General features: G+C 40.4%; 1 protein-coding gene across 1 annotated transcript; it reads right to left on the bottom strand.

Moving 5' to 3' along the window:
• Positions 1–16797: 16797 nt before the first annotated feature.
• LOC118836399 (vomeronasal type-2 receptor 26-like) lies at positions 16798–39480 on the bottom strand. Its single transcript, XM_036743709.1, has 6 exons — positions 39417–39480; positions 35757–36025; positions 28630–28878; positions 25557–25784; positions 23081–23204; positions 16798–17720 (listed from the first exon to the last, which is right to left on the bottom strand). The coding sequence occupies exons 1-6, from the start codon at positions 39478–39480 to the stop codon at positions 16798–16800; spliced, it is 1857 nt and encodes a 618-aa protein (XP_036599604.1).
• Positions 39481–72089: the final 32609 nt, after the last annotated feature.

The raw sequence follows: 72089 nt of genomic DNA, 5'->3' as shown, positions 1-72089 counted from the left end.
CCATTTCTACCCTCTCCCCCACTCCAAGATGGCTTATATTCTGGTTGCCCTGTTCCCCAATCAGCCCTCCCCTCTATCACCCCCCCTCCCCTCTCATCCCCTTTTCCCTTCCTTTCTTGTAGGGCAAGATAAATTTCTACGCCCCATTGCCTGTGTATCTTATTTTTAAGTTGCATACAAAAACTTTTTTTGTTTTTGAACATCTGATTTTAAAACTTTGAGTTCCAAATTCTCTCCCCTCTTCGCTTCCCACCCACCCTCCCTAAGAAGCCGAGCAATTCAACCTAGGCCACACATGTATCATTATGTATAACCCTTCCACAATACTCATGTTGTGAAAGGCTAACTACATTTTGCTTCTTCCCAACCCATCCCGCTTTATTGAATTTTCTCCCTTGACCCTGTCGCCTTTCCAAAGTGTTTGTTTTGATTACCTCCACCCCCATCTGCCCTCCCCTCCATCATCCCCCCCTTTTATTTTTTTTTTTATCTTCCTCCCTCTTCTTTCCTGTGGGGTAAGATACCCAACTGAGTATGTATGGTATTCCCCCTCGGGCCAAACCTGATGAGAGCAAGGTTCACTCATTCCCCCCTCACCTGCTCTCTCCCCTCCTCCCATAGAACTGCTTCCTCTTGCCACCTTTATGCGAGATAGTCCACCCCATTCTATCTCTCCCTATCTCCCTCTCTCAGTATGTTGCTCTCTCATCCCTTAATTTCATTTTATTTCTTTTAGATATCTTCCCTTCATCTTCAACTCACCCTGTGTCTGCTCTCTCTCTTTTACATATATATATATACACATACATACATACATATATATACACATACATATAAACACACATATATATATACACATACATACATATACACATAGATGCATACATACATACACATTCACTTATATATACATAAACATATATCTATATACATATATATGTGTATATATAGATATACACATATATACATATATATATATACACACATGCATATTCCCTTCAACTACCCTAATACTGAGGTCTCATGAATCATACACATCATCTTTCCATGTAGGAATGTAAGCAAAACAGTTCAACTTTAGTAAGTCCCTTGCAATTTCCGTTTCTTGATTACCTTTTCATGCTTCTCTTGATTCTTGTGTTTGAAAGTCAAATTTTCTATTCAGTTCTGGTCTTTTCACTGAGAAAGCTTGAAAGTCCTCTATTTTATTGAAAATCCATATTTTGCCTTGGAACATGATACTCAGTTTTGCTGGGTAGGTGATTCTAGGTTTTAATCCTAGCTCCATTGACCTCTGGAATATCCCATTCCAAGCCCTTCGATCTCTTAATGTAGAAGCTGCCAGATCTTGGGTTATTCTGATTGGGTTTCCACAATACTCAAATTGTTTCTTTCTGGCTGCTTGCAATATTTTCTCCTTGATCTGGGAGCTCTGGAATTTGGCAACAATATTCCTAGGAGATTTCTTTTTGGGATCTATTTGAGGAGGCGATCAATGGATTCTTTCAATTTCTATTTTGCCCTGTGGCTCTAGAATATCAGGGCAGTTCTCCTTGATAATTTCTTGAAAGATGGTATCTAGGCTCTTTTTTTTGATCATGGCTTTCAGGTAGTCCAATAATTTTTAAATTATCTCTCCTGGATCTATTTTCCAGGTCAGTGGTTTTTCCAAGGAGATATTTCACATTGTCTTCCATTTTTTCATTCCTTTGGTTCTGTTTTATAATATCCTGATTTCTCATAAAGTCACTAGCTTCCACTTGTTCCAATCTAATTTTTAAAGTAGTATTTTCTTCAGTGGTCTTTTGGACCTCCTTTTCCATTTGACTAATTCTGCCTTTCAGGGCATTCTTCTCCTCATTGGCTTTTTGGAGCTCTTTTGCCATTTGAGTTAGTCTGTTTTTTAAGGTGTTGTTTTCTTCAGTGTATTTTTCAGTATTTTTTGGGTCTCCTTTAGCAAGTCATTGACTTGTTTTTCATGGTTTTCTTGCGTCCTTCTCATTTCTCTTCCCAATTTTTCCTCTACTTCTCTAACTTGCTTTTCCAAATCCTTTTTGAGTTCTTCTATGGCCTGGGGCCAGTTCTTGTTTTTCTTGGAGGCTTTTGTTGTAGGCTCTGTGACTTTGTTGTCTTCTTTAGGCTGTATGTTTTGGTCTTCTTTGTCACCAAAGAAAGAATCCAAAGTCTGAGACTGAATCTGGGCGCGTTTTCGCTGCCTGGCCATATTCCCAATCAACTAACTTGACACTTGAGTTTTTCAGTGGGGTATGACTGCTTGTAAACTAACGAGTTCTATGTTCCACGTTTGGGGCAGAGGTGCCAGCTCTGTCAGACCCGCACTACTCCTTCCCCAAGAACCCCCAGTCCAGACTGGGCTTAGATCTTCAGCAGGCTGTTTCACTCCTGCTCTGATCCGCCACTTAATTCCTCCCACCAGGTGGGCCTGGAGCCGGAAGTAACAACAGCTGTAGCTGCCCCACCTCCGCTGCCCCCGGGGCTGGAAGCCCAACAGCGAACTCCTTCCACTTCCGCAGCTTTTCCCACTAACCTTCTCCGCAGTCTTTGGTGTTTGTGGGTCGAGGGGTCTGGTAACTGCCACAGCTCACATATTCAGGGCGCTAGGGACCCCTCCGCCCAGCTTCTGGTCTGGATGGTCCACGCTGCTCAGGCTGGGCTCTGCTCCACTCCGTTCCCAGCTCCCAGCTCCCAGCTCCGTGTGGGATAGACCTCACCCAGAAACCATCCAGGCCGTCCTGGGCTGGAGCCCTGCTTCCCTCTGCTGGGTTCTGCCATTCTAGAATTGGTTCAGAGCCATTTTTTATAGGTTTTTGGAGGGACTCTGGTACGGAGCTCACTCCAGTCCCTGCTTACCAGCCGCCATCTTGGCTCCGCCCCCTCTCCCCTTTTTCTAAAGTCCTGATTTCAAAAGTTCAGCCTCTTGAAGTACATTGCTGATAATGAGATTGGATTAACTTTCTTAACAATCTTGTCCAGATTCTACCCTGGTGGGGAAGACTTTGTGCTCTACTCAGGTTTGGGTTGGGGTGGGGGGAGAGAGGATAAATTCTTTGAATAGATTTTCTAAGAGGGCATGGTCTCGGTATAGGGATAGTCTCTCTTTGACATAAGGTTACTCTCAGCACCTCATTATAATATTCATTCTCTCATTAATCGTTCACCAATCTGAGTTGGTCCTACCCTCAGGAATACCCCTCTACCAAGGGCATTTAAGCCATGAGGCCCTGACCATGATTATCTTTGGCCTAAGAAAAAGACTGTCAAATCACCATCCTTTTATTAAAATGCTGGCATTATTAATAAAATAATTAAATTACCCAGAAATCACATCTCTTGAACTTTTTAAATATCACATTATACAAAATATGGTATATGTTACATATACCATATTATATCATATTATAGATTAATGTTATTGAATATATAAGTTATAATATATTTTATTATATAAAATTATATTGTAATCTTGTATTATTTAAATTGTACAGAATTATATAAAATATAATTACATTAATATTGAATTATATTAATGTAAATGATACTGTATGTTATCAATTGTGGTATATTTATAGCTAAATATATAACATATGTGTGTATATGTGTATATAATTGCTAAAGAATGAGTTAAAACCAAAGACTATTGTTTACTTATTTCAAAATTGTAAAACACTGGTTAAGGAATGCACTACTAAATAAAAATCATTGGGAAAACTGAAAAGCTTTATGGCAAAAACACAGTATAATATTCACATCTCCCAACAAATACTACAATAAATTCCAACTGGATCAAATATGCAATCTGAATGTAATAAAGTATCATTGTGTCAAAAGACAGACCAATTTCAAAGAATACAAATGAACAATAAATACATGGAGATACCTTCCCACTCTTTCAATTCAGTGAGTTAGGTTGGCACTAGAAGTAATAGACAGATAGACAGGCATACACATGTATAAGCATATATACACCATAAATACAAATGTGTGTACATATGCATATATGTAGGTGGCAACACACAGGGGGACAGGCTTGGAGTCAGGAAAACCTGAGTTGCAATCTGACCTCGAACACTTACTGTCTGTGTGATCCTGGGCAAGTCATTTAACCCCGTTTGCCTAAGTTTCCTCATCTGTAAAATGAGCTGGAGAAGGGAATGGCAAACCACTCCAATATCTCTGCCAAGAAAACCCCAAATAGGGTCACAAAGAGTCAGACATGACTGAACAACAAAAACATGTTTCTGTGCATATATACATACACACATACGAAATTTCAGAAAGGGACACAGAAAGAGGGTGATTTTGTTACTTGTAAAGGCTACTGTTTACATCTTTGAAATTAAAAATGAACAGGATGGGTAAATGGAATCCCAGGAGTCGGGAGGGAGAAAGGAATAATGTGTATGCATTTTCAGCAACAGTTTTGTCCTTGCTTGCACATTTGAAATTTGTGTTTGTTAATGGTCCCCAAATTTATTTACTTATTTTTAAGTCTAGAAGGTTGGGAAGGAAGGATTGCATGACAGATGAGATGACAGCCTAGTTGGAAAGACCTCATCGGTGGCTAAGGCAGAGAAGTGTAGGAGGGCAAAAAGAAGGGCCTGTACTAGCAGGTTGTGTAGACAGAAATGAGAGACGTCTGAGAGATGAAACTGCCAAAGCCTGTAACTTATTGGAGAGTAGAAGAAGAGAAAAAGCCCAAAGCAGTCCTAAGGCTAAAACCTCGGGACACGGGGTAAGCGGTGGTATTGGAAGGCATTATTAACGACAAGTAAGAAAAGTGTATTTTTGTAGACTTCTTCCTTTAGAGAGAAACATCCATTCCCTTATGGCTTCCACGTGAAACAGCACTACGGACGGGTTTTACAAGCCTAGGGCAGGGGCTTCATCACCTTTCCCAGACAAAAACAAATCGGCAGACTCAAACCCGTGAATCAACCGCAACACCTCCTGAGATTCGAAGGACACGATCTCCCCTGGGCTCATTTGTGGGAGTCGCAGAAGGCCCGAGTGGAAGAAATTCCCCTACTCTGCCCCACTCACTTTCACAGGAGGAAACTGAAAACCAGAGACAGGGGACAGGAGGCGGGGAGGGGGTCTCACAGCCGGGGAATGGCAGGTGTTGCATGCGAATACAGATTCTCCAAACCCCACAGCCTGGAGCCCATCTCCGACAGCTAACCTCCAGGACATCTCCGTATCCGGAGCCTTTCTCCGCAGCCCCAGCGCTTGGCACTTAGTAAGCGCTTATTAAATGCCGGGGAACCAACACAGCGAGAGGTTGGCGTTAGAGAGAAGAGGGCTCCCCAAGACCCTGCTGGCTGACCCTCCCCCAGCTTCGCCGTCTCCCCCGGGCCCCAGGGCAATGCAGAGCTTCAGGTGCTGGGGAACGCTTAGAGTGCGCGCATCCAGATCCACGCTGCTGAAGCCTTGAGCGACCTTGGACAGGTCACTTCGTTCGTCCAACAACCAAGCATTGGTGAAGCACTTATTTTGTTCCAGGCCCTGGAGATTACAGGGGTGGGCCCCGGGGAGGGGGGAGGTGATATCGACCTTCAGAACCTCTTTTCCCCACTTGTAAAGTGAAGGATCTTCACTCTGTGCCCTTGGCTTTGAGCAGTATTTATTAACACCTTCTCTACGTCAGGAGCTGGGGATACACTCACTATCCGTGTGGCCTTGGACTCTTCTGCCCCCTCTCCGGCCTCAGTTTCTTCCTCTGCACAAGGTGGGGAGAGCGCGCGATCATCCCCCAAGGCCCCTCTCGGCGCTGACCTCCCCAGACTGGCCTCCCTATCTCGGAGCAGTAGGCCCGGCTGGGCACGTACCTGGTCCCAGCGCTCGCCGAGAGGGGCGTGGACACACTGGACCAACGCGGTCTCTGCTCAGACTGCGGCAGCGGGATGGAGGCAAGCAGCCGGGAGGGCCCGGAGCCAGCTGCTGGTGCGCCTGCGCAGAGCCAGCCTGGACAAAAGACAGAGACCAGAGAAGGAGAGTACTGGGGGCCAGGGTCGGGGAGGGGCTCTCCTAAAGGGTTCGAGCTGAGATGGACTGATGGAAGGAGAGAGGGAGGGCTCCTAGGACAGAGAACCGCCGTGCTGAGAGGGTTGGGCCTTGGGTCATCATCAATCGGCAGGAATTAAGCTAGTACTTACAGGGTGCCAGGCGCTGTGTTAGGTGCTTACTGGGGATCCAAAAATAAAAGTGAAATCGTGCCTGCCCCCAGGGAGCTTAGAGTCTAGCCCTAGGAAACTATGTGGACAGATACTTAGGCAGGAAAGTTTTCGGGTAAAGGGGGAGGGGAGGGGAGGAAGGGAAGCAAGGAAGGAGACACGGAGGGAAGGGAGAGAGCATTTAGAAATAGGTAAATAAGTACATAGTAATATATACGTATATATTCAAAGTAATTTTGTGGGTAAGGCAGACGCTGGCGAATCAAGGATGGCTCCAGGTAGAAGGTAATATTTGAGCTCAAGGGAAATTAAGAACTCTAAGAGATGTTGCTGAGGAGGGAGTAAATGTCAGGCATGGGGGAATAGGAGGTAGAGAGTATGTCATATAAGGAACAAGGAGAAAGATGATTTGACTGAACCACAGTATATGTGAAGGGAACAACATGTAATACGGTTAAGCTGGGACCACATTGTGAAGATCTTCAAGTACAATGGGGTTTATATTTGATCTCTGAAGTAATGGGGAGCCATTGGAATTCCTTGAGTAAGGGAGTGACCCAGTTAGGACTGTGCTTTAGTAAAATCTCTTCACCTATAGGTAAAGGATGGAATGGAGTGAGTAGATACTTAAGGTAGAGGGCCCCAGTTAGGAGGCGCCAGGCAAAAGTTGGTGAGGGCCTGAAATAGGGCAGTAATTGACTGAGGAGAAAGCAGTGGGTGCAGGAGAAAGATGCTGTAGGGATCAAAATGAGGTTATATGGGTGAGGGAGGAGCTGGCTGATGGGGAAGATAATGGTTCCCTAAACTGAAAAATGATAGATTTGGAGGGAAGAAAATGAATTGTTTTGAATATGTTGAGTCATGTAGCCAGTTTCAAGATGTCCATTAAGCACTTGGCCAAATGGGACTGTTAAAATGAATAATCCAAAAGAAAAAGGAAATTGAGGACGCAGTTACAGATATCTACAATTTCATTTTCAAAGCTAGCTTTCGCATATCAAATCAGGTCACCTAACTCCTCTGATGTCAGAAACCCTGAGTGATTTACAGAGCTGATTTTTAGAACAGAAAAGAGGAATAAGAAAAGTGATGGAAATTCATTTTGAACATAATTCAATTGGACAAGGTAGGTCATGTGACTGGTTGGTTTTGCCCAGGCTTTCTTAATCCTACCCCAGAAGGGTAGGACTTTCCTTACAAGTGGTACCTTTTGTGACTGGAAATTGTACTGGAAAAGAGGAGCTTGTGATCAGTAGTCAGCAGTCATCCCCTGTATCAGTAAGGCAATAAACACAACATCAACAATAACCGTGAATATGCCTATGTTGTTCCTATCACAAGGTATGAGAGACTCTCCATAAAGAAGGTAAAAGAAGTATAACATAAAAAAGTGCAACATTTATTCAGACACCAGAAAATCATATCCCATAACCAAATGTTCAGCTCCCACAGCTAGTCAGCCCACTTTATCATAAAAGCAAGGAACTTAAAACACCATATAACAGCCTACCTGCTTACCCATCCCAAACCCAGATAAAGATTACTCTGTATTAATCCACTCAACATTATTCTATATTCCTCCTCACTCTACTCTCCCCCCACACACATAAACACCCTCCATCCTGTCCACATTAAAGACAAATGCTGGGCTTCTACTTTTCCTGTGTCAACCACTACTGAGTTCATTCATAGAAAGACAAACACAATTAGTCTGAATGTGAGTGTTTATTTCTCTCAAAGCTTTCATAACATGAATATAGGAACTCATTGGAAGACAATGAACTCAAAGATGGATAGACAAAGCAGACCTTATATCTTCAGAGCAATTCCCTCTCACCCCTCCCTCCCTTCCTGGCTCAGGATGCCTATGTCAGCCAAAATTATGGTCTCCATATGGTTAACCATGATATGAAAAAGGAATTTCTTAAGTGAATAGGTTGTAAATACAATAAGATAGGAGAAGTGTTGAAGTATCAATTGAAATTATAGATTCAGGATATCTGTGTTTCCTTTACCATTAACATGACATAACATAGTATATGTCCATAAAATACTAAGATAAGAAAAGTCCCATTATTCAAGACAGTGTCTGGTCAAGGTGCCTTGTCCTTGGTAGTCATAAACAGAAGAATGCTCTGGTCAACTTGATCTGGCCTTGTAGTGTTGACACAGGAATATGTGGGATGAAAGACCCTCACCAATTAAAAAGAATTAATTTTTAATAAGGAGCCATCTCAGGGTGGGGACAGAAATAAATTTTATTCAATTCTCAAGAGGATAGGGAGTCCTCTGCCAGAACAGATCAAGCAAGGGAAGCCCCATACAAGGGGCAAAGCACCAATAATTATACCTAACGCAAGAGAATTCCCACCCACCTCTGACCCTTCTCACCATTGGCTGGGAGGCAGGCTTACAATATGAACACAAAAAACTAGACAAAGAACAGGGAAATCAAGGCATAGAAACTCCAATTCCCATTCCTTTAGTTAATGATTACAACTGAGGTGACATCTATAAATCTGAACAAGGAGAATAAGATAAGGGGAGGTGGAGACCCTATCCATTCTTCTACAGTACTTTTACAGTAAAGGAAAGCAGGTCACAGTGACCCTATTCTTACTTTGAACCAGGACTACAAGAAAGAACAAAAAATTTCAGGGTAAAAAAAAAAGAAACTTTCCCAGAGGCTGAGCAATCAGGCTCTCACAGCCTCAGAATTTTTCTACTTCCCTATTTCCCTATTTCTTGATTTTTTTAAAAAACATTTCTAAGTATAGATATGAACAGATATAGATATATATTTATACACATATACATAAATTATATATATTTATTCCCTGCAAAAGTCTTCACATTTTATTTTCTCACTACCTCACACAGGAAGGAGCATTTTGAGTTCACTCAGAGAGCAAGACTTGTCTGTTATGCCAGAGCATTGCAAAGCATTATGGTAGGTTAAGCTCAGAGTGGGCCACAATGCCTCTCCTCATTGGCCAATACATGTTTTAGGTTTTTCTCAGATCTTGGGGGTCCAAAATGGTTTGGGGAGGGGTCTACATCTGATATAATAGTTTTCGTTTGCTCAACCTTTCTTGAGTATCTCAAATAAGAGTTGGGTTTAGGAATCAGTTTCTTCCTCCTTCACATCTTTGTATGATTAGATTTCATTTTTACATTTGATACTATTTCAATTCTACCCCCACTGCCTGTCTTCATTCTACCTCCTTTGTGGGAGGGAGAAGCCTCTTTCTTTTGGCAGAGTAGTCGAAACTAGAATCATCTTTTAAACTACCTGTTGATCCTACTATTCGTCAACCACTGTGCTCAGCACAGTGTATCCCCAGAATTAAGCACCAGGGGCATGAAGAAAGGCAAAGGGTAGTCCTTGCTCTCAAAGAGTCTAATAGGGGAGACAACAAACAAACCACTGTGTACAAATAAGCTATATACAAGATCAATGGGAAATAACTAAGTGAGGGAAAGCACTGGTATTTTTTTAAGGCAGTGGGATTAAGTGACTTGCCCAGGATCCCTCATCTAGCAACTGTCTGAGGCTGGATTTGAGCTGAGGTTTTCCTGACTCCAGGCCTGAGCTCCCTAGCTGTCCAGAAGGCACTAGTATTAAGGGGAATCAAGACAAGCTTCTTTTAGCACAGGGCTCCATAAACTACAGTCTGCCCACCCCCATTTTTGTACTTCTGGGGAGATAAGGAGGTTTATTTTGTACGTGTTTAATTTTTTTTTATTTTGACATTTAAAAACCATTCTTAGCTCATTTAAAAACCATTCTTAGTTTATAGGCTAGTAGAAAAACAAGCAGTGAGTCAGATTTGGACCTTGGGTCATGCCAGCTCCTGCTGTGAAAAAAAAATGTATCTTGAAGGAGGCTAGGAAAGCAAGAGGGCAGAGATGAGGAGCTAAAGCATTCCAGGCATATTGTTTCTCTTTTTCAGTCACGTCTGACTCTCCATGACCCTATTTGGAGTTTTCCTGGCAGAGATGCTGGAGTGGTTTACCATTTCCTTCTCCAGCTCATTTTACAGATAAGGAAACTGAGGCAAACAGGGTGAAGTGATTTGCCTAGGATCAGCCAGCTAGTCTGAGGCTTCAGACCTGATGCTCTCTCCACTGAGCCACCTGGCTGCCCAGATTCCAAAAGTGAGGGATAGTGAAAACTGGGAGGTGAGAGATAAGCGTCTTGTTCGTGGTACAGCGAGGGAGCCTGCGTCACTGGATTGAAAGGTTAAGCGTCAGGTGGTAAGGCTAAGGTGTGAGAAGCCTGGAAAGACGGCTCTAGGCTGGGATGGGGAGGGAAAGGTAACGCAAGGCTTTGAACGCCAATGAAAGGACTTTGTATTTGATCTCCGAAAGGGACAGAGACACAGGAGTTTGTAGAACGGAGAGATAGTATGGTCAAGATTTCTTCGTTTGATCACTTAAGCTGGATGGATAATTGGTCAGAATGGGGAAAGACTCCAGGAACGCAGGCCCCCGCCCCTTCCTCACAACTGGCTATTGCAATGGGCCAAGTAGGAGGGGCGGAGGGTCTGAAACAAGGTAGGGGCAGAGTCAGAGGATAGAAGGGGGAGTGTTTAGCATACTGCAAAGGTGGAATCGACAAGCCTTAGCAACAGCTTTGGATTTGGGGGTGGGTGAGCTGAGATATCTCGAGGGGTCCGGGCTGACTTCTAGAGGGATGATAGGAGGGTGGGGCCCTCTATGGTGAGGGAGAGGGGAAAGGGGCGGGGTGGAGAAAGCGGTAATTAAGGAGAAAGATGAGTTCTGAGTGTTTTTTTTTTCTATTGAGTTTCAGATGTTTAGACGACATCCATTGGAGGCATCAGAAAGGAAGTTGGAGATGCGGGATGCGGCATCCATCCCTCCATCCGCAGGGGCGGCTCCCACCGTAGGATGCTCAACTCCAGATCGCCTCCCTTTGGGATCCTCAGGATTCCCCCATCTCCCGCGGGGCGGATGGTGACGTCACAAAGGAGCTGCGGTTACCACGGTGACGGGGCAGCTCTCTCAGACACCGCGGCCCACGCACGCGCACTGCTCCGCCCCGTCAAGCTCTGGTCCCCGGGGCAGTGGCATTGGTAGCCTGGGATCAGAAGGGTGCCCCTGAGGCCTCGTTCCTAGAACAGACGCCAGAGGACAGCTAGGAGAGCCACTCTCCTCAGCCTAAGGCAGCAGTGCTCATGCGCATGTCCAGCTCACGGACTACGTTTCCCAAGATGCCCTAGAGCCAGACTCTCCCATAGGGAACGGGAGGCAAGGAGGGGACTCTTTCCCTCAGCCACCAGGGGGAGGGGCCGGACCGGACACAGCCCGGGAGCTGAGGCCAAGGCTGATACTGACTGGATAAACTGGAATCTGCTTCCGCACGACCTGTGTAGAGTCAGACAATGTATGAATGAATGAATGAATGAATGAATGTCGGGGGCATCAAGAGAGGCGAAGAAGCATGAGCAATGAGAAAAGGCCATTAGATCTGTCAGTTGAGAGATCATTGGTAACTGGACAGGGCAGTTTCAGTGCAATGATGAGGTCAGAATCCAGATTATAGAGTTGAAAAGAGTGAGAGGAGAGGCGCTAGAAATGCTAAGTTTAGATGGCCCTCCAAAGGCTTGTACCCCAGAAGTGGAGCAGATGATAGCTAGTGTGGCGTACATGTGAATCAAGCCCGCTTTTTCTTTTGAGGATGGGAAGACTTGGGTGTGGTGTAATTAGTAGAAAGGAAGAGATTGAAAATAAGTGAGAACCATAAATGGGGCAGAGGTGCGAAATAAGGGGATGGAATTGGGTCACTCCTGCATGCAAAGGAGCTTGCCTTGGGAAGAAGGAAAGGCACCTCTTCCCATGAGGTGGGTGGAGGAGGAGGTACTTTTTTCCAGTGACGTTTGAGGCAAGGTTCTCTGCTGTCAGGGTTGCAGGTAGGGTCGCCATGGGAGTCTTGAGGAGGAATGGAAAAATTTTGAAAAACTACTGAGGTCAGTGGAATAGTGAATCAACATGAAATTATGTAATGCAAATTTGTTACATAAACCTTACATAAAAAAGGTTACACAAACCCTTCGCACAGCTTCATTCAAAAGCATTCAAATAAACACGAAGACGATGGATTGTGGGAGTAATGCAAGATTGGGGTTTGGCAAGGCATGATCAGCAATCACACGAGGAGTCAATGAACTGGAGTTCATAGTGTAAAGATGAACTTGTTCAACAACTGGTCAAGATAGGGAAGGAAGGAGGAGGATGCCAGTGTCAGTAAGGCTGTTGGGAAAACTCTGCAAGATGAGGGGATTGGAGGTCACCATGGAGTCAAAGAACAAGGTTATCATTTGTAAGGCTTTGGGAAAGATGGAATGATGAACGTTTATGTTCAGATAAAGGGATTTTCATAGGTCATGAACATGGAAGTAGAACAGTTGTGGATGTGTAGGGATTAAAATTGTCCAACCTTTGAGAAAAACCAATGAGGCAGAGCTCTTAGCCAATGACACTTTATTAAATGGCCCGTGGTCCCCTCTAATGAAGTGGAACTCAGATCTTCCTCAAGATCTGAGATAAACCTGGTCCCCAGGACCTTGTTTTTATAAGATTTGATACCCAAATATGCAGAAGAGGCATGGTAAAATACAGAATCTCATTGGTTGATAGACCTTGCTCTTGAGGGCCAAAAATGATACATCAATGGAGAGGGTGGAAGGGGGGTGGTTGAGTGAAGTATGGGGCATCTCCATAAGATGGTCATAAGATGGTCACCTGCTCATGTTGGACAAGAGAAAATAATCCAGATATACAAAAATAGGTTGAGGAGAATTTCCAAAGGATCAAGGCATCCCACCCATGCTGGGTTTGGACATGGAATTTGAATAAAACAGGATGGAAATATCTTTGCCAGCGTTCTTGTGGTTATACAAGTGAGCCTTATAACTTGGTAAACAAGTAATGAATGTTATGCTGAAGTTTGAGGCCCACTATAAGAACCTGTCTATCCCTATATGATTTATGTAAACTACCAAACTGATTAATAGTGATTGGAATAGAGTAGGGGTCCAAATGAATTATTTCTTATAGCTAAATGGCAAGATCAAGGGTTTTACCATCTTTTTGTGAAGATGAAGTAGAGAGTGGCGTGAGGTAGTAGGTCAGAGGAATTCAATAGATTTAGGAACTGGGAAGCTAGGGAATTAGATAGAGCATCTATGCATGTTGGAGCCACTTATATAAAATATGTGGGGTAGAAAGACTATGACCCAAAGACTAATTTCTTCAAGAAAGGTGGTAGAATATCGCAGAGATTTATTGACAACACTCCAGGGTTGAGATTGGATGATAAATTTATATAGTAAAATCTCAAAGGAGATGTTAGTAAGTGAGATACCAGAAGTCACAATGACAGTAATGCATATGTTGTTAAGTCTTTTTTCAATTGTGTCTGACTCTACAGGACCCCATTTGGTGTTTTCTTTTTTTTTGTAGCAAAATCTTTATTGGATTTCTGGCAGCCTCTTACTTTTTGGCCTTTGGAGCAGCTGCTTTCTGGATAGGGGCTGCCTTCTGGGCAGGTCCCTTCTGGGCAAAGATTCTGGAGTGGCTTGCCATTTCCTTCTCCAGCTCATTTTGCAGATGAGAAAACTGAAGCAAACAGCATTAAACGACTTGCCCATGGTAACACAGCTAATAAGTAAGTCCAGAGTGTTCTTGACTCCAGACCTAGTACGCTATCCACTGCGCCACCCAGCTGAGTAATGCACATACTCTTGGACAATTCTTCCCATGTTCTGAATTGTTTCATAGTTCTTGTTCTATTCAGTAATATAATCATTTACATTAGATTAATTGAGATTGAAAGTACTCCCTCCCATTCCATTTCACATACTAGCCCTTCCAATTGTTAATCAAAGATGCAGATATTTAGTCCAAGGAAAAATATTGCAAATACACATATATATGTTTGATGTGGCTTTTATTTTTTAATAATTGTATATATTATGCAATTTCAATGCTATTTTAATACAGAAAAATAATAATTAGTGTCGAAAAAATATTTATTAGTTAATTAAATAATTGATTTAATTCATTGGAGGAGAGAGAACTCAAGCTAATTAATTAGAAGCTATTGTAACTTTACTATTTCAAAACAAATGATGACAAAACACCCCTGGATTACTCTAGGGCCCATAAAGCTCAAAGTAAATAAGAGAAGTGGCAGATTAAGGTTAAATGACATCCAGGTGACATTGGTCAGACCCAATACCCTGAGCCCCCTTTAATAGTCATATGTGCAGACCTGCCCATTTAAATCTGTTACAATCCACTCCAGTATCTCTGCCAAGAAAACCACAAATGGGGTCACCAAGAGTTGGACAGGACTGAAAAATGACTGAATGACTGAACACCATTTTTGTGGAAGATCACTTAGGTGATAGAGGAATTCAGAATGGATTGCACAGTAGGTTTGTTGTTGCTGCTGTTGCCTTATTGTGAGAGTTCTATTTCTCCCTATCCAATTTCATCAGGACTTCTAGGTTAATCTGCTTTTTTTTTTATCCCTCCAATCCACACTTCCCTTTTTTTTCCCTCCTTCACTAAAGTGGGATTGGCCGGAGTCATTTACTCTGCTCCGCCCTGTTCAACCTGAAATTCTGGTTTTGCTACTTCATGAAGTCCTGCAGGCAAAACAGAAGTGGGGGTGACTGAGGGATGGAGAATGGAGCAGCAACAGCAGGTCCTCACTTGGTGAAGACACACAAAGTCTTCCCCAGATCCTTTCTTCAGAGACACCAAGGGAGCTTTGGGGTGGCAGGTTAGGTTGGGCAGATCTCACAAAAATGGAAGGAGTCCTTCTGTGGCTTACGTGGACAGTTGTGTGGGGTTTGTCCTTTGTTCTTGAAGAGGACCATGACATCAGGAGGATGATGCAGTGACTTGCAAATGATTTGGAAATAGGTGTGGGCAATAAGGGTAAATAGGATCATCCAAAACTTAATCCTAGGATTTAGTTAGTGCAGAGTGAGACTTCACAGAAGTGATCAACATTTGCTGATTTGCCCAAAGTCATTAAGCTGGTAAATTGTAGAGTTAGGATGTCAACCAGGGTGACCAGACACTAAATGCAGTGCTCATGACAGCTCCACAGCTGGTGTGGAAGCTTCAGTCAGTCAATGGATGTTTGTTAAGCACCTACTGTGTGCCAGATCCTGGGCTAAACACTGGTGACATAAAGGCAAAAGACAGTTTCTGCTCTCAAGAAGTCCACAATCTAATGAATTCGAGTTTGAAAAGCTTCAAGAGTTCAAACATGATGTTCATTGGCAGCAGTTTCCCCCACCCCCACCCCTAAAGATACGTGACACAAATGAGAAGAATTCATGCCAGGGACCTCTTTCCCACAATCAGTGAGGCAGGGCAGCTGAGCTGTGGGAGCAGGAAGTCAGCACCTGCCGCCAAGAGCCTAAAGGAAGGCACCTTCCTCTCTCCAACTCTGAGACTGCCTGTAGGAAGCTGATAAAATCTGGGGAAAACTGATGCCTCTGGGCTGGAATTCCCAGAGTTGACTTTTCTGCTTTGGCTAGACAACTGAGTGAGTTGGAAGGAAGGAGAAAAGCAGGGCTAGTGAGGCTTCTTCATGGTTGAGGACTGTGGTTCTCAGGAGACTGATTGTCTGACTGGGCTCGTGGAACTCTTCTGTGTATTTGCATGAGACATGCATGCTCCTTTGCTTCCTGTATTGTAGGGACACTGCTTTCCTCTGCTAAACTCAGGCAGATCAGAAGTAACAAGACAGGATTTCTACCAAGTTTCTCATCATTCCTAATCCCTTGCCTTCTCCACTCCATCCCACTTGCCTCTTAAAATCCCACTTCTGCTACTGACCTGTGTGATGTTGGGTAAGACAAGTAATGTCTCTGGGCCTTGATTTTCTCATATGTAAGATGAAAGGGTTGGATGAGATGATATTTTATGCCCCTTCCAACTCTAAATCCTATGATTCTAAGATTCCAATGAGAGAAGAATCACTGATCTGACATTATCACTAAATGCTTAGTTGTTCTCTGTACTTAAGACTTCAGGCTTCTTACAGCACAGTCCAAAACATGATATCATGGGAAAACGTCATTACGTTGTTTTAACCTAGCCCCACATAGCTGGAAAACCCTACTTGTTGCTTGGAGACCAGATTTGTTTAATGCTTGACTCAGGATGGAGGTTAGCTTGCCAGAAACCTTTCAGATCCAAAGATTAATGGGAGGAGTTTTCTCCCTCAATGTATCTCAAGAAATACATGTCTTATCAGGAAACTTGCTCCATGCTGGCCAATCAGCTACTCTTTCCTTGTTCCTTTGTTTGAATTCTATATAATGTGTAACTTAGGCTTAGGGGGAGTAAGCCACCCCCTTTTCAGCTCTTCCCTCTGGTAGACAACTTACTAAACATATTTCTAAATTATTTCAGTTATGGGTTCTGCTCTCTGCCTCATCAGTGCTTACAAACCATAGAAGATAAACCTTCCCTGCTCTTTCAGTTCTGTATAGGTCATTATTTCTGAGATCCAGAGGTCTTACCAAAAACAGGATAGAGAGATAGAAGAGGCATAGAGTTAAGGTGAAACTGCCCCTCTGGAATGAGGGTGGCCCTTCAACCACTCTTGGGTGTTCTGATGTGACCTCCAGAGAACGACATAGCACTTGGGGATGAATATGCAGATCAGCATCCCAGCACCAGAGGCCAAGATGGCAAAGACCTCCACAGCCACCATGGTCTTTCTCTTGGTGCTTTGGTAGGCATAGAGGAAAGAGATCCAGACACTAAAAAACACCAACATGCTGAAGGTGATGAACTTGGCTTCATTAAAGGTGTCAGGCAAGTTCCTAGCCAAGAAAGCCACAGTGAAGCTCCCTAAGGCCAGGAATCCCATGTAGCCCAGAACACAGTAAAAGGCAGTAATGGAGCCCTCATTACAAACAATGAGGATGTGGCCAGGCTCAAAGTCAGTGACCACGTCTAGGAAGGGAGGAGAAGTGGCTATCCAGACCCCACAGAGGATCACTTGGATGAGGGAGCAGATGAGGATGATAGCATTGGACACTCGGGTCCTTGCCCACCTCCTAAGCCAGCTTCCTGGCCTTGTACCCTTGAAGGCCAGAACCACAATGATGGTTTTTGCCAAAATAGAAGAGATGGCCACTGTGAAGATGATTCCAAAAGTCATCTGTTGGAGGAGGCAGCTTACTGTAGTTGGGCGGCCAATGAAGAGAAATGAGCAGAGGAAGCAGAGGGTGAGGGCGAGAAGCAGAATGTAGCTGAGAGCCCTGTTGTTGGATTTGACTATGGGGGTATCTCGGTGTTTCACAAAGATCATGAGAACTATGACTGTGAGAAAAGAGGAGGTAAGGGCCATGCAAGACAGAGTCATCCCCAAAGGTTCTTCATAGGCCAGGAAAGTCAGGACTTTGGGAAGGCAGCCATCTCTGTGCTTGTTTGGATATTGGTCCTCTGGGCACTTTGCACACCACTGCATGTCTGTTGGGGCAGAACCAATAATCACTCACTCCTTCATTCCCTTGCAGGCCCCATTTCTGAATCTTTGGGCAATGGGAACAGGTTCTACCCTCAGTGTTACTGATGTAACAGATTTTTAGGACTATCACATGGAGTAACATTATTTTATTCAGCTCTTCCAGGGAGAAAGATCATAGACTTATAGTTAAGGTAACCCTCAAGGCCATCTATTACAAATCCATTTTGTGGATGAGAAAACTGAGGTCCAAAGAGGTCAATCACAAGTTGTAAATGTAGAAGCTTGGATTTAACTTGTCTTCCAGTTTTGACTCCAACATCTTTTCCACTTTACCAAGTGGCCTACCTGCAGAAAGCCCCTGGATTGTAGTCAAATTCTTCAAATCCATTTTACTCAACAAACATTTATGAAGCACTAACTGTATGTAGAGTCCTGGGTTGACCTCTGGGTATCAATGAGATTTAGGTAACTCAGAAAATATATCTATTTCTATATCAACTATATCACTCATCTCTAATGATATTGAAGTTATTTTATGCAATTGTGTGAATAAGCTGACAGGAGGGGAGCTGGCAGTTCCCATCATGCCTCTGTCCTGTTGCACTAAAGGCTTTAGGGAAATTCTTGTTGGCTAACATCTAGGATTCTTTCTCTTTGTAGAGCTGTTCTCTCTCTCCAAATCACAGAGCTCCTTCATTCTATATTGTTTAGCATATATATTCTCCTATGCACATTCTCTGATTTCTGTTTTGCTATTAACTTGGATAAATGAGTTTCTTTGTTATTTACTACATATGTATGTCATTGTGAAACCAGTATTTGATGAGAAGTTGACCAAATCTTGGATACATAAAGCCTGGGGGCTTGCTTCCCCCCATAATGAACAGTGATCAGAAATTTAACTTGAACTTGGAAATCACATCCCCTAGACTAGTATTTAATTTGGATATTACTTAAGGGAATAGATAGATGTAATTCTAGCCCAGCACACCCTCTCTTTCAGAAGAGCAGAAGGGCCAAACTTTGGGCCCCAACCTTCTGCTTCACCTTCTGGCAGGAAGTAAATCCTCTGTTAAAGAAGGAAGGGGGAATGACTACCATTAAGCACAAGTAGGAATATTCAAGAAAAATTATTCCACACATACTTCTATTTCTCATTTCTCTGGGTATAGGTAAGTTCTTTTTTCATATGTCCTTCATTTTTAATTTGTGAATTTATAATAGAATGACTCGGTCTATCAAAGTCATTCTTAAAACAATATTGGTGGGGGGGTGGAGCCAAGATGGCAGCATGAAAAGAGGGATTTGCTTGAGCTCTCCCCCAAATCCCTCCAAACAACTGTAAAAAGTGAGTCTAAACAAATTCTAGAGCTACAGAACCCACAAAATGACAGAGTGAAACAAGCCTCCAGCATCAGATGGCCTGGATGGTCACTGGAAAGGGTCTATCATGCCATTCTGAGAGCAGAGCACAGCCCAGCTTGGGCTATGCCAGCACAGACCAGGCCAGAAGAGAAGACAGTGAGGAGCAAGCTTCAGGGGCCTGAATCACTGAGCTGTGGAAGTTTTCAGACTTCTCAACCCACAAATGCCAAACACAACATAGCAGGTAAGTGGGAAAAGTGTTGGACCTGGGTGAGAAAAGGGAGCTGTCTAGCTCTAGTTCCTGGGTGGTGGAGGTGGCTGCTGCAGCAGCAGCAGCAGCAGAGACTGCTTCCAGAGCTCCAGGCCCACAGACAGTGGGGGCAATCAAGTGGCTGATCAGAGTGGGAATGCAGCACCACCTCTTTGCTGGTGCTGAGGCAGGATTCTCTAGCTTTGCCCTGCTTGGATCTGGGTCACAGTCCTGGTTGGTGGGTCCTTGGGGGAAGAGGAGCACTGGTGTGGCAGAGCTTGTGGTGGCTGTAGAGAGGGAGCCCTCCTGGTAGTTATAGAGCAGACAGGAGTGCTTGTACTCACAGATCAAAGCACAGGACAAAAGAGGAGTATCATACCACCTCAGAATGGAAATAGCTCTGAAAACAGCAGGGCAAAACCCCTGAAGCTTGGGATAGAGCACTCTCCACTCTGGAAGTAGTCATGCCCTGAATAAAGAGCTCAGAAGTCAAGTAATTGGCTGGGAAAATGAGCAGACAGTGTAACAGGACTCAGACTATAGAATCTTACTTTGGTGACAAAGAAGATCAAAACTTACACCCAGAAGAAGTCAGCAAAGTCAAAGATCCCACATCAAAAGCCTCCAAGAAAAATATGAATTGGTCTCGGGCCATGGAAGAGCTCCAAAAGGATTTGGAAAATCAAGTAAGAGAAGTAGAGGAAATATTGGGAAGAGAAATGAGAGTGAGGCAAGAAAATCATAAGAAGAGTCAATAGCTTGCTAAAGGAGACCCCCCAAAAAATACTGAAGAAAATAACACCTTAAAAATAGATTAACCCAAATGGCAAAAGACGTCCAAAAGGTCTATGAGGAGGAGAATATCTTAAAAAAACAGAATTAGTCAAATGAAAAGGAGTTCCAAAAGGTCACTGAAGAAAATAATACCTTAAAAATTATAATGGAGCAAGTGGAAGCTAGTGAATTTATGAGAAATCAAGAAATTATAAAACAGAACCAAAAGAATGAAAAAAATGGAAGACAATGTGAAATATTTCATTGGAAAAACCACTGATCTGGAGAATAGATCCAGAAGAGATAATATAAAATTATTGGACTACCTGAAAGCCATGATAAAAGAGAACCTAGACATCATCTTTCAAGAAATTATCAAGGAAAACTGCCCTGATATTCTAGAACCAGAGGGTAACATAGAAATTGAAAGAATCCACCAATCACCTCTTGAAAAAGATCCCAAAAAGAAAACTCATAGGAATATTGTAGCCAAATTCCAGAGTTCCCAGGTCAAGGAGAAAATATTGCAAGTAGCCAGAAAGAAACAATTCAAGTATTGTGGAAACACAATCAGGATATCACAAGATCTAGCAGCTTCTACAAAAGGGATCGAAGAGCTTAGAATATGATATTCTGGAGGTCAAAGGAACTAGGATTAAAACCAAGAATCACCTACCCAGCAAAACTGAGTATAATACTTCAGGGCAAAATATGGATTTTCAACAAAATAGAGGACTTTCAAGCATTCTTTTTTTTTCTCAGACTTATTCAGTTTACTACTATAGAACATTGTATTACAGTGGCCTTCAACACAGGTCTTTTCATCTCCACAATCTGTCCTCTCCAATTCATCCTTTACACTACTGTCAGAATTAGATATGGTGATACCAGATCTTCCATGGCTCCCCATTATCAAAGAGGAAAATTCACTTTGATGCATGGTATTCATGGCCCTTGACAAACAGATACCACTGCCCTTTTTAAATCCTATTCTCCAGAAAAAGTGGTCTCCCCTCAGTTCCCCCAACATTCATTAGGATTTCCTTTCCTCTGTGACTTTACTTACTGGACTTTTGAACGTCATCATTCCTTTCTTTACCTGTTGAATACGTACACATCCTACACAGGCAATGGGGTGTAGAAATTTATCTTGCCCCACAAGAAAGGAAGGGAAAAGGGGATGGGAGGGGAGTGGGGTGACAGAGGGAAGGGCTGATTGGGGAACAGGGCAACCAGAATATATGCCATCTCGGAGTGGGGGGGAGGGTAGAAATGGGGAGAAAATCTGTAAATCAAACTCTTGTGAAAATCAATGCTGAAAACTAAATATGTTAAATAAATAAATTAAATTTCAAGCATTCTTGATGAAAAAACCAGATCTGAATAGAAAATTTGACTTCCAAATACAAGAATCAAGAGAGGCATGAAAAGGTAAACAGGAAAGAGAAATCATAAGGAACTTACTAAAGTTCAACTGTTTACATTCCTACATGGAAAGATGATGTTTGTAGCTCATGAGGCCTTTCTCAGTATTATGGTAGTTGAAGGGAATATATATATATATATATATGTACATACACATATATATACATATATATAGACAGAGGGCACAGGGTAAGTTGAATATGAAGGGATGATATCTAAGAAAAATAATATTGCTATTACTATAGGCAATGTTCTCTTGGTTCTGCTCACTTTGCTCTTCATGTGGGAGAAGGGGGAGAGAAGCAAAAAAAGTTCACATGATAACTTTGTTGTCTATTTGTAGGGAATAGCAAATTGTATATGATAGATTTATAGTTTTGTGTCATATTATCTTCTTTTGTTGTACTGTGTTATGGAAATGCTTGTTTTGTTACATGAATTGAAAATAAAATAAATTTGTAATACACATAGGAGAAGGAGGAGAATGGTGGGAGGGTCAAGATGCCTAGTCTGTCCCCCTTCAAGCCACACAATATCCTCACATAGTACATAAAAATATATGTATGTGTACATATATATTTATACATACAAACACCCACATATATGTGTATATATTGGCATTTATATATACACATTGACGTTTATAATGGATATGTATGTATAAACTCATGATCCTTCAATGCCTTCTCATTGCCTTCTTAATACTATCTAAATTCCTCTACCTGACCTTCAAAGCTTTCTATGATTTATCCCCAGTCCAGAAGTGGACTGGGCATTCTCACAGTTTGGTGAATTAACCATTATTGGAGATCATCACTCAGAGCCTGGAAACCACTTGCTAGATAAGGTACCTGCTCAGGGAGGGCCTGGCTTGGATGAGCAAAGATCCTTAAAAGCTGGGCTAATTTATTTCCTTTTTTCGATTTATTCTTAGTATCTAGCCCAGAGAACATGCAAAACCAATACTTGTTGAATAAACTGAACATTTTGACTTAGCTTAAGACCTCTAATTAGGGCAAATCAACCATGTTCTATTCTTTTGTCTTCAGGTCAGGAAAGCAAACCATCTACTAAAGTGTGGAGCCGCTGCTGTCTGCATTGGGAGAGGGTGCACTTGTGTTCATGAAATCACAAATCCTTATAATACTGGTATCCTCCTCTTCCTTTTTTCCCCCTTCTTCTCCTCCCCTTATTCTTTTCTTTCCTCTTCTTATTTTATTTCGTTAGTCCAGAGCAGCTTTCCCACCCCTGGCTTGAGACTTCCCAGTGTGGAAACTCCTTTTTCCAATGTAGATCAATGATTATTCTGCAATCTATTATCTCAGTTACCAGAGGCACTAAGATTTTTAGTGACTTTTTCAGAAATACACAGTATCTGTGTATGAAAAGCCATATCTAAATATTTTAGAAAGTGCACCCACAAGCTCTATGTCCATTTTATTTTTGTTCTTAATTTTCTCTGTGATTTACCTGTTGGGGCCCAAAGCTCCCTGAAGGATGCAGAATGGCATGAGCCAGACAAGGATTCTACCCTCAACATGTTCTCACCTGTGTGGTCTGCAAACTGTCCCTCTGGGCAGGGCTCACAATCAAAGCAGCAATGGGGCCATCCCTTTGCCCGGACCCGGCTGGATCCCGGAGGGCAACTCTTACTGCAAACTGATTGAGGGACCTCGAAAGAAGCAGAGCACACACATGACTACAACCAGACTCCTTACCCAGGGAAGTTATAAAGGCCATTTGGACTCTTTACTTGTGACTTACCTCTGACCCACCTGATGGGAAGGCTGGTAGTCAGTGTCTTCCACTTGAGAAACAGATACATGGATATGTACAATGTGGGACTCTATTGAACAAGGACCTGATCCTGGCACTCCCTATACAATAAATTCTAGGGTTTCCCCAACTGTCTCTATATTAAAATATAAATTCCTCTGTTTAGCCTTTGAAGACCTTCACTATCTGGTTTCAGCCTATCTTTCTAGCCTCAGTGGACATTGTTCTTCCTGCACACTGAGATCCAGCCACATGTACCTTTTCTATGGTCTTTATTTGTGATACTCCATTTCCTAACTCATGCCTTTGCACTGGGCCTGGGTATATACTCCATCCTTACCTTTGCCTCATTGGATTCTTCCCTTGTTTTTCCTTTTTTTTCATAATAAATGTACACTTTTTAAGGGGAAAAAAGGCTAGATATTGATCTCTTTTATTCAAGACACAGTGGCTCAAACATTACCTTGTGCCTGATAATTTTTCTGACCCTTCTATCTCCTAGTGTTCTTATTTTGCATTAATTTGTATTTATTAATTTTCTATTTTCTCTATCATTTGTATATTTATTTGTTTCTTTGCCATCAGAATTTAACTTCTAATACAAATATTCCTGATAAAAAACAGTGATTAAAATTATTTTCATATTCTTAGCCATTTCCAAGGCATGCCAAGCCTCCAATTCTAAGATCTCCAATTCTAATTGGTTAACGTTTCCCTTATTGTGCTCAATTCCAGGTCTACCATGCCACTCTTCTTTCATCTCCAAGCCATACTACCTTCACTATGCCTTTTCTTTCTCTCTTTCTTTTCTTTCTTTCTTTTTCTTTCTTTCCTTCCTTCTTCCTTCTTTCCTTCCTTCTTTTCTTTCTTTCTTTCTTCCTTCCTTTCTTTCTTTCCTTTGTTCCTTCCTTCCTCCCTTCCTTTCTTTCCCTTGTTCCTTCCTTCCTTTCCTTTTCTTTCTTTTTCTTCTCCTTCTTATTTCTCTTCCTCTTATTCCTATTCTTCCTCCTTCTATTTGTCCTTCTCCTCTCCCTCCCCTTTCCCTTCCCCTTCTCCTTCCCTTTCTCCTTCCTCCCCTCCTCCTCCTCTTCCTCCTCCTCCTCCTCCTCCTCCTTCTTTTTCTCCTCCCTGTTCCCTCCAATCTCAGAGAAGTGAAGTGATCATATGGTCATATAACTATTGAGGCAGGGGACCAACCCAGACTTTTCATGACTGCAACTCCATTGCCTTTTATCCTGCCATGTTGAATTTTCGATCACTTTCTAATGTGTATTAGAGTATATACACACATTATACGGGGGGTACACATACATACACACACACACACACACACACACACACACACACACACACGCACACACACGCACGCACGTATGCACGCACATACACAGAAAGCCAGAGAAGGAAAGCTAGGGACCAATATCTGTTTTCTGGAGCTACAGTTTTTTTTTTTGCAATGTAAACAGGATGGACAAAAGCTGTGAATCCTTGCCATATGAGCATCAGTTAAAGGAACTAGAAATAAGTAGCCTGGAAAAGAGAAGGCTTAGGGGGAGATGTCATAACTGTTCTCATCAAACTTGAATGGCTGTAAAGTAGAAGAGGATTCAGACCTTTTCTCACTGGCCTTAGGACACAGACCTCCAAGAAATGATGAAAAAAGGTAAATTTGAACTTAATGACTGGGAAAACTTTCACTGTAGGTCTTCAAGCAATGTTGTAGTGAAACTTTAAAAAAATCTAGGGAACTGAATAAGTGCATGCTGAGGTTCATTAGAACTTTGAAATTCTATTATTCTAGGATATTCAATCCTGACATTTTTCTTTGACTCCTGACACCCTCACACACCTCCTTTGTGCATTTTTTTATTCATATTGTAGTTCTCTCAGTTGACTACAATTAATATTCTATGGGCTCAAGAGTTTTTATATCTGCTCCCAAGTTGCTGGAATTGTCCTCAAGTTTTCTTTGAATTCTATTCAACTAGACAACACCCACTACTGATGCCCTCACTACTCCATATGGCAATGTCTAGTTTCCATAAGCAGCAGGATACACCTTGTCAGTCTGACATTATAATAACAGTAATGGTAATTACCACTTACCTCTCTATAGAACCTTTGAGATTAGAAATCACTTCCCAGAAATAGCTCTATGAGGGAGATAATATAAGAATTCTTTCCCTATTTTATAAAAGTAAGGCTTATCACTTAGTCCCACCTCACCCCCCGTGCTACCATGGCTCACCTGGGTCTTTCCTCCTTTCCACTGGATGGCACTCTTATTGACAATAATTTCTTTTCCATGTGGGGCTGTAGAGTCCACATAGCCAACATTGACCAGATGAAAGCCACCTTCAGAGTTTTTCTGTACATTCAGAATTTCATACACAGAAGAAAGATCTCCATTGGCATCAAAAAAAACCTCACTTTTCTGAGGTGTCTGGAAATGTACCTTCCTGATGTATTGCAAGAGCTGGAGACAGGAGAAATTGAGAATAATGGGCTTGCCTTGAATTCCACTCTATTTTACAATCATCCATTAAGTACCTATTGTGCAAAGGCAATATTAGCTCTTTGGTGAGATGCAAGGACTGGATTGTTCAACAATTTGATTCAAATTTTGCCACTGGTCAAAATTATAGATTCTTACTCAACTCTCTCCAACAAAATGAACTATATCCTGGGGAGTCCCCCTCTTATTCTGGCCATTTATGCTTATCCTTTGGGGCAAAAGTTGAGTGAGTATTAGGCAAGTAACTATTTCAGAGCACCAGTGTGCACCTACCCATTAACTGTCTCATTCTGCAGGGTAGTACTGACTTATCAACAGTCACACGAATTTGGCAATTTTCCAGTCAGAAACCAGCTGCTTCCTGTCCTTGATCTACTTAACATGATCTTGGCATCATGGAGGTGTTCACCACCGAAGACAAGCATGCTTGGATACCATATATAATTGCTGCTGTTTGTTTGTTTTCCATCTCAGCATGAAATCAATAAGCAAATAAATGGTGCATAATAAAAATAGAACAATGGGAAATAAAATACATACCAAGTGGCCATAAACCTAAAACTCACCTAGACTCTAGAAGTTCTCAAGGCAGTGCTGAATGTGATTTAAACTCAGCATAAATGCACAATCAGTTTGTTTACCCCACCCCACCCCACCCCATTCCCTTTGCCCACTTTTGACTGGATAAAGGAGAGCCAACTAGAAACTCAATTCATTCTTCCAAGAGGGATTGCTCTAAGAGGATGATATACAGACTCTAAATTCAGGATCTCAAGTATTTGATGACCACCATCATGCTATTTGGTGCAGTGGATAAAATACTGGGCCTAGAGTCAGGAAGATGAGTTCAAATCTGGCCTCACTTACTAGCTGTGCGACCCTGTGTAAGTCACTTCACCCTGTTTACTTCAATTTTCTTTACCTTGATACTGGCATGATCCTCTATCTTGTCATTGTCTTTCCTGGAATATGTTGTCAAGAGCTGAATATGACCTTCCATATGTGGTCTGACCAGGATGCAGGACAGTAGGGCTACCGCCAACACCACTAGGTGCTATACACCTTTAAATGCAGCCAATGGGACAATTCACCTTTTAGGTGAATTTTCACCTTTATCATCAACCATATCTCCCCCATGTTATATTTCTGAGATTAGTTTTTGAACCCAAAAGTAAGAATTTGTTTTCGTCTATATTCATACTTAATTTTCTTAGACTTAGCCTCTCATTCTAGCCTGTTAAATCTTCTAGGATTGCTACTCTCTCATGCAACATGGTAGTTATTTCTCCTGGATTTATGTCACCCGCAAATTTAATAAATGCTTTTGTCTATATCATTGGTTAAAAATTACAGAAAATAGATCCAAGACTGGATCCCTGGGGTAGTCAGCTAGAAATTTCTTTCCAAACTGACATCAAACCCTTAACTAGCAACTACTGGAATTAGCTCTTCAACTAGTTTTAAATCCAACTAATTGTAGTATCATGTATTCCTATCCCTCCATATTTTCCATAAGAATAGCAGGAGGGACCTTATCAACTGCCTTGCTATAACCAACTACATTATAACATTTCCTGCTCCCCCACATACATTTTTTTTTTTACTTAGATGGAGCCTATGAAGTCATTGGTACAGAAAGCTCCCAAATGAAATAAGTCCCTCTCCCACCACAGGGTGACACCTTCTCCGCAATTTATAAATTTTGATTGCTGCTTAAAAGCAATGGGGGACTAAATGACTTGACCACGCTCAAATAGCCAGTAAGTGTCAGAAGTTGGACCTGAACTCATGTCTTGCCAACTCAAAGGCCAACTCTATGGAGTATTCCATGGTATCTCTCTACCTGGCTCATAATACTCTCAAAAAGGGAAGGGAAATTAGTCATACATGGTGTGGTCTTAAAGAATTGCCCTGACTTTAAAATTTTAACTTCCTTTTCCCTAAACATTTTAAATAATATGTTCTAGAGATCTGTTAGAAATTGAAACCTTAAAGCACTACACACATGCTAGCTATTAGAATTACTGTTATTTCTCCCTTGACCCTTTCCCATTCCTATAGTATTTCTCCCAGTTTACAATTCCAAATATAGTGGCTGAAGACCCGCATCTTCATCTGTAAAATGAGCTGGAGAAGAACTGTTGCCAAGAAAACCCTAAATGGAGTCACAGAGTCAGACATGACTAATTGATTAAACAACTGCATACCTCAAGAGAATCCTGAGTAGAATACACGAGAGAAGTGATCATATAGCCTATTCTTGAAGACTTACAAAAAGAGGGAACCTTCTACATTCCACTTTGAAATAGTTCTAATTGTTAGGATTTTTTTTCCTTCAATCTTTTTCACATTAAATAGCATCTCTCTATTCCTCTCCATCTAGTACTTAATGTAGTTGATTTTTGGAGCCCATACATAATAATTTATATCTATCTATCTATCTTGTTTATCTATCATATCTATCTATCTATATCCTATTATATTGAATCTTATTAGATTCATCCCAACATTCTAGCCTATCAAGACCTTTTCTTATTTATACTCTGTATTCAACATGTTAGGTTTCCCTCTAACATTTGTCCCCATAGTCGCTTCTGTCCTTTGCTTTCAAGAGTCTCTGGAGTTTCCATATGTTTTCATCACATCTCAATTGGCTACATATGCATGGTTACAATATATATATATATATGTACATATATATTTGTGTATTTATATAGATAGATAGATAGGTAGATATACAAATACACACGTATGTGTGTATGTGTTTATATTCCTATACAGCTATATCTTACTTGGGCTTTCTCACCTGCCAGGGTGTTAAGGTCTTAACATCTGGGCACATCCTATTTCCAGTAGGTTCTTCTCTTACTTCACAGGAACTCAGGTCCTGGAGTGCATGGGCTATACTGTACACTGCTTTGTAGGCACTGTAAGTCATACTCAGTTTTTCCACATTCAGTGCAGGGACATCTTTGTTTTGTAAGTGTTCTGATCCTGTGCAAAAGTGGCCTCCTCTAGTCTCTGTTCTATTCCACAGGGAACTAGGATCCTGGTCCTGCCATGTGCAATTAAAGGCATTTTCCCAAAAGATTTTCACAAAGATGTCCTCTGATACTCTATCTGGATGCAGAGGGCTGAAAAATTTAGAGAACTCTTGAGCTGTTGGTTGAGGCAGAGAGATGATGATAATTTGAGGAACATCTGGGTTGTACCTCATCAACTCATTCCATTGCACATAGCTTCTTATCCATATTTTCCCAGCAATCTCACTTAAAGAGAAGAAATCTAAGAAATTAAGGAAAGTCCAAGTACTTAGAATTGTAATGATGACTTTGGCTGTTGATTTTTTAATCTTATATAGGCTCTCCTGGAACCTCTCTGGAAACTGAAAAGTAGGAATATCAATGAGAAATTCCCAACAGATGCCAAACTTCTCCAGCTCAGCCCTCATCAGGGAATTCCCTTGATGCCCAAAATCATCATCATGAGAAACAATTCCTACCCAAATCCATCCAAAGTGGTTCAGCAAGATGGCAATACCTTGGAGCCAGGTATGGTCATTTGGAATTGTCCTTAGGAATGAAGGAAAGTTGGCCTTGTCACTCAAGCTGATTATGCTGGATGCATAGCTTATCTGGAAGGAAAAGACATGTCCTAGGGATGAAATAACAAGCCCCAGGAAGAGAGAGGTACAAGAAATATTAAGCTTTATGTAAGTGTCAATAGGTCAACTTTTAATGTTAATAAATATTTATTATGCTATCTAGCATTTGAGTAAACATTCTCAGTTCTTTGATTCTCACGTGGAAAGTTAGGTTTCTATCTATCTATCTATCTAGCTAGCTAGCCTGCCTGCCTGCCTGCCTGTCCATCTACCTACCTACCTTAACAAATATCAACAAGCATGGACATTTCAATATACAAAGAAGCAAAAAGATGATGTATGAGAACATGAACTTGCATTATGTAACATTTTAAAAGCATTAATACTTATCTTGATAGTAGCACAATTGCCATCTTAGTGTCATCTCTTACTGAATATTCTTGTTTCTGTGCATTTTAATGTTTTTGTTTATTTTCATTCTTTCCTTTCCTTTCTTTCTCTCTTTTCTCCTTTCTTTCTTCCTCTCTTTATTACTTCCTTCCTCTCTCCCTTCTTCCTTCCTTTCTTCCCTCCCTCCTTCCTTCCTTCTTTCCTCCCTCCCTCCCTTCCTTCTTTCTTTCCTTCCTTTTTCTTTCTTTCTTTTTCATTTTTTTGCATCTCTCTTGTTACCCACAAACCCTCTTCCCTCCCAAATGGAAGACTCCCAATAACAAATGGATGTATAATTGATACTTGATCTATAATTCCATTAATTTTTAGATTTGCCCAGTAAGGAAATTCCCTTAAGTAATGTAGTCATACACCTTTTTTCAATGTATAATCTTATAAATTATATAACTCTACCATGAGGATTGAGAAGTTTAAGCAACTTGCTCCGGGTCACAGAGTCAGTATTACTTAAGAGATGAAACTTAAACGTAAGTCTTTCTGGCTCTAAAGATATCCTTTAGACCATGCTGCCTCTCCCACAGTCAAGCAAAAAAAATCAACATAGTGGCCATGCGTGAAAACCTCTCTTTTCCCCTATCTTGTCCATCCTCTCTAAGGAAAGAGAAAAGAGGCATATTTCATTATGAGTTCTCTGAAGTCCTAAGTGGTCCTACATTGATCAGAGCTTGCCTTACATCATTTTACTCATCGTTCTCCTGATTCTGCTCTTTTCACTTTGCACTAGTTCATTTAAATATCCCCAGCTTTTCTAAATTCATCATATTCAGATTTTCTTAATGCAATGATATTTTATTATATTCATATACAAATTTTGTTTTTCCAGCTATTCTCCAATTGATGGGCTTCCATTTTATTTCCAGTCTTGGTTACTACAACACCAGCAACTACAACAACAACAACAACAACAGCAACAAAAGGTGCTACTGTAGTTATCTGTGCACCCTCGGATCTTTTTCCTCTTTCCTTGACATTGTTTTTAGAGGGGGATATATTCTAATGATTTTGTCGCTGTGTCATAGGGTACACATATTTTGATAATTTGGGGAGGGGGTTGAGTTACACATTGGCTTCTGGAGTGGGGGGAGCAATTCTCAGCCCCGTCAGCTCATTGTGCATCAGTGTGTCTGTCCACCCACAGCCCTTCCATTGGTTAACTTTTCTGGGTCATCTTTGTCAGTCTGATGGATGTGAGGTAAACTTTACAGTTGTTATATTCACAAGTCTCTTACCATTAGTGATTTTCATAATTTTCAAATGACTATTTAGAGCTTCCATTTCTTCATTTAAAAACTGTATACATCCTTTTAATACTTCTTATCCTTTTTTGTATATTCATATAATTTCCCTATGAATCTTTGACATCAGGCTATTAAAAAATTCGTTGCAGAAATTTCCCCAGTTGACACCAATGCACTGTTGGTGGAGTTGTGAATGGATTCAACAGTTTTGGAGAGCAATTTGGAACTATGCCCAAAGGGCTATAAAACTGTGTGACCCTTCAGTTCAGCAATACCACTGCTAGTTCTATATCCCAAAGACATTTTTTTAAAATTTATTTTTATTTTTAGTTTACAACAGACGGTTCTACATGATTTTAAGTTCCAGATTTTCTCCCCTCCCTCCCCCCTCCCTCCCCAAGACGGCCTGGAATCTCGTATAACTACCACGAATGACTTCGCACTGAATTAATTTATACACTAGTCAAGTTGCAGAGAAGAATTATGACCAATGGAATGAATAATGAGAAAGAAGAAACAGAATCAAAAAAAAAAACAACCCAAAAACAAAAACAAAAGAGAAGAGAAAAAGGCGAGCATGAAGTGTGCCTCAATCTGCATTCAAACTTCATAGTTCTTTCCCTGAATGTAGATAGCATTCTCCATTGTGAGTCTGCAAAGACATTTTTAAAAAGGGGGAAAGGACCTATTTTTACAAAGATATTTATAGTAGCTCTTTTTGTGGTGGCTAAGAATTGGAAATTGATGGGATGCCTATCAATAGGGAAATGGCTAAACAAGCTGTGGTATATGAATGTAATGGAATACTATTGTGATATAAGAAATGACAAGCTGCCTAGTCCTTCTTCCAGGGCTAGCCTACTGCTTTTGCATCAATAAAGCTCCCAATGTCTACAGAGAAGGTCTAAGTGAATTCTGCCACGTTTGAACCAGCTCTCCCAACTCTGACCTTGTCATTTTGGTGCAAAAACCCATACAGAGAATCCAAATATTAATTGGACTCCAGGGATCTTCTCCTAGCCACTGGGATAACAGAAATTTCACCTTCAACTCTAAGGATACCAACCCCTACCCTTGGTGTCCCAGAGTTGGACTCAGCTGCACCGCATTCCGCAACCCCATGTTGACCACCCCTCCTCAACCTATTCTCAGCCCCTGAAACAGACTCTTTGCCCCTGTTCAGCAGGAAGCAGCTACTGAAGACAATGACCTTCACCCCCTTTTTTCCCTGAAATATTTCTCCTACCTAGTGCTTGAGTGAGGAAATTGCGTGGATATAAAGGTGCCCTAAGGGTTGAGTTGCTCTTTCCCTGGTGCCCTAAAGTCTCTTCCCCTTATCTTGAAATACCCCCAAACTTCCCCTTATCCTGGACTATGGAATTCCTTGTCTCTCCCCATCCTGGGTCATAAAAATTCCCTTTGTCTCCCTTATCCTGTCCTTATAAAAACAAGCGTCTGTCCCTCTGTAAATTGCTAGTCCTGCTTCCAGGGCTACCCCACTGCTTTTGCATCAATAAAGCTCCCAATGGCTACAAAAAAAAATGACAAGCTGAATGATTTCAGAAAAACCTGCAGAGATTTATATGAACCAATGCAAAGTGAAGTGAACAGAACCAGGAGAACATTGTACACAGTAACAACAATGTTGGTCACTGAAGACCTGTGGATGACTTAGCTATTCTCAGCAATGCGATGATCCAGGACAATCTCAGAGGACTAATGATGAAGCATATTATCCACCTCCAGAGAAAGAACTGATATTGATTGAATACAGACTGAAGCATGCTATTTTCACTTTCTTTTTCATTTTTTATTTTTTGAGTCTTCTTGTACAAAAATGACTAATATGGAAATGTTTTACATAATTGTACCTGTTTAACCCATATCTGATTGCTTACTATCTCAAGGAAGGAGGGAAGAATAGAATTTGGAACTCAAAACTTTAAATAAAAATGTTTTTAGATAATTCTTCTAGTTGACTATTTCCCTCTTAATTCAAACTTCATTGATTTTCTTGTACAAAAGCTCTTGTTTTATTTATTAGAATGGCTATTTCATCTTCAGGGATTACTCTGTCCCTTAATTATGAATTCTTTCACTATCCATAGGTGTGAAAAGGATATCTTTCCCTCCATTTTCCTCTGTTTAAAAAAAAGTGACGTGACTATTTATATGTGTAATGATGGGTTTCGCACCAACTCCAATTAATGTAATTTACAAAAGATGTTCTATGCCTTGAGAGCTTTCATATAAGAATGCCTTTGATTGAAGTATAGACTTAATCATCAGTGGCCATGAGGTATGAATTACTTTGTTTGGGTCAAGAAGGGAATACCTGATGGACTGAACCTATCTGCTAAATGCATCTTTAATTAACAAGGGGTTTTAAGTTTATTGTAGCATATGATAGTCAATATTGGTCTAAATGTAATTTTTGCTAGACTTCTGGTTTTCACAGCAGTTTTTGTGAAGTAAATTGCCCTAACTTAGAAGCAACCTGGGGCACAGTGGATAGAGACTTAGGTCTGGAGTCAGGAAAACATGAATTCAAATTTGGTCCAAGATTCTTGTCAGCTGTGTGAACCTGGGCAAGTCACTTAAATTCTGTTTCCTTCAGTTTCCTCAACTGTAAATTTGGGATAATGAGAGAAGCTCACAGAGTTGTCATAAAGCATCAAATGAAATACTATTTGTTAAAACACTTAGCACAGTGCCTGGCATATAGAAGGTGCTTATTAATGCTTATTCCATTCTCTCCCTTTTTTCTTAGTCCATAATTAGTGTTCCTGAGTTTATCTAATGTGATGTCACTAATGCTGGTTGCTTCTAAGTCTTGTATACTAATCTTTTTTCTTTAAAATTTTCTATTTTTTTTAAATTCAGTAACAAATATTGTTAATATTAACAACTTTATGTCAGAACTCTAGATCGGGTGTCACCAGATTTTTCTTTTTATGCTCTTTCTTTATTTTCCTTGAAATCCTTGACCTTTTGTTCTTTTACACGAACTTTGTTGTTATTTGTCCTTGTTGACAAAATAAGCACTTGGGAATTTGAGTGCTATGACACAAAATTCGTCGATTAGTCCAAGTAGAAAAGCTAAGCTCTGGAGTCTGTAATTACAACAATAATAGTCACGGTAATTGTACCTGTATAGTTCTTTGGAAAGAAAGCATTCAATTCAATTCATGGAATCCCAGAAATGTAGAGCTGGAAGGACCTCATAGAACACTTAGTCCAACCCATATGCAACTAAGAATCCCTTCTATGACATCTTTGAAAAGGCACTCAGTGTCTGCTGGCAGATCTCAAAGAATGGAGAATTCAGCCTCTTCCAAGAAAATCCATTTTGCAGTTTGTGGTCACTCCGTATTATATAACATTATACCTTTATACACACCTTCTACTCTGGCCAGCCTGGATTATTCTTTGTCCTCCCCCAATCTGCTCTACTTTTCCCTACTGACTAGCCTTGACACTGTTCCCTATGGTTTGGATGCCTACACTCATCCTCCCTGCATGGTGAGCAAGCTCAGTCCTTCTTCTACATCATAATACTCTGGGGTCCCCGGTCGTATATCATGATCCCCTGAGCACACAAAATGGAAAAATCCAAAAGAACTAATGTGTTCTGTGACAGCAAACATAGAATATAGACAATTTTAGGTACCCTGGTGGAGTACAAATAAATTTGGAGTTATGGTCCAGTGACTTGGGTATAAATCTCAGGCATAAGATTTCCTATATGTTTGTAGGACTATGGGAAAACCATAGAACCTCTATGAGTCTCAGATTCTATATTCTTAATGGGAAACACAAGAATGAACATTCGTGAGATACAGTGACAGAAAGTCACATCTCCCAAAGGATGAGGGTGTTGTTTTTGTTGATTGTGAAGGATTCTTTGAGACCTAACAAGTCCTTGTTCTCCTCAAGCTCTGATATCCTGTTATTCACTAAGATCGTAGCTTTAACACCAGTTATGGGAGCAAAGGCAAATCATATGGGCTATGGGTCATAGATTGAAACCTGGAAGGGTACAGAGAAGACATCTAGTTCAGCCCCAGCCCATTGCACATGAGGAGGCTAAGGCCCATCAAGGTGAGGTGGCTTGTTCAGAATCACCAAGGCAACATGTTAGTGGTAGGATTCAAACCCACGTTCTTGGAATCTATGTCCATGGTTCTTTCCACTAACTCCCTATTACTTATTTGATCCTTCTTTTCTTCTATAAAATGGGTATGATAATACCTCTACAACCTACCTGATAGGAATATTTTAGGAAAATGCTTTGTCAAAAACAATATAGAAATATTATCCAATTGAGAGGTGGGTGACTTCAGGTATGACTCAGTGCACACATTGTCAGAAGGAACAACTGTATTCATTGATTTTAATTGTTCCATTTAATGTTATGAGGGAGGGTTGAATAATTCAAGAATATTGGGAAATGACTATGATAGAAAATGAAAGAACCAATAAAACTCATTAAAAATCAGCTGTTAAGGTATCTTTGGTGTATGGAGGACTTCTCCATTCAGTGAAGTCAGTGGGCCATGGTTAATATGCCCAGAGCTGGTAGGATAGCAGAAGATGGTAGGAAGGTGACAGGGAATAGAAGATAGCTTTGGAGTCACTCACCTGGGGAAATTTATAAAGTCCCAACCATCTGGCTATAGGCACAGACAGAGCAGAACGAAGTTCCCCAATGAGGGCAGCCAGAGGAGGGTGGGCTCTGCAGTTATAATTGGGGACCGGCTCCCCCTGCCCAGTCAGGAAGTCCATGGTTCCCCGGAGAGCCCCAGCAACAGAGTCCCCAGAGTCCCAGATGGAGAATCCCAGGGTGAGGTTGGGGAGCAGGTGGGTGTCTCTGTTGATCTCCTCAGTGGCAAAGACAAAACCCTGGGAAGCTGCATAACCCCAAGACACAAAGCTGGGTATGGATGAAAAATGAGAAGACTGGTATTTGCTTCTCTTTGCAGATAATTTTAGTAAAAATGTCCTTTTAGCTCCTATCCCTCATGCCACATTGATTTCCCCAGTAGAGAACATTTCCAAACATAAAAATAGCAACTCCCATTTCTGTGTTTTAAGACTGACAAACGACCCTCCTCACAACAACCTTGTGATTTAGGTGAGTAGTGCTATGAGAATTTTTCCCATTTTACAGATGAGGAAACTAGGACTCAGAAAGAGGAAGGGGCTTGCCCAGGAAGACCCAACCTCCAAGTGTCAGAGCTAAAACACATGTCTTCTTATTCTTCCTCAACCCCCAACCTTCACACTCTCTGTCTCTGTCCCACCCACCACCACCAGCTTCAACAACTCAATTCAACAAACCTATTCAACATCTGTGAAGCACAGTGAAGCCTTGTGCTCAGCATCAGAGATAGTAGTGTAATGGGGCACAGGAGTCTGTGGCAGCCATTTTTTGAAGCATGCCCAAATATTCCCTGGCTGGCTCCAGTCCAAGCATCCACATGGAAGCTTGGGGCAAGCCCACTTCCTGCTTTGATGACTACTGTGTGATAGCACAGAGCTCCCTAATTGGCTGCTGAAGGCAGACCTCTGGGGTGACTGAGCTGCCCTTCTATGGGTACCATTTTGCTGTTTTCTTTCTTTTGTGGTAGTGGGCAAGACATGCCCATTTTGAATTGACTCAGTAGGAGCTGAGGGCTAGAAGGAGGAAGAGATTTTTGCATACCCATAGAGTTTCAGCAGGTCCTCTGCCTTCATCAGCCAATTAGGGAGCTCTTTGTCATCATACTGTACAAGTCCCACAATCACCATCCCCAGGAAGCAAGCTCAATCCAAGACTCTGCGTGGCTGCTTGGACTAAAACCAGGCAGGGATATCTGGAAACAATGTAAGGACTGCCTCCCATTGGCCTAGGCACTGAGCCCAGGAGAGACGCATGTGACACAGGTTGGGAGCTCAAGAATCTAACAATCCTTTTTTTTGAGTAGGGGGGTGGGAATAACAAACATAGAAATAATGGTAGCTGTTATTATATGGTGACTGGAGGAGAGGAAAATTACTCATCTACAGTTGATTGCTTCTCAAATTGCCTCTGTTGCTGGCTTGTGCTTGGACTGAATATGGAACTAAAAAGCTAGCTATTTCTAGTCCATCTGGAGTTTGGTCAATTTTTGCTCAGCTAATAACCAGGATCTCCTTCAACTCAATCTGAGCTTTATCTCTCTTTGTAAGAGGATGCCATGAGTAGATTTGTCTTCACCATTAGTTGAACATATCTTTTTCACCCCTATTTAAATGATTAAGTACAAGAGCTCTAGGTAATGGGGTGGTGGTGGGAGATAGGATCTCATAGTTATCAAAGATTTAGACTGGGAAGAAATGCTAGATCTCAGAGTACAGCACCTTCATTTGACATGTAAGGAAAGTGGGGGTCAGGGAGTTAAAGTGATTTGCCCCACTAGTCAGTGTCTGAAGCAGGGTGTGGGTCCAGGCTTTTCCGACCATAAGTCCAATATGCTATTCATTATGACATTATGTCTCTCATTGCTCACCTACCCACTCCACTACATTCCTATAGCATTGTAAGCTTTGCTAAGCATTCAGCACATATTCTGTATTATGATATTTATAAAAACCCTGCAAGATAGGCATTCATTAGATACCCATATTACAGATGGGGAAGTAGAGGCCTAGAGAGGACTAGTGACTAGTCTTTGTTTATATGACTGGTCAATGACTGTGAGCTGGACTTTGTTCTGTAATGATTCCTGTCCTTGACTCCCTCCTTTACACCTCACACTAGGAGAGTCTGTGTGGGACACCAATGGATTTCTTTGAAGTGGAGATTGGGTGACCATTCTGGAGGATTCCTGCTCGTTCACTCATTCATTCACTTAACAAATGGGGATGGATCTGACTTCATGGTTTCATTGGCCTTTTATGACACTCATACTTTGCTATTAAATACATGGAGGTAGTGAGTTCCCTATCACTGGAGACCTTTAAGAAAAGACTAGATGACTATTGGTTGAGGAGTTTTGGAGAGGCAATGGAGTTCATCAAGACTAGAGAAAGGTAATTATGCTGGACAGATAAGCAGACAGAGACAGTGACAGACAGACAGGAAGAAAGAGAGTCTGGCTTGGTCAAAGAGATGTTATACCAAACTTATCTTATTTCCTTTTTTTGGCCAAAATTTCTAGGTTGGTAAATGAAATGATTTGGTTGAGAGCATGAGGATTGACTCTACCCCACCCCTACAAATCCTGCCTGTCCTGAGGTCCTCCCTTTCTCCCACCCCCACCCCATGAAAGGGCTTGCCTGTTTTCAACTTTGAGGGTCAAGTGGGTATTGGATTGAATGAGATCCTCTTCTAGGTCAGGACAAAATGCTGGATATGTGGTGGCTCATGGGAAAAGCAATGGGACAATGGGGAGGGTACTTGGCCTGGAGTAGGAGACTTGGATTCAATTCCTGGGTCTGCAACCTACTGACTTTGTGACTGTGGACAGCATAATTAACTCAAGCAAGTCTGGCACTATCTCCCGTATATTGCTGTGATGGTCAAGTGAGATCACAGAATCATAGACTCCGAGAGTTCCTTGGCATCATGGATTTGGAGCTGGATAGGACAAGACTTGGGGGTTCTGGAGTCCAACCCCCTCATTTTGCCTGTAAAGAAAGACAGGCCCAGAGGGGTGGAGCTGTTCGCCTAAAGTCACATAGATAGTAAGTGGCAGAAGTGAGATTTGAACCAGGGTCTCCTGATTCATTGCTGTTTCCACCACACTATGTTACCTCTTACTGGGAATATTAATCCATCTGAACTTGGAGAAGAATCAGCTTTACCACCTACCCACTGAGTGAGCATCCAGCCCTTGCTAAAAAACTTTTTTGCCTTTTGAGGACCTATTGAAGACATCTATTCCTCTTTTGGATAATTCTGATTATGAGGATGCTCTTTCTGAACCTAAAACAAATGATGCCTCTTTTAACCCCCTCCTCCACCTGTCCCATTGTTATTTTCTGGGGACTAATGAGGCAAGTTCAGTCCCCAATCCCTACAACATCTCTTTGAATGCTCAGTTTCCTGATCCATAAAATGATGATCTGGTTCCCCGTGTCCTTCTAGGCACAAATCCAATCAACCCATGGAACAGAAGCTCTTCATTTACTCAGAGCCTTGATACAACTCACCCTGGTTTGGGGTAATTTTCCAAATCCCAAACGCATATGTATATACTCACTCCGTGGAGTTCTCTCCAGCAGGTGGAAAAGTAAAGTCACCAGCGAAAAAAGAGTTTGTTAGGATGGGAAAAGTACCTCCTATCAGGACATCCCCCATCTTCTCTTGTTTCTGGACCACTACCTTCAGCCTCCCACTCATGGTCTCGGTACAAGTGGAGACAGGCAGAGGGCCCAGAAGGAGGAAAAGCAAAGGACAGAGAACCATCTCCAGACCAATAGGAGTGTGTGTGTGTGTGTGTGTGTGTGTGTGTGTGTGTGTATGTATGTATGTGTATATGTAATGGGGGTGGTCAGCTGCAGAAAACAGTGCCCCTGGAAACTCCCACAGTCCTTAGAAAGCCGGGCCTTGGCAGAGACTGTCTGGGAGCCTGCTCTTGTCCTTTTATCTCCACCCTTGAGACCTCTGCTCCCATCCCTCCCATGCAGGCTCTGGGGAGACCCCAGGGAGCAGCAATTTCTCCTAGAGAAGAAACTAACTGCAGCCAAAGCCTCAAGGGGAAGAGATGATAGGCAACTTGGGGGACCTGAGCCCTAGGAAATTTTAGACTAGGGCTGCTACTGTAATAGAATTAATGGTGATAGTCACATTGGTGCTTGGGGTTTGTTTCCTTGTTTGTTCCAAAGCACTTTACTTAAATATTCCAAGACAGACAGAAGGAATGTTGACATCTCTAGTTTTCAGGTGATGATACTTGGGCTTAGCAAGGTCAAGTAACTTGGCCAGGGTTATCCAACAAACGAGTGCCTGACAAGCATTTATTAAGCACGTACTATGTGCCAGGCATGGTACTAACCTCTGGGAACACAAAGACCCATGAAATGACTTCTGTTTTCAAGGAGTTTCCATTACTTAGGTCCAGGAAGGAGCTGTGGGGTGGGAATAAAAAAAGGAGATGGGGGAATGGAAGAGGATGAGAAATGGGGCTGGAAAGGGTGAGGAGGCACTGTCAGGGCTGGGGAGAATTCGTCTTACAAATGCAGACTAAGGCCCAGGGAATTTAAGGGACTTGCTCAGTGTCCTGCAGGTAATAAGCATCAGAGCTGGTATCAGACTGGGCTCCCCTGACTCTGCAGTGGGACTCACTTCAGCTTGGTAAAAGGAGGACCTATTTGGAACTCAAAGTTTTAAAAACAAATGTTAAAAATTATTTTAACATGCAACTGGGAAATAAGATATCCAGGTAATGGGGTATAGAAATCTATGTTGCCCTACAAGAAAGGAAGGGGGAAGGGGATAAGAGTGGGGTGGGGTGATAGAAAGGAGGGCAGACTGGGGGACAGTATAATCAGAATGCATGCCATCTTGGGGTGGGGGGAGGGGAGAGATGGGGAGAAAATTTGAAACTCAAAATCCTGTGGAAATGACTGTTGAAAACTAAATAAATAAATTAAAAGGAAAAAAGAAGACCTGAATAACAATTCTCGTCATGAGGCAATGAATCAAGTGGGAGTGAACTCCCTGTCCCAGAAAGTTCTTAAGCACAGACTGGCTGGTTACATTCCAAAAACAGACAAAGATTTAAAGTGGGAAGGGCCTTAGGGGTGATCTAATCCAGCTCCTTCATTCGTTCACCATCCGAAGGTAGTAGCTACCAGAGCCAGGTTCAAATCTAGATCCTTTGACTCCTAGTCCTTCGCTTTGTCCCCTGTGCTGTGCTTTCTGCTATGAAGCCAGGAAGCAACAGATGGATTGAGTTGATGCCAGCTGCCCTGCAGATGCGCTTTAAAGAAGATCATAGGTTATCATTCAGTTGTTTTTCAGTCGTGTCCAACTCTTTGTGACCCCAGTTGGGGTTTTCTTAGCAGAAGTATTGGAGGGGTTTGCCATTTCCTTCTCCAGTTCATTTTACAGATGAAAAAAACTGAGGCAATCAGGGTTAAGTGACTTGCCCAGGGTCACACAGGTAATAAATGTTTGAGGCTGGATTTGAATTCAGGTCTTCCTGACTCCAGGCCCTGCACTCTATCCACTACACCACCTACCTTCCCTAATTGTCACTATTTGGTGTGTTTGTGTTAGCAGAAGCAGGCTTGTGCCTCCATCATTGGTCACTGGGTAGGCCCTGTTTTTTTGTGGTTGTTGATATTTACAGCATCACCAATGCCACATCATGAGTGTAAATGAAAATACTTATTGATATTTCAAACATGGGTTATTATGACATTTCTTAAAACTTTCCTAAATGAATAAGTGAAGTATCACCAAAATGTGGAAATTTCATGTATTATTCATGTTCATGTCTTCCTATCTCCATTTTACTGCTGAAGATGTAGAATCTCACAAAAGTGAAGGAACTTGACCCAAAATAGCACAAGCTAGAGGTAGGATTCAAACTTTGCTTCCTTGTGTCTACCCCTAGAGTGGTGGCTAACTAAGAGTTGAGCTTCATCTCATGAGGACAACAGTGAATTGTTCATGCACATGTAAGGGCCCTGTCAACCCTGCTGCCATCGCCATGAGTCTCACTTTTCATATTTAGAAATGAGGAATCTAGATCTGCAAGGGGCTTTAGAGGCCACCTCCTTATAGGGATCATATCTGTCAGAATAAAAGAGCTAAAGAGTCCCCCAAAAGGACCAGTCCTTCCAATTTCCTCATCTTTAGAGAAAAGGAAATAGGTTCAAGGAAGATTGCCTGAGATCATTAATATGTAATGTGTAATGTAATTAATGTGTCCAAGGTCACATGTGCCAAAGACTAATACTCAGAATTTTAAATCATAGATCTGCAGGGAAACTTTCGTTATTGTTGTTCAGTCATGTCTGATTCTTCGTGACCCCATTTGGGGTTTTCTTGGCAGAAGTACTGGAGTGCTTTGCCATTTCTTCCTCCAGCTCATTTTACAGATAAGGTAAATAGGGTTAAGTGACTTGCCTAGGGGTCCACAGCTAGTAAGTGTCTGAGGCTGGATTTGACCTCAGTTCTTCCAGATTCCAAGCATTGTGACACCTTAGATCCCACAAGGGAATTTAGAGGTTATATATCTATAGATGCTGACTCAGTGGGAATTAATCTAGCTCTGGAAGGCCATTTAATCCAACTCCTCCCTTTAAAGAGGAAAATCCAGAGTCTCGGGGAATCAAAGTGATTCAGAGGTTTTGCAAATAGTGATTGTTAGAGATGGGGTGTCCACTCCAATCCCCTGTCCCTAATTCCAATGCTTTTTCCAGAATAATATATAACACACTCATTTAACAAATGAAAAAAAGCTGAGGTCCAAAGACACTAATTAATTTGGTCAAGATCACAAGTCATAAGATAGTGGAAAGATAGTGATAGATAAAGGGAAGCAGTGAAATTTAAGAAAGGAATAGAGAAGAGAAAAAGCATGAGCAGAGAGTGGGTAGCAGAAAGGGCTCAAGGGTCACTAGCCATTATTCGAGGTAGTTCTGTGTCATGCTCACCCCACCTCTTTGAGGCCCCCAGTTCTCTGACATCCCACCCTGGATCCCTGAGCCAGAGAGCAGACACGTCTGGAATCCATCTGATGCTGCTTCTTCAGGGATCCAGCTCTCCAGGGCCTTTATTGAATCAATTGCTCTCACTTCATCTAATGAGGCTGATTTTTTCTTTCCCTTGGGCAGGAATTCCCATTACAGCTGGTGAGGCCCAGGAGGCCAAGGGTCTCATAACTCCTCCAAAGGGCTAGACCCACAGGGAGAGACTGAAAGTTGGTCCCACTTCCCCTCTTCACTGAGGTAGCCTGCCTTCCTTTGGAGAGTCTGGGCTGTGTAGGATCACCCAACTAGGCAGAGGCAGCAGTGGCATTTGAACACAGATCTCCTGACTCCAGGTCCAGTGAAAAGTGGATCTGAGATCACAGCACCTAGCTTTGAGTCACTGCTCTGTTACCTTCAACCTATATGGCATTGGGCAATCAATTAAGAAACATTTATTAAGAGCCTCCTATGTGCCAGGCATTGTGCAAGATGCTATAGATGCAAAGGCTTAAATGAAACCATTCTGTACTCACTTGCCTTTCATTCTGAGTGACAGAATAAATATGAACAAGAAGATGGACATAGAAACATGGACAGAATAGACACGAAGTAGTCATAGCCTCCTTGGGCCTCCTTTTAGTCATCTATAAAATCACCATGTTAGACTAGAGCCCAAAACAGTATTATCCCTCAGAAAATTGAGTTTGGGATGCGCTGGGAGCATTGGAGCACTGAGAGCCTAGTTCCCTTATTGAGGAGGCAGAGCAATGAATCCAAGGCAAGTTTTGGAGGCTAGGTAAAGGACAGGGATTGGTGAAGGTCATTGGCCCCTGGGCCTTCAGTGTAGAGGTGCCTGGATAGCTGCTATGCTCTATGTGGGGCCTGTACATCACTTTGGAGGGACTGATGCTAGTGAATCCTGAATGTTAGATTTGGGAAATTTTGGGCATTTTTTGAGGTGCTGATTTCAATGAAATCTTTTTTTTTGTTTTTTAAAATTTATTTAATATATTTAGTTTTCAGCATTGATTTTCACAAAAGTTTGAATTACAAATTTTTTCCCCATTTCTACCCTCCCCCCACTCCAAGATGGCATATATTCTGGTTGCCCCATTCCCCAGACAGCCCTCCCATCTGTTACCCCACTTCCCTCCCATCCCCCATTCCCTTCTTCTCTTGTAGGGCAAGATAAATTTCTATGCCCCATTGCCTGTGTATATGATTTCCTAGTTGCATGCATTACCTCCTCCCCTGTCTGCCCTCCCTTCTATTGTCCCCCCTTTTTTATATTCTTCCTCCTTCTTTTCTGTGGAGAAGATACCCAATTGAGTGTGTATGGTATTCCATCCTCAGGTCAAATCCAATGAGAGCAGGATTTACTCATTCCCCCTCACCTGCCCCCTCTTCCCTTCCTACAGAACCACTTTTTCTTGCCACTTTTATGTGAGATAATTTATCCCATTCTATCTCTCCCTTTCTCCCTCTCTCAATATATTCCTCTCTTATCCCTTAAATTGATTTTATTTTTTTAGATATCATCCCTTCATATTCAACTCACCCTGTGCCCTTTGTGTGTGTGTGTGTGTGTATACATATATATATATACATATATATATATACCTACATATATACATACATAGACACACACATATGTATATATATGTATACATATATATATATGCATATTCCTTTCAGCTACTATGATATTGAGGTCTCATGAATCACACACGTCATCTTTCTATGCAGGAATGTAAACAAAACAGTTCAACTTTAGTAAGTCCCTTATGATTTCTCTTTCTTGTTTACCTTTTCATTCTTCTCTTGATTGTTGTGTTTGAAAGTCAAATTTTCTATTCACCTCTGGTCTTTTCGCTGAGAAAGTTTGAAAGTCCTCTATTTTATTGAAAATCCATATTTTGCCTTGGAGCATGATACTCGGTTTTGCTGGGTAGGTGATTCTTGGTTTTAATCCTAGCTCCATTGACCTCCGGAGTATCGTATTCCAAGCCCTTCAGTCCCTTAATGTGGAGGCTGCCAGATCCTGTGTTATCCTGATTGTTTTTCCAAAATATTCCAATCGTTTCTTTCTGGCTGCTTGCAGTATTTTCTCCTTGACCTGGGAGCTCTGGAATTTGGCAACAATGTTCCTAGGGGTTTTCTTTTTGGGATCTATTTGAGGAGGCAATCTGTGGATTCTTTCAATTTCTATTTTACCCTCTGGCTCTAGAATATCAGGGCAATTCTCCTTGATAATTTCTTGAAAGAAGATATCTAGGCTCTTTTTTTGATCATAGCTTTCAGGTAGTCCACTAATTTTTAAATTATCTCTCCTGGATCTATTTTCTAGGTCAGTGGTTTTTCCAATGAGATATTTGACATTGTCTTCCATTTTTTCATTCCTTTGGTTCTGTTTTATAATATCTTGATTTCTCATCAAGTCACTAGCTTCCACTTGCTCCAATCTCATTTTTAAGGTAGTATTTTCTTCAGTGGTCTTTTGGACCTCCTTTCCCATTTGGCTAATTCTGCCTTTCAGGGCATTCTTCTCCTCATTGGCTTTTTGGAGCTCTTTTGCCATTTGAGTTAGTCTATTTTTTAAAGTGTTGTTTTCTTCAATATTTTTTCAGTATTTTTTTTGGGTCTCCTTTAGCTAGTCATTGACTTGTTTTTCATGGTTTTCTGGCATCATTCTCATTTCTTGTCCCAATTTTTCCTCTACTTCTCTAACTTGTTTTTCCAACTCCTTTTTGAGCTCTTCCATGGCCTGAGGCCAGTTCGTGTTTTTCTTGGAGGCTTTTGGTGTAGGCTCTTTCACTTTGTTGACTTCTTCAGGCTGTATGTTTTGGTCTTCTTTGTCACCAAAGAAAGATTCCAAAGTCTGAGACTGAATCTGGGTGCGTTTTTGCTGCCTGGACATGTTCCCAGTCAACTTACTTGACCCTTGAGTTTTTCCTTAGAGTATGACTGCTTGTAGAGCAAAGAGTACTTTGTTCCAAGCTTGAGGGGATGCACCATTGATTTCAGAGCTATTTCTATATAGCCAGCTCTTCCACCCCAGCATTCCTCCTTCCTCAAGAACCACCAACCCAGACCTGATGCAAATCTTCAGCAGGCTCTTCACCCCTGCTCTGATCCGCCACTTAATTCCTCCCAACACGTGGGCCTGGAGCTGGAAGTAACTACAGCTGTAGTTCTGTAGCTGCACCTCCCCAACTGCCCCTGGGGCGGTAGCCGAACTTCGAACTCTGTCCCCCGCAGCTTTTCCCACTAACCTTCTCTGTTGTCTTTGGTGTTTGTGGGTTGAGAAGTCTGGTATCTGCCACAGCTCACTGATTCAGGGTGCTAGGGCCTGTTCTGCCTAGCTCCTGGTCTGGCTGGTCCTGCTACCTCCCACACTGAGCTCCTCTCCCCTCCACTCCTTGCATGATAGACCTCATCCAGTGACCATCCAGGCTGTCCTGGGCTGGATTCCTGCTTCCCTCTGCTATTTTGTGGGTTCTGAAGTTCTAGAATTTGTTCAGAGACATTTTTATAGGTTTTTGGAGGGATGTGGTGGGGAGCTCACGCAAGTCCCTGCTTTCCAGCAGCCATCTTGGTTCCACCCCTCAATGAAATCTTAATGCTGTATGTATGCTGCCTCTTGCATGATGAGGGCCTAATTCTGGGTGACCTCAAGGGTTTAATTTCTTTTGGGAACTCCTTCCTTCCTTCCTTCCTTCCTTCCTTCCTTCCTTCCTTCCTTCCTTCCTTCCTTCCCTCTCACCTTTCTTTCCTCTTCCCTTCCTTACTTTCCTTCCTCCTTTTCTTCCTCCCTCCATTGCTCCCTCCTTTCCTTTCCTTCCTTTCTTTCCTTCCTTCCTTCCTTCCTTCCTTCCTTCCTTCCTTGCTGGAAGGTAGTCCTACTGTTTGGTGAGTTTGGAATTTCACTTAAATTTGAGCAGCAAGGATTACCTAAGGAAATTTCAGCTACTCTTTTTCTTAATGACCCAGAGGAAATTTCCTGAAACCTCCAAGGTGATTGGCATAAAAGTTCTGGCAGCCTGGAGGAATTTGGGTATGTTTCATGTGATTAAAAAGCACTTCAAGACTTTGCCCAAACCCCAAGTTTGAAGACTCTGTGGGCTGAGGGGAATCATAGAGAGGTTCTCACCCAGGAAAGTATGGTTTCTCACCTGAGGGTGAGGGTGATTTCCAGATGCCCCCATGTCCTAAATCCCCATGTGGAGACCTCTATCTGTTATAAGGAGTAGGTCGGGATTTATGTTTCTCTATGAAGAAGCTCAGCTTTTCATTTTCTCCATTTTTTCCTTTTATTCCCTTAGGGTGTCCCCTAAAATTTCACTTTTTTAGTTGTTTCACTATATACTTAGTTGGGATAAGCCTTTTGTAAGCCATAAGCATGCAGCGACCATTGATATGCTATATAAATTTATTTGCTCAATCTGTATAACTGTGTTTGTGACTAGCTTTAGTTTCTATTTAAAAATCTTCATAACAACCTGGAAAAACCTACACGACATAATGCTGAGTGAGTGGAGCAGAGCCAGGAGAACACTGTACACAACCACAGATATATGGATTCTGTGAGCACCAACCCTGACAGACTTCACTCTTCTCAGCAACACAAGGTGCAGGCATAACTCCAAAGGACTCATGATGGAGAATGCTATCTACATCCAGAGAAAGAACTATGAAGTTTGAATGCAGATTGAGGCCCACTTCATGCTCGCCTTTTTCTCTTCTCTTTTGTTTTTGTTTTTGGGTTGTTTTTTTTTGTTTTGGTTCTGTTTCTTCTTTCTCATAACTCATTCCATTGGTCATAATTCTTCTCCGCAACTTGACTAGTGTATAAATTAATTCAATGAGAAGTTATTCATGGTAGTTATATGAGATTCCATGCTGTCTTGGGGAGGGAGGAGGGAGGGGAGAAAATCTGGAACTCAAAATTATGTAAAACCGTCTGTTGTAAACTAAAAATAAAAATAAATATTAAAAAAAATAAAAATCTGGGAGTTTATAACATCTGTGCTACATCAACAAGCCAAGTCAAATCATCAAATATTTATTAAGTCCCTTCCCTATGCCAAGTAATACATAAACTCTGCAAATACTGTTTGTCCTCTGTTTTTGAAGAGAACTGATAGTATCATGGATGATGTCTTGACTCATGGGTCAACTGGGCTTAAGTGAAGCAGAATTGCAGAAAATCATTACCCTCACTTTCTCCTCTAGAGTCATCCTCTTGGGAGTCTACCACTATGGAGGTGCAGCCTGGAAATTTTCTAGAAGGAACTCCCTATAGCCATTGAAAACCCAGAAAAAAGAGTTCTTGGCACTGTCAAATGAAATGATTTTATCAGTAAAAATGTCATTAAAGAAGACACATTATCACCTCTTTTGCCACCAGGCCCTAAGGATCACAGGAACTATGCATGTGACTTGAAGCTGAAACTTTCCATACCTGTTCTCTCCCCACTAGAACATGAGCTCCTTGGGAAAAGGGCCTGTCTTTCTTTCCTGTTTGTATCCCCAGTTCTTAACACAAATCTTTACACATAATAAGCATTGAATAAATGCTTTATTCATGCATTCATTCATTCATTCATTTAGGGACTCACTGTTCAAGAAAAGGAAAACAGAAGTTGCATTAATTTTAATTTTTCTAACTTGTAGTGATTTGATGCTTTTAAAAAATGTCTGTTGTTAGCTTGAATGTCCACCTTTGAGAATTGTCTGATCATATCTTTTGATCATTCATCAATTAAGGAATGTATCTTATTTGTAAATATTTGAATCAAATCCTTACATATGTTAGAAATGAAACATTTATCAGAGAAAGTTACTTCTTTTTCTCAGTTAATTCTTTTTTCTTCAAATTTTAGCTGCATTGGTTACCTTTGTGAAAAAAAAAACTTTTCAATTTTATAAAATAAAAGTCTATCTCATGTTCTGTGATCTTCTTTATTGCTTGTTTGATCATGAACTTTTCCCTTAGCTATAAATATGAAAGGTAATTTTCTCCATGTTCCTTTTAATTTGTTTGTGATATTAACTTTTACATGTCTAAATCATTTACTTGTCTCATTCATTAGATTAAGTTGATAAAAAGGGAAAATGACAAATGTTGACAGGCTTGTGGGAAAACAGGTACATTAATATACAGTTGATGGAGCTGTTTATTGAGATGGTCATTCTGGAAAGAAATTTGGAAATATACCCCCCAAAGTTATCAAATTATGCATACCCTTTGACCCATCATACCACTAACAAGCCTATACCCCAAAGAATGTGTATGAAAATATACAAATATAAATACATTTATGTTATATATCATATAACAGCCCTTATATAAATTTTATACACATATATATGTACCCATGTGTAAATATGTATGTATATGCATGTACATATGTGTGTGTCTATACACACACATTGGCTTTTTTTGTTGTGACAAAGAATTAGAAACTAGGGGGATGTCCATCAATTGTGGAATGGCTGAACCAATTATGTCATATTGTCATATGATTCATATAATTATGTTATATCAGTTATGTCATATAAATAGCATGCTATTGTGCCATAAGAATGGTGAACTCATATGATTTGCATGAACTGATACAAAGTGAAGTCAGCAAAACCAGGGGAATAATTTATACAATAACAATATCCATTCTCACCAATTTCACCTTGCCCGTCTTGCAGGCACAGGCATTGAACTCTATCAATCTGGAGAGAGTCTCATACCAGTGGGTTTTGAGCCTGGGGTTACAGTCATAAAGAAAAATAAGTTTGAAGAACTTAATAATGTTGATGCAAATAATGTCCAATCATGACTCCAAAGAACCAATGGTGAAGCATGCACCTCCTGATAGAGAGGTGATAGGCTCAACATACAGAATTAGACATATTTTTGGACATTTCTTGCATAGGCATTTATTTTTTATGAAATATGAATATTTGTTGCAAAATTTTTGTTTTTATTTGTTCCAATAGGAGATGGGTGTGGGAAGCAGGAAAAAAAAAATGCTTGCAATTTGAAAAATAAAATAAAATAGGAAAAAAAAACCTGGAGCCACCTGCTGGCAGCATTTGAGAACTACAGAATGAATGAACCTGGATGGATGGAGAAGGGCTGTAGAACTTCAGAATGAATCCTTGGGAGGACCGATATAATTGATAGTTTTTTTCTCTCTCTCTCTCTGGTGCCTAGCAGAGGATCTTCACAAAACATTTCTCAAAAATGGGTTTTTGAATTGAATAGAACTAATCCAAAAGGCAATCAGGAGGAGATGTGTGGATGTGATTTGAAGAGTGTGGGGGAACAAGCCCTTATATTACAGTCAATTCAATTTGTTTCCCATCACCACAGTATTTATTGGCCACAGCATCATTTTCCCCTCAAATTAACAAGTAATTCTAGTGCTTGTTGAGAGGAGAAATAGCTTTGGAAACTGATGGTATTTAGCCTGGAAAAGGAGAAGATTTGGAGAGATATGATCAGTGGGTTGGATTAAGTGGTATTACTGAAGACGTGAAATTGAAAAGCCTGGATTCAAGTCCCAGCTTTTGATACAATTGAAATAGTAAAGATAGCTGGTCAATCGAGAGGGCTTGTAGGTTTAAATCTTGCCTCTGCTGCTTACCACCTCTATGACCTTGGGCTAGTACCTGGCCTTCCATTTCATTATTTATAAAATGAAGGTGTTTGAAGTAGATGATCATTGAGATCCTTTTGAGTTCTAGACTTATGATCTGTCAATCATCAAGTTACTAGTTATAATCTTGGTCAAGTCATGTCCCTTTTCTGGAATTCATTTTACCCATCTACAAAAGGAGAGAGCAGCCAGAAAGAAAGAATTCAAATATCAAGTATATAATAAGTAGGTTAACTGCATAGGAACATAGAATGTGAAATGTGATCTTCCAAAGGACAAAGAACCAAGGTCTGCAACTGAAAATAACTTGCCAAAGAAAATCAAGTGAAATCCTACAAGGAAAACAAATGGACCTTCAATAAAATAGAAGATTTTCAAATCTCTTGATAAAAATACTGGAGCTGAATATAAACTTTAAATACAAATATGGGAGTCAAGAGAAAAATAAAAGATAACAAGTGAAAAATCAGAAAAAGGATGTTTCTATTCTAATCAAAGGGAGCATTTTAAAGTGGTTCTTTCAGCATCCTAGTGTCACAAAGGATGATAGAGCTATCTTGATACTGAAGCAGAATATTGAAAAAGAAGATCTATAAAGAAGTGTTTTATATTTTCAAGATATTGTAAGAAAAATAGTAAAGGTAAAGGAAAGGATACATTACAGAAAAATGGGAGAAAATATGGAAATTATCAAAGGAAACTGCCATGATATCCCAGAACCAGAGGGTAAAATGGAAATTGGAATAATTCACTGGTCAACACCTGAAATCCCAAAATGAGAACTCCCAGGAATATTTTTTTGTTTGTTTGTTTGTTTTTATTTTTAGTTTACAACAGACTGTTCTACATAATTCTGAGTTCCAGATTTTCTCCCCTCCCTCCCTCCTCCCTCCCCAAGATGGCATGGAATCTCATATAACTACCATATATAACTTCACATTGAATGAACTTATACACTAGTCAAGTTGTGGAGAAGAATTATGACCGATGTAATGAATCATGAAAAAGAAGAAACAGAACCAAAAAAACCCCCCAAAAACAAAAACAAAAGAGAAGAAAAAAGGCGAGCATGTAGTGTGCCTCAATCTGCATTCAAACTTCATAGTTCTTTCTCTGGGTGTAGATAGCATTCCCTATCGTGAGTCCCTTGGAGTTGTGCCTGCACCTTGTGTTGCTGAGAAGAGTGAAGTCTGTCAGGGTTGGTGCTCACGGAATCCATATATCTGCGGTTATGTACAATGTTCTCCTGGCTCTGCTCCGCTCACTCAGCATTATGTCGTGTAGGTTTTTCCAGGTTGTCATGAAATCCGTATCATCCCCCATTTCTTATAGCACAATAGTATTCCATTACCTTCATATACCACAACTTGTTCACCCATTCCCCAATTGATGGGCATCCGTTTGATTTCCAATTCTTGGCTACCACAAAAAGAGCTGCTATAAATATTTTTGTACATATGGGTCCCTTCCCCTCTTGTGTGATTTCTTTGGGATACAACCCTAGAAGTGGTATTGCTGGGTCAAAGGGTATGAATGAATGGCTCTTTGGGCGTAGTTCCAAAATGGCTGGATCATCTCACAACTCTACCAGCAATGTAACAATGTTCCAATTTTCCCACATCCTCTCCAGCATTTATCATCCTCCTGCTTTGTTATTTTAGCCAATCTTACAGGAGAGATGTGGTATCTATGAATTGTTTTGATTTGCATTTTTCTAATCAGTAGTGATCCAGAGCATTTTTTCATATGCCTACAGATAGCTTTAATTTCTTCCTCTGAAAACTGCCTGTTCATATCCTTTGACCATTTCTCGATTGGGGAATGGCTTGTATTCCTATATATTTGGCTCAGTTCCCTGTATATTTTAGAAATGAGACCTTTATCAGAGATACTATTTGCAAAGATTTTCTCCCAATTTTCTGCTTCCCTCCTAATTTTTGTTGCATTGGCTTTTTTTGTACAAAAACATTTCAATTTAACATAATCAAAATTATCCATTTTGCATTTTGTAATGCTCTCTGTCTCTTGTTGGGTCATGAATTCTTTTCTTTTCCATAAATCTGATAAGTAAACTATTCCTTGCTCTCCCAAATTACTTATACTATCAGCTTTTACTCCTAAATCATGAACCCATTTTGACTTTATTCTGGTATATGGTGTAAGATATTGGTCTATGCCCAGTTTCTGCCCTATCATTTTCCAATTTTCCCAGCAGTTTCTGTGAAATAGTGAATTCTTAGCCCAGAAGCTGGCCTCTTTGGGTTTATTGAAGAGTAGATTGCTATAGTCGTTGACTTCTCCATCTTGTGTACCTATACTATTCCACTGATCCACACCCCTGTTTCTTAACCAGTACCAGGTAGTTTTGATGACTGCTGCTCTGTAGTACAGTTTAATATCTGGTATGGCTAGGCCACCTTCTCTAGCATTTCTTTTCATTAATACACTAGATATTCTAGACCTCTTGTTTTTCCAGATGAATTTTGTTATTATTTTGTCCAGCTCAGTAAAATAATTTTTTGGTAGTTCGATTGGTATGGCATTGAATAGACAGATTAATTTAGGTAGAATTGTCATTTTTATTATATTAGCTCGGCCTAACCATGAGCAACTGATATTTTTCCATTTATTTAGATCTGACTTTATTCGTGTGAAAAGTGTTTCATAGTTATGTTCATATAGGCCCTGGGTTTGTCTTGGCAAATAGACTCCCAAATATTTTATAGTGTCTACAGTAACTTTGGATGGAATTTATCTTTCTATCTCTTGCTGTTGGGCTTTGTCAGTAATGTAAAGGAATGCTGAGGATTCATGTGGGTTTATTTTATATCCTGCAACTTTGCTAAAGTTGTTTATTATTTCAAGTAGTCTTTTACTTGATTCACTAGGATTCTCTAAATAAATCATCATATCATCTGCAAAAAGTGATAATTTAGTTTCTTCTTTTCCTAATCTAATTCCTTCAATTTCTTTTTCTTCTCTCATTGCTACAGCTAACGTTTCTAGTACCAAATTGAATAGTAGGGGTGATAATGGACATCCTTGCTTCACCCCTGATCTTATGGGGAATGCATCTAGCTTATCCCCATTACAAATAATGCTTGTTGATGGTTTTAGGTAGATGCCATTTATAATTTTAAGGACAGTTCCATTTATTCCTATGCTTTCTAATGTTTTTAATAAGAATGGGTGTTGTACTTTGTCAAAGGCTTTTTCTGCATCTATTGAGATGATCATATGGTTTCTGCTAGTTTTGTTGTTGATATGGTCAATTATGCTAACAGTTTTTCTAATATTGAACCAGCCTTGCATTCCTAGAATAAATCCTACCTGGTCATAGTGAATTATTCTCATGATGAGTTGCTGCAATCTTTTTGCTAATATTTTATTTAAAAATTTTGCATCAATATTCATTAGAGAAATTGGTCTATAATTTTCTTTCTCTGTTTTGACTCTACCTAGTTTGGGTATTAGTACCATATTTGTGTCATAAAACGAATTTGGTAGGACTCCTTCTTCACCTATTTTCCCAAATAGTCTACAAAGTATTGGAATTAGTTGTTCTTTAAATGTTTGATAGAATTCACATGTAAAACCATCTGGCCCTGGAGATTTTTTCCTAGGGAGTTCATTGATGGCATGCTCAATTTCTTTTTCTGAGATGGGGTTATTTAGAAATTTTACTTCCTTTTCTGTTAACCTGTGCAGTTTATGTTTTTGTAGATATTCATCCATATCTCTAAGGTTGTCAAATTTGTGGGCATACAATTGTTTTGATTTCCTCTTCATTAGAGGTGAACTCACCCTTTTCATTTTTGATACCAGTAATTTGATTTTCTTCTTTCTTTTTTTAATCAAATTGGCCAAGGGTTTATCAATTTTATTGTTTTTTTTTTCATAAAACCAGCTCTTTGTTTTATTTATTAATTCAATAGTTTTCTTGGTTTCAATTTTTTTAATCTCTCCTTTGATTTTCAGTATTTCTAATTTGGTATTTAATTGGGGGTTTTCAATTTGCTCTTTTTCTAGCTTTTTCAGTTGTATGCCCAGATCATTGATCTCCTTTTTCCTTATTTTATTCATGTCCCAGGAATATTTTAGCCAAACTCAGGGGCTCCAAGGTCAAAGAGAAAATATATCAAGCAGCAAGAAAGGAAGCACTCAAATACCATGGAACCATAGTCAGGAGAACACAAGATTTAACAGCTACCACTTTAAAGAAGAAGAGAACTTGGAATATGATATTCCAGAAGGCAAAAGTGCTGGGATTACAACCAAGAATAACTTACTCAGCAAAACTGAGTGAAATCCTTCAAGGGAAAAAAATGGACATATATTGAAATAGAGGATTTTTAAACACTCCTGATGTAAAGACCAGAGCTGAATAGAAAATTTGACATTTGACATTAAAACACAAGGTTAAAGAAAAACACAAAAGGACAAACATGAAAGAGAAATCCTAAAGGATTCAATAAGATTAAACTGTTTACTGTTCTATATGGGAAGCTGATACATGTATCTTCTAAGAACTTTATCAGTATTAAGGCAGCTAGAAGGATTCTATATAGAGAGTGTGGCAATGAGTTGATTATGTTGGAACTATGTAAAAGAAATGAATAGGTGAGAAAGAAGAATGCCTTAGGAGAAGAGGGAAGAGAAAGGAAGAATGGGAGAAATTATTTCACATTAAAGAGGTGAATGAGGAAGAATTTTTACAGTAGAGGTGGAAATGGGGATAGCCAATGTTTGAAACTCACATCTAAATTGGTTCAAAAAGGGATTTTACACACACACACACACACACACACACACACACACACACACACACACACACCAGACAGTTGTCTGGTTTAAAGAGAACTGCTTTTTTAGGAGCCAACACTTTCTAAATAGCCAAGAGTGATGGTTAATTGAAAGAGCTTTAAAGGCTGTGGTCCAATATAGAAGAGGAGAGGATTTTCCCAACTGAAGAGTGATAAGCATCTATAGCCAAATATTGATCACAACAGCAGTTATGTGTGGTGTACTTGGTCCTGAGTGGACTGGCCACATGGAAACCTGTAATCCGGAGTTGTGAGCTGCTCTAAGAATGTGAGTTTTCCTCCGTGTGTTTTCATGTCAAGATCCTACAAATGTGCACACACACATATCTTAACCAACAGGTAAGTAGGAAGGTAAGGGGATAAGAGAAACAGGAGTGATAAAAAGGAGGACAGATAAAAGAAGACAGTGGTCAGAAGTGAAAGAGACTTTAAAGGAAGGACAGGATAAAAGAGAAAAAGAAGGGTAAATAAAAGAAAAGAGGATGGAGGGAAATATATGGTAAGTAATCATAATAATGAACATCCCAAAGAGATCAAAGCGAAGGAACAAAAGGACCTGTTTGTACAAAAATATTTCCAGCAACTCTTGTGGTGGCAAAGAATTGGAAATTGAGGCTATGCCCATCAATTGGGGGAATGGCTGAACAAGTTGTGATATACGGTAGTAATGAAATACTATTGGGATGTAAGAAATGATGTACAGAATGGTTTCAGAAAAACCTGGGAAGACTTAGATGAACTCTTGAAAAGTTAAGTGAGAAGAAACAGGAAAACATTAAGCACAGTAACAGCAATATTGTAAGGATGATCAACTGTGAAATATTTAGTTACTCTGATCAAAACAACTCCAAAGGACCAAAGATGAAAAAATGCTATCTATCTCCAGAGAAAGAACCGATAACTATGGATATAGATAAAAGCATATTTTTAAACTTTCTTAATTTTTATTGGTTTTGTTGTGTGTTTATTGTTTCAACATGGCTAATATGTGTGTATGACTTCACATGCATAATCAAAATCAAATCACTTGTCTTATCAAGGAGTGGGGAGGGTCACAAAGGAGGCACAGAATTTGGAGCCCCATTTAAAAAATGATTGTTAAAAAATTACATGTAATTGGGAAATATTTAATGAAGTAAGTAAAAGTAATTTAAAAATAAAAATGTGGTGAGCTGTAGCATTTTAATTAAAGGCTACTGGGGGTCAGAAGTTTCTCTTTTAAGTCATTAAACTATATTGTAAAAGAGAGCAGCGGCAGCATGACAGGAATCCCAGATGTGAAGACACAGCAGAGCGGGTTGAAAAGTTCAGCTTCAGTCTGAGCTAGGTAAGTTAGAGGGTGTCTCTGAGTCAAGGTTTGGTTGGAAAGAGTAGACCTGATTGAGCTCCATGGATAGCAGGACAGTTCCTGGTGCTCAGCCCCATCTAGAGGTAGAGTAAGGGGAAGCTTTGTATAAAGGCTTGTTCTCTGCTTCCACCTCTCACTTAAGAAGGAAAAGCAGGGGAGAAGGCATCTGCTTTATCTTGTGGAATTGTCCCATAGGACAGGCAGCAACTGCCCTCACTGAATAACTGGCTGGTTGGGTGCATAGAGCCCAGAAGTAGCTGGTTTGATGAGTTAGACCATTGTCTGGTTTAAAGAGAGCTGCTTTTTTAGGAGCTAACACTTTCTAAATAGCCAAGAGTGATGGTTAATTGAAAGAGCTTTAAAGGCTATGGTCCAATATAGAAGAGGAGAGGATTTTCCCAACTGAAGAGTGATAAGCATCTATAGCCAAATATTGATCACAACAGCAGTTATGTGTGGTGTACTTGGTCCTGAGTGGACTGGCCACATGGAAACCTGTAATCTGGAGTTGTGAGCTGCTCTAAGAACGTGAGTTTTCCTCCATGTGTTTTCATGTCAAGATCCTACAAATGTGCACCCATACTTTACCATAGCTATTGAGTGCATAGGTGGAAAAGTGTGATCTGGGTTTATATGTATATTGTTCTGTATTGCATTATTTTATTTATGTATTTCCTTTAATATATTAACATCCATAATATCATTTATCTAGTCGTTCTGGTTAAGATCCAAAAGTAGTATCATTCAGTGGCTAGTTGCAGAAATAGAAAAAATATATTAGATAGGGTTTCAAGAGCTAGAGCGATGAGTAGGGAAAGTCTATTTCTCCTCAAAAGGGTTGCCACAAGGACACTGAGAGAATTTGAATGTAACTTTATGGTGGAGATCAATCTCTGGAAACTTAGATGGGCTAGCAAGAAAACCAAACCTGAATTGCTTCCATTTGAATTGTCTTCGGAAGATTCTGAAGATCACCTGGAAGGATAAGGTACCAGACACTGAGGTCCTTACTCGAACTAAACTGCCAAGCATTTGAACTCTGTTTCAGAGAGCACAATTCCAATGGGCTGGCCTGGTTCGAATGTAAAATGTGCACTTGCCAAAAAGACTATTTTATGAAGAACTCACACAGGGTAAGTAGTCACATGATGGTCAGAAGAAGTGATACAAGGACCCTCTCAAGGTCTCTCTTAAGAACTTTGGAATTGATTGTGTGACATGGGAGACACTGGCACAGGATTGCTCAGCATGGAGTGCCCACATCAGAGAAGGTGCTGTGCTCCATGAGCAAAGCACAGCTGAAACAGCTCAAAGGAAACCCAGGATGTGCAAATTAGGGTATCCACCCCAAATGTTCACATGGACTATTTGTGCCCAACCTGTGGTAGAGCATTCTGAGCTCATATTGGTCTGATCAGCCACAGAGACACTGAAACTTGATTCTAGCATGGTGATGTCATTTTGGTCCACCAACACCACAATTTCATTCTATGCTGATATCCATCAGAGGGTCCAGGAATTCCACCAGCTGAATCTCATTTAAAAGAAAAAGGACTATTAAATGTGTTAAAGACAGCGAGGGAGAATTGACTCCCAAAACAACCCCATTTTTCCCTAGATAAACCAGTCGTAGAGACAAAGCTGATTATACCAACAGACGATTGTAAAAAGCAGCTTATGTTATCTAAAAGTATGGAGTTATCACATGATAGTGACAATAAAACTCTTAGAAATTTAGAAACTAAAGTTAAGAGGGTAAAAAATAGCAAACCAGCTATTAAGCTGACAAATAGTGCATGAGATCATTCTGGAGAGGTAATTAATTACTCATGGTGTTGCTGTTTAGCTGTTTTAGATGTATCTAACCCTTAGTGATCCTATTGTGTTTTTGTTTTTGTTTTGTTTTGTTTTGGCAAAGATACTGGAGTGGTTTGTCATTTCCTTCTCTAGCTCATTTTACAGATGAGGAAACTGAGGCAAGCAGGGTTAAGTGACTTGCCCAGCATCACCCAGCTAGTAAGTATGTGAAACCAGATTGAACTCAGGTCTTCCTGACTCCAATCCCCTTTCCTCCACTATGGTGCCACCTAGCTACCCAATTACTCAAATAGTCAAATATAATTCTCTAACGGCAAGTATGTGGTAGATGAGTGTATAATATTATCTTCTGACATATTATTATCTTTTGATATTACTTCTGCTTACTGAGTTCTTTGTTTTCTGATTATAAAATGTTATTATATATGTATGTATTATTTCTGTCTTAGCACTCACATACTTTATATGCTATTTATACATTTGGATGTTTATTTACTGGCATAATGGCGTACATGTATATATAGTCATGAATGAAAATGTTTACTTTTGCCTATGTATTTTATAATATATAATATAAATATAATATATAAATTATAATATAGTAAGATCAAATATAAAGTTCAAAATCCCATGTCAAGTGCTGTTTCTTCATACATATTAATATTTAATACTAAAAGAAAGTTTTTTCCCTCTTCATATTACACAGCAACAATACTATTCTACAGCACTGGCAATGTCTTTCATCCTTTGACAACAAATACAAATCTCTTCCATTATTACAAAATAAGTTTGTAATGCCCTTTATTTATGTCACTGTTTCTTATGAAAAGCAATCCCAGAGGAAAAGAGGTTTTGGTGTAAATGATGACAAAGACATGATCTGGAAATGACAGTAAAGAGCACACAATGTGTTTTTTTCTCTTCCTGCCCCAGTGTGTCAGGGAACATGAGAGAAGGAACATCCATCAGTGAGAGTAAGGTCATTGGTGGCATCGATGGCCAGCAAGGGAGCCAGATTTCAGATTAATGCCAGAAAATTAAGAGTGTGAAGAGAAGTAGGATTCTCTTCACTGGTGGTCAAGTAAATCACTAATGTTTGTATCCCCCCAGTCAACCCAAACTCATACTCAGTAAACACCCACCGGTGTCATCCCAAGGCAGCAAGGAATAATGGATATTCAGAAGACTCATCACATAATTAACATCGAGATGATTCTGGTTTCCTAAGACTTGAGCTTTATTTGTTGTTCTGAGGCCCTGGGTGGTGGAAGATGAAATCAATGATGTCCAGTTCCCTGGGAAATGGACTGAATTGACCCCAGGTCATATTCTGTAGTCTCAGCCCAAGATGGCAGGTTTGATATAAACCAGAGGGCACTCCAAATGGAGCAAGTCACTCCCATTATCTCAGTCCCTGTCAATGTAGATCCTCTAGATGCTTCAGTGCTCCAAAACTTGAGATATCTGAGGTATTTGCTCATAATATTCAATGGATGGGGATTCTCTTAGGCTTGGGGCCTCTAGTACCTTACATGCTCTGAAGCTTTGGCTCTGCTCAAAATGTTGAATGGATGTGTGTCTGTGGATGAAAGTCCAGGCCTGTCTGTGCTTCTAGATTCCTGAAGGTAAAATCTCTGATAGGTGAAGATAAGGCTCCCCATGGTGAAAACTGAGAATAGTTTTTTTTTTTCAATATCAAATTTAAAGGAATTATTATGAACTTAAGAAAATCAAGAAGAAAGTTCAGGAAATATCTTACATTGAGAAAGGTCTCAGATTTTTCTAGAGCACATAGAGACATGGTTTCTAGTACAAGTGGCTAGTTATTAGCTCTGAAAGAACAACATGATCTCTCTCACCCTGCCTAAATCTTCCTATCTACTAAATGGGAATAAATAAAAGATGATAGACAGGCAGAGAGATACATACATACATACATACATGCATGCATGCATGCATGCATACATACATAGAGCAAGGATTTATTAAGCACTTGTTATATGGCAGACACTGTGATAGTTTCTGGGAATACAAATATAAAGGAAAATAGGCAATCTGTACCCTCAAGACCTTATATTCTAATGGGGGAAGACAGGGAGTAAAAGAAGCAGAGATGGGAGAGAAAGTACCTGTGGAAGGAAAGGACTAGAGAGGCAGGCCAGAGCAGGAAACAGGGCAGGAGAACTGTGCTTGCTCTGAGAACTTCCTTAAATAGAGGCCTCAGGCCAAAGTGAACTCCAGGGGGGAAATTGAGACACTGGCTGTCAGAAGCATGTCTAGGGGAAGGAGGCAGCTGGAACAAAGGTGAAAAAGTTCAGTTAGGACTAGAGTTGGGAGAAAAGCTGAATGAATGAATGAAAAATTATTTATTAAATATTTATTATGTCAGGCACTGTGCATTAGGGATACAAATGCAAGACCATTCCTACCCACAGAAGGGGAAGATAACACACATAGGGGATTGGTGGCCAGGGATGAATATTTTGTATAGGGAATAAGTGAGTGGAACCACAGGCTAATGGATTGGCATGTGTCCTTTCCAAGAACTATAATAATGTTCTGATTGTTCATCAATCAAAGCTGAGAACAGAAAGAGTCTGTGTAATATGAGGTTGACAATATGTGTCAATAATTGGAGAAGAACATCACAACGGGTCCACATCAGGCTAGGGATGAGGAATTTTCTGACCAGTCAGGAGAAGACAGCATAACTTATTGTAGGAACCATTGAAGTTACTTTTGAGGATCAAAGGAGATAATAATCTTTATAACAATGATAATACTCAAATCATTAGCTCATAACAAAATGGGAAAGACATTTCTAACATGCATTGCCCTATGTTATACATAGAACCTCTGAAGAAGATAGAATAAACAACTCAGGGGGAAGGGAGGGGTGGGAGGAAAGAGAACCAGAAAGCTTGCAGAAGAGACCACAAAGCACTCTCCATTCGCCACAGCGACTCTGTGGAATAGGATGCTTCTCCCAGAACAAGCCCTTCCCCATTAGCTACCTCAATGTCTATCTGCTTTTCAGCTTCCTTCTGTGTTTTGTCTTCCCCTCTTAGATTGTAAGTTCCTTGATGAGACAGTCTCTTTGTTTGTATCTCAAGCACTTAGCTCAATGCGTGACACAAAGTAAGTGCTTAATAAATGTTTATTGAATTGATGTGAACCAGGTGAGAAAAGAGATAAATGACACTATGATTCTTTCTGCTCCTAGAATTGTCCCAAAGACAATTTTAGTAACTCTACGGAAGAAAGGCCAATATGAATATTATTACAGGAAAAAAAATATTTTATCCATCTGTGAAGTAGTTATCTGAACCTGAAATATAAAAAGATGAATAGTGGGATATAGAATCATCCAACAATAAATTCCAACTCTATTCTAGTGAATATAACAGCGTTAAAGATTTTCAATGACCTTCCTATATATTTTTAGCTTGGGAAGATAAGACTCAGGGTTCAGGAGTAAGGAGAATGAGAGCTGTCTTCAATTTTTTGAAGGGCTATGGTGGGGAGAAGGAATCTAGGGATCGAACTTACTAGGTTTGGGTGTGGGAAAGTAGAACCAGGTAAAATGAAATAGCAGTTGAAAAGAGGGCAATTCAGATTTGTTAGGAAGAAAATTTCCTAAGAACTCAAACTGGACATTGACCCATGAGATACATTTTAATGTGGATTCCTCTATGTTTCAATGGAACTTAGATGGCCACTGGGATTCCATGTTATTCTCAAATACTATGATTCTGTGATTCATCAAAACAACTCTAGGAGACCTGTAGTACAAGTATTATTGTATCAGCTTTACACCTAACTACCCTGAGACTCCAAGTAAATAGGACTGTTAGCTCATTTAGGTACAATTCAATTTTCTTTATATCCCAGTGAGTGATTGATTAGTTGGTTTGGTAATACAATACTAGACCAAATCAAACCAGAAGCCTCACTCTTTAAACTTGTTAGCTTTACTCAGGTGTTTTCTGGGCACACCTTCCATAGAAAATGACTAAACTCTTTATGGAATTGTTTTAATGAATTGATTAAGTGCTTACTGAATGCCAGCTCCTGTGCTAGTGATGAAAATCCAAGTGTCCTCTCATGATTCATAATCAAAGGCCAGCTAAATAGACCAGTGGGTAGAGCACTAGACCTGGAACTAATCTTCATGAGTTCAAATCAGGCCTCAGATACTTAGTAGCTGTGTGATCCTAGGCAAATCACTTAATCCTTTTTTGCCTCAGTTTCTTCAGCTGTAAAAGTGTTGGAGAAGGAAATGGAAAACCACTCCTGTATCTTTGTTAAGAAAACCTCAAAATGTCATCATGAAGAGTTAGACACAACTGAAACAACTGAACAAAAACATAATGCATAACAATCATTATCATACCTCAGATAGGGAAATTAAGAATTGGTAGAATTGGCTGTTGTCAGAACCCACATCTCATTTTCATCAAAGAATTTTTCTCATTGGGAAATTCAGTTCTTCCCTCTGTGCCCCATATCCAAGATGCTCATGAGGGAGAGAGTGTCCATGACTAAGGAATTTAGGAGATGGTTCCTAAACTGTTCTTTGTAGGAAGGGAAAACAAGGTGTAAACACATTTCAGATGTGGGGCAAAGGCAGGGAGGTGGGGAATAGAATACCACATGGGGAACAGTAGTCAGGCCAAAATGACTGCAGTGGACAGACTAGTAATGGGAATATAATAAAATAAGATGAGAAAAGTAGATGGAGGACTTTAAATGCCAGGCTTAATATTTTGAATCTCCCTTAGATCACTGCTTCTTTGCCTTTTTGTGTATGTCATGGACACCTATGGAAGCCTAGGGAAGCTTATGGTTTGGTTCTTAGAACAATATTAATAATAATAAATGATGATAAATTAAAATACCCATGATTAGAAAAGAAACCAAATTGCATTGAAATACAACTATAAAAATACTCAAAAACAAAAGAAAAATAGAAGCTCATTGAACCCTAGTTAAGAACCCCTACCTGGAATGATACTTTATATATGTATATGTGTGAGAGGGTGTGTGTGTGTGTGTGTGTGTGTGTGTGTGTGTGTGTGTGTGTGTGTTTGTGTGTGTGTGTGTGTGCGCGCGTGTGCTTGAGAGAGAGAGAGAGAGAGAGAGAGAGAGAGATCAGGTAGGAGACTTTCAGAAGTCTAGGCTGGAGAGATGATGAAGGTCTGAGCTAATAGGGTAGCTATGAGAGAGAAAAAGGGAAAGAGGCAATACATGTTTGGAGGTAGGCTATGTAAGATCTAGTAACTGATTAAATGAGGATTGAGGGAGAGTGATATTGAAGGATGATTAGAAGGAAGAAAATCAAGAGGCACTAGAATCACAGAAACCTATGTTCAAATGACAAATATGCTGGACAGTGTTGAGTGTTGGTGAAGACTGAAGATGGCTGAGGAATTAAGAAAGAATTTTCTTTTTCATTTTCCAGTTGAGGTACATGGGTGTGGGAGGCTGGTGGATGTAACTGGCCAAATTTAGACATGATAGGATGTGAAGGCTGAAGCTTACAACCCAACTGTGTATTGAGGAATTGATATACTCTTCTCAGTCTGGGACACATTCAAAGAAAAATCATGTAAAAGCCAAGATGTTGCTAACATGAGGCCTTGAAGAAGGCCTCTGTCTCTGAGATTACCAAGTTTGGATTCCTAGAAAGCCTTATTATCTTTTCTGAGTTAATCAAGCCTTTATTAGATGCCTATATTTGAAAGGCCCATTGCCAGTCACTGGTGCTATAAATACAATAAATTAAATAATCTCCATTGAGAAGGAGCTTCTAACTGGGGAGAGAGTACAGGGAACATAAATATAAAAAGAATAAATATAGAGTAGTTTGCAATTGAGGACATCAGTTTGAAGGGACACTGTCTCAGGCATCCAACTTTCTTTGTCCATAGTGCTTTGCACATACTAAGCACTTAGTGATTAAAGCATTTGATTCATTGATTCGTTCATTCAGGGGAGGAGGGCACTGAGCCTCTAAGAGGGGCAGTAACTCCATACTGCTCTTGTAGGGACAGAAGAGGCTTAAAACTCCCATTCTTGGGCCAATGAGAGAGCTGACTACTTTTAAATTAAGCCCAGCCTCCAAGTCTTTGGTAAAAGGCAGGGAAGAAGGGTGTAGAATAGAATAAATACTGCTCACTTCCTCCCCAATAGAAGACTGGCTTTGGGGGCAGCAACTGACCTCGTGAGCAGTCACCTTCACTCCTTGAGGCTGAGCAATGAAGAGTAAGAGTGGATGGGATGGGGCTTTTGGGGACGCTGATCAAATAGGAGTCTAGTATGTCTGCAAGGCAGAGGACTGGGAAGGGTAATAGAGATGGGGCTAGTCTGATAAAGCAGACAGTGAGATGAGTCCGAAGGAGAACCAGGGAAAGCTGCAAGAGAACCTAGATCAATGATAGATGGTTTTATCTGAGTTTGGAAGAAGAAAGGAGGGTATAAGAGGGGACACATGGGCTGGAATTTGAAGGAATGACTAACAGAAGGAGCTACCCAGAGGTAGGCTTCCAGGTTCATGAATGACATGAGTCAGGAAAGTGGAATGAGAGTTTGAATGAAGGAATTTGGGAATTAAAATTCAAAGAATTGTATAGCGATGGAGGCTGTTAATTGTCAACTGCTCCTCACTCCTTCTTCCCCATTCTTCTCCAGCTTCATACTAGCATCCCCTACCCATGGAGGCTTGCAGCAGGGTGCAGAGCACTAACTCCCCCTAACTTCTCTGGGATTTTCTTTTCCTCAGGAACAAAGAATGCAAACAACAACAACAGCGATGACCAGACAAAGCCAACAACAACAACAACCACCACCACCCCAACAGCGACAATGGCAGTGACCACTAACAGCAGGAATAATGAGCTCAGGACAGTTAACAGTACGAACATCATCCACTCAGTCATGGATGTTGGTAGAAGGAACATCTCAGAGACCAGAAATCAGGTATGTGAGGATTCCTGCTTCTTTGCCCTTTCCCTCAACTCTAATCTCCTCCACCAGAAAATCTACCCTATCCTGCCAGACCTCACACACTGAACCCCATTCTTCGGTCAGTTAACTGAAGTAGTATCTCAGAAAGGAGACACTGAGGGCTATGGCTAGGAGACACCTGGGGTTTCCAGAAGAGAGCAGCCTCAAGTCAAAGAAGTCCTTAGGCATTTATTAAATGACTACTGAATAACTAAATTTATTAAATGACTATTAAATTTGTTGTATGGCTACTGGTTCTGGGGATGCAATGAAAGGGAAAAAAATAATCCCTGCTCCCAAGAAGCTCACAGTTCTAATGAAGGAGGAAACGTGCAAACAACTAACCTACTGAAGGCAATGAAACTGAGCACCAGGAAATACTTCTTGCAAAAGATGGAACTTTAGTTGAGACTTGAAGGCAGACAGAAGGTAAAGATGAGGACGGAGAGAGTTCCAGGAATCCTCTGAAAAAAGCCTAGATTTGAGAGATGAAGTACCTGTCCTGTGTGAGGAACAGTGAGGTCAGGGTCAGAATATCTGGAAGGGAGTGATGTGTAAGAAGACTGCATTGAAAGGGGCTAGGAGGGACTCTAAAAGTCAAGCAGGTAATTTTATATTTGATCCTGGAAGGCAGTGGAGTTAATTGAATCATTGAGTGACATCATTAGTCCTGCACTCTAGGAAGATCATTTTAATTGATTGGATAGGGGGCTGCAGTGGGGAGAAGTTTTAGTTAGGGAAAACCAGGAGAAAGCTATAGCAGTGGTCTAGTCATGAGGTTATAAGGACCTGCTTCAGGGCAGTGGCAGTGGCATAGAAGGGGCTGAATAAGACACATGTTGCAAAAGTAGAAACAACAAGATTGGGAAATGATTGGATTAGGGGCATAAAGTTAAGGACACTAGGTTATGAGCCTGAGAGATTGGGATGGTCCTTGGTGCCCTCTATCAGGGAAGTTAAAAAGAAGAGAAGGTTTGGGGGAAAACATAATGAGTTCAATTATATAATTGTTGAATATAAGTTGTCTACATGACTTCCTTTGAGTGTGATGTGTCCAACAGACAGTTGGAAATTTGAGAATGGGGGTCAGTAGAGAAATTAGAGATATGTGAAACTAGAGATGTGAGAATCATCTTCATAGAGATGGGTGTTGGATCTATGGGGGCTGATGAGATCACTATACATATATATACATATTTATTACATATTATATACATATATTCCCACTTATAGCAGCTATTTTTGTGGTGGCAAAGAAGTGGAAATTGAGGGGATGCCCATCAATTCAGGAACGGCTGAACAAGTTGTGGTATATTGATGGAATGGAATACTGATATGCTGTAAGAAATGATAAGCAGGCAGATTTCAGAAAAAAAACCTGAAAAGACTTACATGAACTGGTGCTGAGTGAAGTGAGCAGAAACAGGAGAACACTGTACGCAGTAACAGCAACACTGTGTGATGATCAACTTTGATAGACTTAGCTCTTCTTAGCAATACAATGATTTAAGACAATTCCACGACTCATTATGGAAAATGTTATCTATATCCAGAGAAAGAACTACGGACTCTGAGTGCAGATTGAAGCCTACTATTTTCTCTTTTTTTTCTTTCTATTTTATGGTTTTTGCCTTTTATTCTGATTCTTCTTTCACAACCTGAGTAATGCGAAAGTACATTTAATATGATTGTACAAGTATAACTTATATCAGATTGCTCACCATCTTGGGGAAGGGAGGGAGAGGGGGAGAAAAAAATTTGGAATCCAAAATCCTCTAAAAGTGAATTTTGAAAACTATCTTTACATGTAATTGGGAAAAAATACTATTAAGTGGGGATATATATACACACACATACATATATATATATATGTATGTGTGTGTATATATATATATATATATATATATATATATATATATATAGGGGGAGAGAGAGAGAGTACAAATTGTCCTGACTCCAAACCCAGGACCCAATGTTGCCATATATTCTCCAAGTAATTATGAGCTTAGCATTTCTTATAGAAAGACCTGGTCAGTTGGAATTTACTCACACAGTGTGCAGAAAAGATTGTGTGTGTGTATGTGTGTGTGTGTAATGGAAATGGGTGAGTGGTGGTGGGAGCATCTAAGAGGCTGACACACTACAAGTTTGGGAAGTTTACAGGTATCTTTTTAAAAAATTTTTGTTTATTTTATTTTTAATTTATTGAATAATACAAGCATTTCTATAACATAGTATAATTTTTTTAAAGGATGATTGCACATGAAACCATAAATCTATTATTCCGAGGACAGGACTAGACACTGATGTGGGAAGTCTAAGGTGTTGCTTAGGAGTGAAGTCTGGGATGGAGTCAAGCCTTGTTTTCTCATTAATCTTCCTTTCTTTTTCTTCTGCAGGTCTCAAACTTTCCACTGTTCATGGAAGACCCAATTAGACACCAACATTTTCTTTATTCTTATGAAACTCCTACATTTCCCATACCTTCTCACCATTGGATGCCTTCCTTCAGACACTACTTAGATGAATTATCTTGTGTACCCTATCCACCCACCACCCCTATTTACCTCTTTGATTTTTCCAACTCAAGAACTTCACTGTCCCATTGTCTTCCTTATCACGCCGATCCTCTCTTCCAAATGCAACCCAAGGGTGCTGAAGCTTCATCCCTGAGTTGTCGACCAGACCCATTCTTGTGGCCCTCCTGCTTCTGGGTCTCACCCCAAAGATTTCCATTCATTGAATCTAATGGTGAAAGGGGCCATCATTCAAGAACTCTTGATCCTAGAGTGGTTCAGCCATTGGTACAACCTTTAAGACTTGGAGAAGGTAATGACTCTATTACTTAGCAAAGTTAGTTTTACTTTTGCTCAAAATTCTCCTCTATGTTTACAGTTTCCAGAACCAACCAACAAATGTTAATGTGTACTATGTGCTCACCACTAGCTAAGTTCTGGGGATACAAAAAAGGCACAAGCAATCCTTGCCCTCAAGGAGCTCACATTCCTAATGGAGTCCCTGGTCTGGATAGCACTTGCTCACAATGACTTGAATTGTTTAACTTTCTCCCAGCTTCATATTGTTAGAATAATTTCTCTGAAAGATATATTTCCTATCACTCAGCCCTTGAAAAAAAAGACCCATTCAACTACTGTTTTGACCATTAGAGTGGAGGGTTGAGGAAAAATATGTACAAATGGATCAAACAGTTTTTATTTTTGGTAATAATTTGATCTCATACTCAATATTCAGAAAAAGATGAGAGAATTTTCTCTTACACTACTGGACAGGGTTGGTGTTTCTGGGGAGGAACAAAAATATTCCATTTTTGCCAATTACTGTTTGCCAATGCCCTTCTCACCCCTCAATAGAATGGAATTAGGTGCAGATACCTGTGCAAACAGAATAGATATGCTTCAGGAAAATCTTGGGATTATGTCCCACTTTTTAATCTTATATGTACAAAAGCATCAACTGGGTGATGCAGTGGATGGAGTGTCAGTCAGGAAGATCTTAGTTTAAATGAAGCCTCTGACACCTACTAGGTGTGTGATCCTGGGCAAGTCACTTATCCTTGTTTTCCTCAGTTTCCTCATCTGTAAAATGAGCTGGAGAAGGAAATGGCAAACCCCTCCAATATCTTTGCCAAGAAATAGGGTCACAGAGATACAAACATGACTGAAATAACTGGACAACAACCATAGCACTGACCCTGGTATAACATTCATGGTGCTCCATTAGCACTGAGGAAGTCTCTGCTTTATTTTGGTGGGGGAGAAAGGAGGGGAAAGATGGGATTTGCAGATACATGAGCATAGACCTCAGATTAAATCAGTCTATATCCTCTGACTACTCCAGGTAAACTGTGCTTCCAAAGTCTCTTGCTATTTTGTTCCTCCCTCTACTCCAAATCCAATCTCTCTAGTGTATGAGATTGAATCAATCAAGACAAATAAAGTCTTTATTTTCTTCTTTCTTTTCAGGTGTTTCTGGTACAGGAGACAACTTTAATGATTGTTATGCTTTACCCTCTACAATGTTGTGCTTTGCACCTACTTGTCATCATTACCCACCAATTTTCCATGTTCCTCTGAAACCAGAGACTCCAAAGGATAGACAACAGTCATTAAAGTATCAGGTAGGATTCACCTTCATTAATCCCAGCCATTTTTCTTTCCCACACATATACAATCAGTTATCAAGTCTTGTCATTCTGGTCTTTACAGTATCTCTTATATTCATTTTCTTCTTTTCATTCATATGACCACAGTCCTAATTCCAGTCCTTATTAGCTTTGGTTCGGACTATTAAAACATCTCCTTAATAGGGGTCTCAAATTCTCTCTTCCCCAATCCAGGTCCCATCAAGCCAACAAAAATGTTTCCAAAGCAAATCTTCTCATGACATTCCACTGCTTTAAAAGTTTCATTGACTCCCTATTACTCCTAGTACTAAATTAAATCTCAATTTGGTATCTGAAGCCCTTCAACTTCTGGGCAAACTTATTTCACATTACTTTCTTTTATTCCACATTCCAGATAAACTGCCGTATATGCTTCTCCTCCACCTCAGTATTCTGTTTCCTACCTTTCCATGGTGGGATCGATTACTTCCATCTCCAAACTCTCTCCTTCATTGCCATGAACAGGATGATTCCCTCAGAATGCCTGCTCCTTCTTACATCTCATAATCTATGGCTCCCTTCGATGCTTCTGATACCTCTCCTACAAAAATCATTCCTTGATTTTCTAGTTGCTGCTTGCTCCCTCTTTGTTATCCTGTACATACCTTCCCTTTACTCACTTTAAGTAAAAAATGTAGTATGAGACAGCTTTGTTTTTTGTATCTTCAACATTTATACTATTCTTTGTCCTTAATAGGTGTTTCCTTAATCAACCTGCAAGTACATATTTTGCACCTATTATGTGCCAGACATTGTTTTCAGTTTTTAGGTTGGATTTGAATATTTCATCTCAATACTACAGAACTATGCTACTCCTTTTCTCCATGCCCCTCCTGTATCCCACATAAGTGGACCACCTTGCAGGTAGTCTGCTGACTAAGTAGATCTCTTAAGTTGACAAATTTGCTTCCAAGAGCCTCTGAGTACTTAGCTGGGTTGGCTCACAGCACATTAAAATAATTCTTCACTAGGCTTTTTCTTGACACCCTTCTAGTGGTCATCAGACTCAGGGGTATGATGCCAGTAACTCTGTGGAAGAAAACTATACCAGGAATTGTGCTGTACCAATAGGGCCTTCCAGAATCTGTGGTCCCCACTCCCAACACCAAGCTAAGGCAGGGTTTGAAGGAGGACTGCAATGGAAAAAATCCATTATGAAAGAGCAAGAATCATATTCAAAGTCATATTTTAGTTTATTGCAACCTTTCAAACCCAAGTTCTCTTTAATCTTCACAAGGATAGGAGTTAGATATCCTTCATCTAATGTTTCTTTCAAACTTGTGAGCCCTGGAAAAAGATATGCAGTTATCCCTTCCACATCACGGGGGTTAGGGATGTGGTACTTCCAAGATCTGGAAAATCCACATAAATTTTTTGACCCTCCCTTTGTACCAGAGAAGTCTGAATTATTATGGTATTAAAAGATAAAATATGTTATTACACAATAGTATACAAACTTTTTTGCATTTCTGAGTTGCTAAACTTTTTCTGTGTTGTCTTTGTGCACATCTAGGGTTTGAGTCCACTTTCATGTGTTCTATGCAGCTTTTGCAAACCATCCCCCCAATCCCATTTAATTTCTTATGCTGATTCATGATATATCAAAACTGCAATGGGGAAAGTTGAGATGTAGAAGGGATAACTGTAGATGTCACTCAAATTTTCCAGATGGTACCTCAAGGCTCTCATACTAATTTCTGTCCCCAAAACTCTCAGCTAAGAACCTCAATTCATATACTTTATTGAAAAAAAAATTGAGACTAATTGCTAAGAACTCCTCTCCAAGTAGGTGGCAAAGTATATAGATTGCTGGACCTGGAATCAGGAGGACATGAGCTCAGATCTAACTTTAGGCACTCTTCTGTGTAACCACATGGTTCAGAATCAGGAAGACCAGAGTTCAAATTCAACCTGTGTATCTGTAAGGCGAGTGTCATAAAATCGATGTTGACCATGAATATACCTGTATAGTTCTGTATCACAGAATACAAGAGACTCTCTATATAGAAGGCAGAAGAAGTAAAACATTTATTCAGACACCGGAGGATCAAATCCCAAAATTAATAATTCCAATTCGACATAGCAGCAATTATATCCCAAAACCAGTAAGTCCACTTCACTATAACAGCAAGGAAATTAAAACATAATATCACAGCAGGGAGCCAAGCTATCCTGTTAACCTTCCCCTCTGCTGGTGCCTTTCCATAAAGACTCAACCACAAATCGTAGTTGTCTGCTTGCCTGTGTCCTCTCTTCCCCAAGTCCTGAGAGCTTGCAGTTCTGAGTTCTTAAATGGCTACCACTTTCTAAGGCCCAAGGGCTTCACACCTCTCATGACCTAATTAACAAAAGGGTATGGGCCTTCCTACAAACCAGCCTGTCCCCTAATCAAGTTTCTCTTACCTAACTCCACTTGAGGCCTATTAAGATTAATGGTCAGCAAAGATCTTTAATCACTTAACACAACAACCTGAA

The sequence above is a fragment of the Trichosurus vulpecula genome, chromosome 2 (assembly GCF_011100635.1).
Source record: "Trichosurus vulpecula isolate mTriVul1 chromosome 2, mTriVul1.pri, whole genome shotgun sequence".
NCBI lineage: Eukaryota > Metazoa > Chordata > Mammalia > Diprotodontia > Phalangeridae > Trichosurus > Trichosurus vulpecula.
Note: the sequence above shows the minus strand (reverse complement) of the source record. Positions and strands in the feature narration are given on the sequence as shown.

What these genes read in the sequence shown, in the direction of transcription:
- LOC118836399 (XM_036743709.1), bottom strand. Translation starts at nt 39,480, where the DNA reads ATGAGTGGGAGGCTGAAGGTAGTGGTCCAGAAACAAGAGAAGATGGGG. An exon ending in AGACCTTAACACCCTGGCAG is followed by an intron (nt 25,785 to 28,629) that starts GTGAGAAAGCCC and finishes TCCTGTCTCCAG; the next exon opens with CTCTTGCAATACATCAGGAA. An exon ending in GGAAAGGAGGAAAGACCCAG is followed by an intron (nt 23,205 to 25,556) that starts GTGAGCCATGGT and finishes GCTTCTTTCGAG; the next exon opens with GTCCCTCAATCAGTTTGCAG.